At 36.0% G+C, this 72,089-nt stretch overlaps 1 long non-coding RNA gene and 1 pseudogene across 1 annotated transcript; one reads left to right on the top strand and one right to left on the bottom strand.

The window, feature by feature from the left end:
- Positions 1 to 42,214: 42,214 nt before the first annotated feature.
- Positions 42,215 to 59,562, top strand: LOC141494735 (uncharacterized). The gene is made up of 3 exons (XR_012470553.1): positions 42,215 to 42,302; positions 46,670 to 46,806; positions 59,025 to 59,562. It is a non-coding gene; the product is annotated as an uncharacterized LOC141494735 (long non-coding RNA).
- Positions 55,747 to 57,289, bottom strand: LOC141495051 (transcription factor A, mitochondrial pseudogene; annotated as a pseudogene).
- Positions 59,563 to 72,089: the final 12,527 nt, after the last annotated feature.

Raw genomic sequence — 72,089 nt, 5'->3', positions numbered from 1 at the left:
CCTCCACAATTTAAGGAGGATGCAAAAATCCGCCTCATAATTCCCCCTACCCCTAGCTGTACTCTTCTGCTCCATGATCTTTGGAAACTCATCGTCCTATGAGATGATATCAACTGAAACTCATCTCTCTTCAAAACCTTATCCTCCAAACTCCAAACATCATCTTGCTTTTCTCCTGTGTAACCTTTTCCTCTGACCCCATCTTTCCAGTTTCTTTTCATGAGTTATCTTTCCCACTATGTTGTGAGCTTCTTAAGTGTAAGAACTGTCTTTTACTTTTCTCTGTATCCCCAGCATTTAGAATAGTTCCTGGGACAAAATAAGTGCTTAATAATTGTTTATTGATTCTGACTTTGCTAGAGACAGAACCTTAGAACCTGGTGTAGAAAAAAATTTACTGGTGGCCTTGTCATGTAGGCTGAGCTAGTTTTTCTGTATAGGCTAATCTAATTTATCCCAAGGTCCTACCTGATACAAGCTATTTTTTTCCTTTAAAAGTTTTGAAACCAACTCTGAGATGTAATAGTACCAAAATATTAAGGCTTGAACCAATGATATTGTTTCCTGTGGTCTAAGTACAAAACCAGATTGGAGGCAAGAGCTTATTTCTTGGATTTGACATAAGCATATGCCCCATTGAATCAATATTGCATCCTTTCTGAATAACCTCCTCATGCTATGGTTAGGTAAACTACCTATTGTTAAAGTTAGCTAGTTTATGAGTATTTCATTCCATTTTTGAACCTGACTGGTCTGCGTAGTCTGGTTTATTATTAAAGAGACCATTTAATCTAATCATTTTACTGGCCATTTTGCAGATGAAGAAACTGAGACCCCCAAATGGTGAAGTGGTGCCTACAGTTACATAATAATAAAATGTCAGAAACAGTATTCAACCCCAGATCTTCTAGATGCAGGTTCATCACTAACCTCTATTAAGCTGCCCTTGCTTAATCAAGTAAGACACTAAGCAAAAAAGTTTCTTCATAGTCAGACACATGTAGGTGGTGTCTGACAAAGAGTATAGACATTTGCTATATCATTATTGAATGAATGAAAGATGATCCACTTTAGGAGGCTTCATTTACTGAGATATTGTATGGGGAGTGCAAAGCCATCCCCTCCCCCTTTTTAATCTTTTATGATTTATTCAAAACAGAACAAAATACTTTTTTACATGTTTACATTAAAAAGCAAAACAAAACAATAACAAGAGCAACAACAAAAAGGAAGAAAACCCCAGACTCCATAGAGGTATAATTCTCCTTAAGATATTTTACTGGGGAAAAATAAAGGAGGCTGTATGGGAAGAAGAAAAGAATTTTTTTTCTCAAAAAGAGATTTTGTGGCTTTTGGCACTGTTAATAATTTGTGTGGAAAAATAATGTTTTCTTGCGTGTTTAATCCTGTGCCAAGGCAGCTGCTGGTGCAGTAGCGCTCTGCAACAAATTAGAGGGCAGTTAAAGCGAGATTTTCCACAATCCAGAACAAAGCCAGGCCAGTTAGCACGAGGACAGCTTGTCCTTGTTGGTAATGTGCTTAAAAACTTGCTGCATATAATTTGAAACAGCTTTTGTGTGAGGATGCCTGGCTCCAGTTTCTGAGGTTGAAGTAGAAATCCAAATGAAATGGAAGGAGCCGCTTATGCGAATGACAAGTTAGGTGCTGACATCTCCTACTCTGACTACAAAGATAATTTTTCTTCATCCTTGCTATTGATATGAAAGTTAATTCCCCCTTCAATATGAAAAATATTTAATGGATGACAGCTGGCTGGAATCTGAGGCACTCGTTGCCCCACACTTTACTGAAGGAAAGCTCTCAATAACAGCATGGCAGTTCGAACACTCCAACCAATTATTTAAAGATGTATTACCTCTGCTGGTAAAGAAACAGATGTTAAAAAGACCAGTACCTCTTTAAAGGTTGATCTGAATCTCAAGAGTTTTAATCATGTAACATTTCATTTCACCGAGGTTGAACTAAATGGGGAGCCTTTGGTGAAATGCATTGGAAAGACGGATGTATGGTTGAGGCCAAATACCTTTCAGGGCCTAGAATTTAGAGTGTTCATTTGTAACTCTAAAAGGCTGCTGAGAATTAAATTTAGGGAGAAGAAAAAAATAGAAAAAAGGAGACTTCAAGTTTGAGTTTTTGCCTAGTGAGACAGTCTGGGCGTATTTGCAATATGATGAGCTCACCTAGGACTCTGAAGACTAAATATTAATGAAGATGGGAATTCAGATTGAAAATACAAATCCGCCAGAGTTCTGTTGCAATCCCCATGGGACCACTGATGCTCTCATTAATAGGATTTCACATGATATAGTTATAGCTATCCTGGCAAGTACTAATGAAAGACATTAATGGAGAGAGAGGTCTTGTAGAAATTCAACAGACAGAATTATATTCAGTCTGAGCACAGAAGGGACAAAATGAAACGGGTGGCTGAAAAAAAAAGGAAAGGGCCATTTTTGTAAGCAAGAAGGCTTCATTCTTCATTCGTTTGAACACTGAATGTCTCTGTGTAACCTCAATGGAAGTAGGTGTAAAATGAGAACTTAAACCAACTTCAATTGGAGGGGTTTAAATGATGTCATATACCTGAGTTATTTCACTTCTGTTTTTCTCACTGATTCACCAGTTGTTTTTGTAAGTATGGACACAAATAGTTGAGACTGATTTGAGTTGTAGAAAGATGAATTAGGATTTTAAAATGAATTGATTTTAAGGAAAAATTTGCTCAGATTTAGCTACCTAAAATGAGAATGGGATGTCGCTTACTAGAAGGTTTACCTTCATTGGATAAGTTCAAGCAAAGCATTGAAGCCTATCATAGGTACAGGAAGAGAGAAATGGTTCAGTAAGATGGAAAAACTCAGATATGAAATTAGGAGGGGACCTAGGTTTAAATCATGCCATTGGCTCTAAATAGCCATGTGACTATGGGACATTCATAAGATATCTGACCCTTAGTTTCTCCATCTGTAAAATGAATATAAGTATGCCTTATAATACTTACTACATGGGATTATTGTGAGGTTCAAATGCAATTATGCATGTAATATTCTTCTCAAGTCTTAGAGTGCTATATAAATGCCAGATATTCAAATATGAGTTTGATTAGATGGTTATTGAGGTCACTTTATACATACCCTAATATTTGTTTCTGTGATTCTATGAAGTGATTTGAACAGGGACATTAGGGTCAGAAATCTTACTGAAATTCAGTCCTGCATATAGATAAAATAAGTAGCCCCCTACCTGGAATGATTTGAAGGGTACTAAAGGGTCCATTTATCCATAATTACTCCCCTCAGATCTGTTGCAGTACTTGTGGTTCCCAGTATTAGTGACTTTGTAAGGCCTTCTAAAAGAAATATATACATTTTAATAAGATTGAGGCGTTGTAACATCTGGAAAGGATAACATCTTAGTTCTCCTATACTCTAGCAGGAAGCAGTTTAAAGTTAAAACCTATTACTACCTATAGTGGCCTAATTGGGACCATTGTCAAGTAATAGAAAACAGAGTGGGATTTGAAATGACTGAATTTTAGTTAGGAGAAAGGAAGAGAAAACATGGATCAAGTGAGAAGTAGACAAGATGTAGGTAAGACAAGGATAACCTAAGTAGGGTAGAGCTAAGACTAGACTTGGGTAAAGCAGGAAGTCATCATGCAGCATGACTACAGTGAAAGCATTAGATTCTTGTCATGCCTGCATGCCAATTTATTGAGTGATCTTACAACTTACACTCTCCACTTACAAACAGGACAAAATTTTCATATTGCTCAAAATACACAACTGATGTATCTTGACTTTGGTTGTATTTATTTTGAAATTGTGAAAAATGCTTAGCAATCAGGAGGCAAAAAAATAAATACACTTGGGAAAAGGATACATGGAGATAATTAGGTGATACAGTAGTTAAGAGTGCTGGACCTAGAGTTAGGAAGACCTGAGTTCAAATCAAATCTCAGGCATTTACTAGCTGTGTAATCTTGGGCAAGCTATCCTGCTTCAATGTTCTGCTTGAACTTATCCAATGAAGGTAAACCTTCTAGTAAGCGACATCCCATTCTCATTTTGGGTAGCTAAATCTGAGCAAATTTTTCCTTAAAATCAATTCATTTAAAAATCCTACAGTTTCCTCATGTATAAAATAAAGATAATAATACCACCTACCTCCCAGGGTTGTTGTGAGAATAACATGAGATAATATGTGTAAAGTGATTTGCAAACCTTATAGTGCTAAGAGAAAAACCATTTGCCTTCCGTAAGCCTCAGTTTCCTCATCGATCAAACAAGGGGCAGACCAGATGATGCCAAGATCCTTTTTAGGTCCAGCCTTCTATTTTCTATCTCCAATGTATGAGGAAGCACTATAGACAAATTTTGCCGACTTCTCAATTTTGCCTAGGGCTAGTCCTATTTTTAGAGCAAACTTTTTGGAGCAAAATTGCTAATAGGATCATAGATTTAAAGCTATAAGGCACCCAACAGACCATCTAGTCCAGCTGTCTAATTTTACAGATGAAGAACCTAACCCAGGAAGATCAATTGATTTTCTCAAGGTCACACAGGTAAGTAGATTTTAAAGATATGATTCAAACCAAAATCTTAGTCCAATACTATCTCATGATTTCTGATAAGCTGGAAACAGGTGAAAAGGATATATTATTAAAATACCCCCCACCCCACCGCCTTCTTCAATCTGAGATTTACGGAGTTGGAAGTGACCTTAGAAATCTTAAGTGAGCTGCTCAAAATCCCAAAGCTTAAGAGAGAGCTGGAACTCAGAATTGGGTCAGGTCATGTGACCCTTCTAAGGTTTTCAGCCCCCAAACCCCACAAAAGGTCAAATTTGATTGGAGGTAGATTTGAAGTAATCATTTCATTCAAAGCAGTTACTTTATTCTTACAGAGAAGTGAAAGAAGTTATAGAGTAGTAATGAAAAGGGTTTGATCTAAGACTGGCAACTATATTTGCATAAAATATGCTTCATAGGGTATAATTTTTTATAGATGGAGTTAGGCAGCTAGGTGGCACAGTAATAGAGAGCTAGACCTGGAGACAGGAAGACTCAGTTCAAATGCAATCTCAGACACTCTCTAAGTGTATGACCCTGGGCAAGTCATTTAATCCTATTTGCCTTAGTTTCCTTATTTTAAAATGAATTGGAGAAGGAAATGGCAAAAAAAGATACTCCAGTATCTTTGCCAAGAAAACCCCAAATGGGATCACAAATGACTGAACAATTATTTGGCTTCTTTTTTTCTTTTTTTGGATTTTTGATAGGCAGTGGGGTTAAGTGACTTGTCCAGGGTCACACAGGTAATTATTAAGTGGTTGAAGTCAGATTTGAACTCAGTTCCTCCTGACTCCAGGGCCGGTGCTTTATCCACTGTGGCACCTAGCTGCCCCTGAACAATTGTTTAGGGAAACTACATGGTAAAGTAGATAGAGTGCTGGATTTGGAATTAAGAAGACTCATCTTCATGGGTTCAAATCCACCCTCAGACAGCAATTAGCCATGTGACCCTAGACAAGTCACTTTACTGTACTTGCCTCAGTTATCTGTAATGAACAAGAGAAGGAAATGGCAAACCACTTTATTATCTTTACCAACAACAAATGGAATTTATTTTTCCCCCTAAGGAAAGACATCCATTACTCTTTTCATCCACATTCATGCAAAATGGTAACAACTTTATCTTCATCAGTAATGTATCACCAATCATCCTGACATGTCTTGCCACTGGACTATGATGACTTTGGAGAGAATTAGGATGATGACTTTGCAAAACCTTACCTCACTTAAATCCAATTCACTTGTAAGCCAAGACATCATTCTTCAAGAACAGAGCAAGAACAACAATGAATAATAACATACCAAGTAAAACAAAATCCCTATTATTATTGCAAGCCCAATAGATTTCCTCTTTCCTCCTAAGAAACTTAATACTCCCATGTAATTTAAGGATCAAGTTATGATAAGTTCATTCTTAAATGAAATAAGCAGTAGATATTTGGTTGGGAGGCAATGATCAAAATTCAGAGACTCCCAAGTTCTCATCCTTTTATGGACAATTGAGTCACTCCTTCAGACTCTATTCTTCATGAAGGATCAAATCACTTCAGAGGAACCTAGTTTTAGAACTGGGAAAGACTTAGAGATTCAACCTTTTCATTTTACAGATGAAGGATTTCAGACCCTAAGAAGGGAAGTGACCCTGAGAATACGTATATGTCTGTTAAGGCCTCATGTCAGTGTCATCTATCAGTGTTCTTTTCTGTATGTCATTGGGTTAGGTAACTTAGAGACACGTTTAAACAAACCAATCTAAGCATATTTTAAATACCAGTTTAAAGACATTCATCTGTGTAAAACTGGCTAAAGGAGTGAGAATTAACCATTAAGGTATCCTTCCTCTCTATAGAATGCTAATAAAATAATAATGACTCATACATATTTTGCAAAATGTTTTATAATTACAAAACACTTTATATTTATTATCTTATTTAATTGTAACAGCATTCCCCTAGATTATGCTTGTAGATTTGGAGCTAGAAGAGAACTTAATAATCATCTAATTAAAATAGCTCATTTTGGGGTGGCTAGGTGGCGCAGTGGATAAAGCACTGGCCCTGGAGTCAGGAGTACCTGGGTTCAAATCCAGTCTCAGACACTTAATAATTACCTAGCTGTGTGGCCTTGGGCAAGCCATTTAACCCCATTTGCCTTGCAAAAATACCTAAAAAAAATAGCTCATTTTACAGATGAGGAAACTGAGGCCCAAGGAGATGAACTACCTTTCTAATTGTCACAAGGTAGTAACAGACTTAAGAATCAAATTCACGTCTCCTAATCCATATCTAGTGCCTTTTTCCATTATACCATATTCAATTCAGACGATTATTCATTAACCTACTATATGTAAAGCACTAAAACAAGAAGTTCAAAGATAACTTGCTCTTCTCAGCAGTTCAATAATTAAAGACAATTCTAAAAAACTTGTGATGGAAAATATCATCCACAGACACAGATGGAACCATGGAGTCTGAATGCAGATCAAAAATAACTATTTTTAATTTTTAAAATTTGTTTTAAAATTTTTCCTTTTCATGGCTTTTCTTTTTTTTAAAATTCTTCTTAATTGAATATTAATTAAATTGATTAATATGGAAATGTGTAGCATATTCATGTATGATTTATTCATGTATAATGTATATTAGATTGCTCTCTGTCAAGGGGAGGGGGAAGGGAAGGAGAAAAATGTGAAACTCAAAACCTAAAAAAATGATTGCTGAAAATTATCTTTACATGTATTTGGAAAATAAATGAATTAATTAATTAAAAAAAGAAATGTAGAAATATAAACAGCCTCTGTCCTTAAAGAGGTAACATTCTTTTTGGAGATAATGTTGTAGGAAAGGCAATGGGGAGAGAATTAAATCTCTCCTTAGATATTTATCAATGTGTGTGACCCATGACAAATAACTTAGCCTTTCTGATGCTCAATTTTCTCATTAGTAAAATGAGAGGGTTGGACTTGTTAACCCTTAAGACCAAATACACACACACACACACACACACACACACACACACACACACGTATGTTGAAGAGAGTACAAACAACTGGGGGGGCAAGAGAAGGGTAAGTAAAAACTCCATGGAGGAGAAGACCCCTGAGATGAACCTTAAAGAAAGTTAAGGATTCTAAAAGTTGGTAGTGAGGTCTAAACGTAAAGGGGATTGCCTTGTGTAAAGGATTGGAGAGAGACAGTATGCTAACTTCGATGAAGATCTAATTGTCTAATTTGGAACACTGAGTATGAGATACCTAGATGCAGTGGATCACAGAACTTTATGTCTCAGGCTAAGTAGCTTAATTTTACTCTAGAGGCTATGGGGAACCATTAAAGGTTTTTAATCAGAGAAGTGATTTGGTTACACCTGTATTTTATAGGACAGTGCCCCTCTAGAAATTTGCAAAATACAAGTTTGATGTATAGATGCATATATGTCAATTCAAAATCATCTAAGGATTCTTTGGGCATTTTGTTTCTATTTATATATTTTTTGAATGCAAGCACTCTAACAAATTGTCTATGTCCACATTTAATTAAGGAGGTAGGGCTAGAAAAATCTTTTTGGGGGGTCTTCCTCTATTGTAACATTAGACTGAGGTCTAAGCCAGTATCAAGCAAGAAGTCAGGCAAAGCATAGATTCTACTTTGAATACTCTTCTCTACAGGAAGAAATATCTCTCAACATTCCATGCTCAATCAGGTAAAGCTTCCTTTGACCTCTCCCCTCCCCACATTGACCCATCTGAAAGTCTCATAGAATCATTTTTCCATGTTTCATTTCTTTTTTATCTCGCCAACTACTTGAGATCAGGACATGTTCTTGTTTTTTTATCCTCATATTCCCTTCCCCCCTCCGCTCTTCTCTTTTCTCCTCCTTTCTTCCTCCCTTTTCTTGTCACCTCCCTCTTCCTCTTCTCCCTTCCCCCATCCCTCTCTTTTCTCTCTTACCTTTGTATTACTATAATATTCATATTGTAAAAATAAACATAACCCCCCCCCCCCAAAGAAAGAGAAATCTCAAGAAAAATAAAGTGAGACGAAAAGTGTACTTCAGTCTGTATTCAGATGCTATCAGTTCTGTCTTTGGGATGGATAGCATTTTTTATCATAAGTCCATCAGAGAAATTGCTTCAATATTTTTCCCACAGTTGCTATTGCTAGTTTTATTCCCTCCAACCTATTCCTCCTCACAGCCATTTATTCTATTCCCCTCCTTTCTCCCTTTTCCTCCTGAAAAGTGTGTTGTATCTGACTGCCCTCTCACACAGTCTTCCCTCTCTTCTATCACTCATAACCCCCCTCCCCTTCCCTTTTCCCCCATTGCTTTTCTCTTCTTTTTCCTCTAGGGTAAGATAGATTTCTTTACACAATAGAGTGTGTATGTTATTTCCTCTCTGAGCCACTTCCAATGAAAGTGAAGGCTCACTCATTGCTTCTCACCTTTCCTCCTTCTTCTCCATTGCAAAAGCTTTTTCTTGCCTCTTTTATGTGAAATAACATATCCCATTCTGACTCCCCTTTCCCTTTCTCCCAGTACATTCCTTTCTGCCCCAATAAACTCCATCATTTTAATATAATATGCCTTCAAATTCAACTCCCTCCTATGCCTTGTCTATATATGCTCCTTCTAATTGACCTAATAAATGAGGTTCATATGAATTATCAGCACCATCTTCCCACGCAGGAATAATAAGCAGTTCAGCATCAAGTCCCTCATAATTTGTCCTTCTCATTCATCTTCTCTATGCTTGACCTGTGTCCTATACTTGGAGAGCAAACTTTCTGAACGACTGTGGTTATTTTTGAGTTTTACAATTTCCCCCCATTCTTGCTTCCCCCCCCCCAACCCCGACAGAAGGCATTCTGCTAGTCTTTTACATTGTTTCCATGTTATACATTGATCTCAGTTGAATGTGATGACAGAGAAATCATATCCTTAAGGAAGAAAAATGAAGTATGAGATAGTAAAATTACATAATAAGATGATGTTTTTTTCCTAATTTGAAGGTAATAGTCTTTGGTCTTTGTTCAAAGTCCATAATTTTTCTCTGGATACAGATGGTATTCTCCATTGCAGATACCCCAAATTGTTCCTGTTTGTACACTGATGGAATGAGCAAGTCCATCAAGGTTGATCACCACCTCCATGTTGCTGTTAGGGTGTACAATGTTTTCTGGTTCTGTTCATCTCACTAAGCATCAGTTCATGCAAATCCTTCCAGGTTTCCCTGAATTCCCATCCGTCCTGGTTTCAAATAGAACAATAGTGTCCCATGACATACATATATCTCAGTTTGTTAAGCCATTCCCCAATTGAAGGACATTCATTTAATTTCCAATTTTTTGCCACCACAAACAGGGCTGCTATAAATATTTTTTGAACAACTGATGTTTTTACCCTTTTCCATCATCTCTTCAGGGTATAGACCCAGTAGTGGTATTGCTGAATCAAAGGGTATGCACATTTTTGTGGCCCTTTGGGCATAATTCCAAATTGCTCTCCAGAAAGGTTGGATGAGTTCACAACTCCATCAACAATGTATTAATGTCCCAGATTTCCTGCATCCTTTCCAACATTGATCATTGTCCTTTCTGGTCATAATGGCCAGTCTTAGAGGTGTAAGGTGGTATCTTACAATTTTTTCTAACTCATTAAAGTAATTTTTTGGAATTTTGATTGGTAGGGCTAAACAAGTAGTTTAGTTTTGGTAGAACTGTCACTTTTTTTATTATATTATTATATCACCTATTCATGAGCAGTTGATGTTTGCCCAGGTATTTAAATCTGATTTTATTTGTGTGAGAAATGTTTTGTAATTGTTTTCAAAAAAGTTTTTGAGTCTGCCTTGGCAGGTAGATTCCCAGGTATTTTATTTTGTTTGAGGTTACTTTGAATGGGATTTGTCTTTCTAGCTCTTTCTGCTGCATCTTGCTAGTCATATATATAGAAAAGTTGAGGATTTATGAGAGTTTATTTTATATCCTGCTACTTTGCTAAAGTTGCTAAATATTTCTAGTAGTTTTTTTAGATGACTTTTTGGCATTTTCTAGGTAGACCATCATGTTATCTACAAAGAGTGAGAGTTTTGTCTCCTATTTCCCTATTCTAATTCCTTCAATTTCTTTTTCTTCTTTTCTTGCTGAAGCTAACATTTCTAATATGATATTGAATAGTAGTAGTGATAATGGGCATCCTTGTTTCACCCCTGTTCTTATTGGGAATGGTTCTAGCCTCTCTCCATTGAATATAATGCTTGTTGATGGTTTCAGATACATACTACTTATTATTCTTAGGAACAAATCATTTATTCCTACACACTCTAGTGCTGTTATTAGGAATGTGTGCTGTATTTTGTCAAAAGCTTTTCAGCATGATAGGTATGCTATTGATACAATTAATTATACTAACAGTTTTCCTAATATTGAACCAACCCTGCATTCCTGAAATAAATCCTACTTAATCATAATGTATTATCCTAGTAATTACTTGTTGTAATCATTTTGCTAAGATTGTATTTAAGATTTTTGCATCTATATTCATCAGGGAGATAAGTCTATAATGTTCTTTCTCTGTTTTAACTCTTCCTGGTTTCAGTATCAGCACCACATTGGTGCCATAGAAAGAGTTAGGCAGAGTTACATCTTCACCTATTTTTCCAAAGAGTTTATATAGAATTGGAACCAATTGTTCCTTAAATGTTTGATAGAATTCACTTCTGAATCCTTCTGGCCCTGGAGATTTTTTCTTAGGGAGTTCAATAATGGCTTTTTGAATTTCTTTTTTTCTGAGATAGGGTTATTTAGGTTTTTAATTTCCTCTTCATTTAATCTGGGCAACTTATAGTTTTTTAAATATTCATCTATTACATTTAGATTGTCAAATTTATTACCATAGATTTGGGAAAATAATTCCAAATTATTACTTTAATTTCCTGCTCATTGGTGGTGAGTTCACCTTTTTCATTTATGATACTAGCATCTTTGGTTTTCTTCTTTCTTTTTTTTAAATCAAATTGACCAATATTTTATCAATTTTATTTTTTTTTCATAGAACCAGCTTTTAGTTTTATTTATTAGTTCAATCATTTTCTTGCTTTAGATTTTATTAATTTCTCCTTTAATTTCTAGAATTTTTAATTTGCTATTTAATTGGGGGTTTTTAATTTGTTCTTTCTCTAATTTTTTATTTGCATATTTAGTTCATTGATTTCTTCTTTCTCTAATTTATTCATGTAAGAATTTAAAGATATAATAAATCCCCTGATAGCTACCTTGAGTGAATCTCATACATTTTGGTATGTTGTTTCATTACTGTCATTATCTAGGATGAAATAATGCTTTCTATAATTTGTTGCTTGATCCACTCATGCTTTAAAATGAGGTTAGTTTCCAAATAGTTCTGGGTCTATCACTCTCTGACCCAATATTGCATATGACTTTTATTGCATTATGATCTGAGAAAGATGTATTCACCATTTCTGCCTTTCTGCAATTGATCATTAAATTTTTATGTCCTAGTATATGGTCAATTTTTGTGTAAGTGCCATGACCTGCAGAAAAAATAGTATATTCTTTACTATCCCCATTCATTTTCCTTCATAAGTCTTATCATATCTAGGTTTTCTAACAATCTACCTCCTTAACTTCCTTCCCATTTATTTTATGTTTAGATTTATCTAAATCTGAGAGTGAGAGTTTGAGGTCTCCCACTAGTAGAATTTTGCTGTCTATGTTGTCCTGTAGCACTTTCAACTTTTCCTCTAAGAATTTTGATGCTGTACCATTGGGTGCATATATATTTAGTATTGAAATTCCTTTATTGTCTATAGTACCTTTTAGGAGGATACAGTTTCCTTCCTTATCTCTTTCAAAGCTATCTATTTTTGCAGCTGTTTTGTCTGAGGTAAGGATTACTACCCTTGCTTTTTTCACTTCAGGTGAAACAAAATATATTTTGCTCCAACCTTTTACCTTTACTGTATATGTATCTGTCTCTCTGCTTCAAATGAATTTCCTGTAAGCAGCATATTGTAGGATTCTGGTTTTTAATCCACTTTACTATCCCCTTATGTTTCAAGGGAGAGTTCATCCCATTCACATTCAAAGTTATAATTACTAACTGTTTATTGCCCTCCATGCTATCTTCCTTCTGTTTGTATTTTTTCCCTTTTTCCCTTTATCCATATTTCCTAGTGCTTTGTTTCTGAATGCCACCACCTTCAGTGTGTTTGCCCTTTTATATCAACCCCCTCCCCTTTCTTTCTCCTTTCTCTTTTCTCCTTCTTCCCTCCCTTCTGTTAGTTTCCCTTTTTCTCCCCCTCCCTGTCTTCCCTCCCTTTTCCCCCTTTTAATGCTTGAAAGTTTCTTAACAACTGTGTCTAAGTTAACTTTAAGTTAAGTCTGATAAGATGAAAATTCAGGTGGTTCTTACTTCCCTTCAATTACTTTAGGTATTTTGTACCTCCTGAGGCAATGAGATTTACCCCATTCAGTCTCCTTCCATCCTCCCTTCTTACTGTTTTTAAATCATTCTATCTGAGTTACAGAGAATTTATGTGTGCCCATCACTTCTGGCTATGTATATTCTTTCTAATAGAGTTAAAATTCTCAAGACTTATGAGACTCTCTTAAGTGTATATATAGCCAGTTTCATCTATTGAATAGTAGTTTTTTTTTAACTTCTTCATGTGTCTTTTGAGCTTCCTGTTTGAGGTCCACATTTTCTATTTAGTTATTGGCTTTTCATCATGAAATCTTGGAAGTCTCCCAATTCATTAAATGTCCATCTTTTCACCTAGAAAAGAAGGCTCAGCTTTGCTGGGTAGTGGATCCTTGGCTACATTCCAAGTTCCTCTCATTCCAGGCCCTTTGATCCCTTAATATTGATGGGGCCAGGTTCTGCGTAATCCTTACTGTGGCTCCTTGGTTTTTAAAATTTTTTCTCTCTGGATGCTGCAGTATTTTTTCTTTTATCTGATAGTTCTGGAATTTGATCACAACATTCACTAGTGTTTTCATTTTAGGATCTCTTTCCAGAGGGGGATTGATGTAGTCTTTCAATAAATATTTTGCCCTCTGGTTCCATGATATCAAGGCAATTTTCCATCACCAAATCCTGTATTATTAAGTCCAGGCTTTATTTTCAATTCAATCTTTTCAGGAAGGCCAATAATTCTCAGGTTCTCCTGTCTTGATCTGTTCTTGAGGTCAGTGGTTTTGCTGATGAGGTATTTTACATTTTCTTCTATTTTTTGATCTTTTGGTTTTGTTTAATGCAATCTTGTCTCATGAAGTCATTAGTTTCTGCCGATTCCATTCTGGTTTTTTTTAGAGAAGATTTTTCTTCATTTATCTTTTGCAACTCCTTTTCCAGTTGGTCAGTTCTATTTTTGAAGGAGTTTTCCATTTGCCCAAGTGTCGTTTTGAGAGAATCATTTTCTTTTTGCATTTGCCCAATTGAAGATCTGAGAGAATTATTCTCATTTTTATTTGTCCAATTGTATTTTCCAAGGATTTGTTTTCTTGTTATGAGATTTTAATTTTCTTTTGCAATATGTCAATTTTCTCTTGAGTTTCTTTCCCCAATTTTTCCAGTTGATTTTTAAACTCCATTCTGATTTCTTCAAGGAAGTTTTTCTGGGCTGGAGACCAATTCATATTCTCCTCAGCAGTGCTAGATCTCTCTCTGGGTTAGAATCTGTCTCTTCTAAGTATTTCTCCATGGTCCCTCCCCCTTTTCTCTGGTCTTTTTTTTATCTTTCTAGGATCTTGTGTTGGGGAGCTGGTTCTCAGAGATTTGCTTTTGAAGATCCTACAGGCTTTGTTCACTTGGCTTAGTAATTCCAAGGGTCAACCAGTGAGGGTGCTGCTGTCTTTCTCTGGATTGTTTGAGGTCCTCAGCAGCAGGGTCTGTGTTGACCTTGAACATTGGGCTGGGCCCTGGGGAAGGGAGTTGATCTCTGTTGCCTTAAGGGGGTGGGGTTGGGGTTGTTTATTCTTTGTTCTGGGCAAAGGGCTTTGCTGATAGTATGGAACTCAGGTCCCTGGCCCAGCTGGTTGTTCTCTAGGTGTGCTCTGAGACTTTGTGCTGGAATTCACCCTCCCATAGCTCCTCTCCCCTTGGCTAAATACTTTGCAGCTAGAAATGAATCTCATACTGGGTACTCATTGAAGACTCTACGGCTGAGGCTCGCCCTCTGTCTTCCCCCAGCTGCTGTCCCCATGCTGATCCTCTGCTTTTGTCTCCTGGTTCGCCCATGGTCCCTTGAGACATACCTTCTTGGTACATGTTCTTCTTCTAGCTTCTATTTCTGGGTTTTGTTGATTGGATTTCTGTTAAGAGGTTTTTCTTATGTTGTTTTTGAAGGGAAAGAGGAGCACTTATCACAGTGCTGTCTTCTCTCTGTCATCTTGGTTGGAAGACTGGTCATTACAACAGAATAGTTTGAAAGTTCCCTATTTCATTGAATGTCCATCTTTTACCCTGAAAGAGAATGTTTAGTTTTGCTTGGTAGTTGATTCTCAGTTGTAATACAAGCTCCTTTGCCTCCCAGAATATCATATTCTAAGCTCCATGAGTCCTTAATGTAGAAGCTGCTAAATCTTGGGTTATCCTGACTATAGTTCCATGATATTAAAATTGTTTGTTTCTGAGTGCTTGTAATGTTTTCTCCTTGACTTGGGAGTTCTGGAATTTGGTCATAATATTCCTGGTATTTTTTGTTTTGAGATCTCTTTCAGGAGGTGATTGGTAGATTCCCTTAATTTCTATTTTACCCTCTGCTTCTAGGTACCCAAGGTAATTTTCCTGTATCATTTCTTGAAAAATGAAGCCTAGGCTCTTTTCTTGGTCATGACTTTCAGGTAATCCAATAATTTTTAAATGATCTCTCTTGAATCTTTTCCAGGACAGTTGTTTTTACAATGAGATATTTCACATTTTCTTCTAGCTTTTTAAACTTTTGGTTTTGTTTTATTATTTCTTGATTTCTCACAAAGTCATCAGCTTCCCTTAGCTCCATTCTACATTTGAAGGAATTATTTTCTTCAGAGAGTTTTTGCAACTCCTTTTCCATCTGGCCAATTCTACTTTTTAATGTATTCTTCTCCTCATTAGTCTTTTGGACTGCTTTTTTTCGTTTTGATCTAAACTAGTTTATAAGATGTTTATTTTCCTCAGTATTTTTTTGGTAATTCCTTCACCAAGTTGCTGACTTGGTTTTCGTGAGTTTCCTGTAATACTCTCATTTCTCTTCCCAATTATTCCTCTATCTCCCTTACTTGATTTTCAAAATCTTTTTTTCAGCTCTGAGACTATTTCATATTTTTCTGGGAGGTTTTGGATACAGAAGCTTTGACTTTGTTATCTTCTGAGTGTGTCTTTTGATCCTCCATGGGACCAAAGTAATTGTCTATGGTTGAATTTTCTTTCTTCTGTTGTTTGCTCATTTCCCCAGTTTTATAATTTGACTTTGACTCTTTTTAAAGGTGTGGACTCTGCTTCCAGGGTGGAAGAATTGCTTTCCCAAGATTTTTAGGGTTTTTGCCTTGTTTTCAGGGAAACCCTTCGAAGGACCTCAATTCCTTCAGGCCTTATGAGCATTCTGACTGCTTTCCTGGCCTGTAGATGATCATAAACAATCCTCTCTGCCCTGGAGCTGTGATGGATGGTCTCTGCTCTGCTAAGGCAGTATGAGGCCCCAGATTCAGATCTGAGTATGGGCAAAATCACAGCCCTTCTCCAGGGATAGCAGAGAGTCCTCTTCAGTCTTCCTTTGACCCCCTTACCATATGCTGAGCACTCTGGGAGGAGCTGTTGCATTACTCCTTGCAGGGTGACTCCACAGGCCTGGTTTCCTGGTTTCCAAGGCCAGATCTGCACTTAGGCCTAAGCTGAATTGGGCTCTGTTCTCTCTCTCTGGTGTGGCAGTGTTTTTCCATTGACCTTTCAAGTTGTCATTGGCAATCCCTGGGCTGAGAGGTCTGGAAACCAACCCTACTGCTATGAATCAGTCACCCCAAGGACTCAGTTGCCCCACTGGCTGTTTCTCGATGATTGGGGCCAGTTAGCTCTGAAGCCAGCACAACCTGAGCTGTGCTGTGGTCCTTTCTAACCTTGGTGTAACAGACCTTTCCCATGGATCTTCTGAGTTGTCTTGGACTGGAAAACTGTCTGCCGCTCTATAATTTGGTTACAGTCATTATTTAGAGGTATTTGTAGTTGTCCGGAGGGGAAAACTGCTGGGATTTCCTGCCTTCACTCTATATCTTGGTTCCACCCACCCTTCTTCCCATTGTCTTCTCTTGACTCTACTGCACCTGGATTTGTGCTTGTTGGCATTTCTGTTCTAATGAAAGAAGGGCAGTGTTGAGGCCATGATCAAGCTACTAGTGGCCCAGAATCCTAGGTTTGCTTTTATTTCTCAGGCTCTATTCACTTGATACACTAAGGCAAAAATATTGAAAACTTCCTAGTTCCTTCAAATGATCAATTGTTTCCCCATAAAGGGCTAAATCATTGATTCAGTTTGCATATGGATGATTTAGCTTTGCTCCTTTCTATTGACACAAATAATTCCCTTAATTCTGAACACAAATGCACAATTTTCTAATAGGGACTGGGCTAGATGATGCAGATGAATAGATGGCTCAATGCCATCCATCCCTGCTAGTATAAAAAGTTCAAATAATGTAGTTTAAAGGTCTAAGAGTTGAGACCTCTGAAAGAGGAATTGACTGCCTTAGGACAGGATACAGAGGAAATAGTGATGATAATAATGAAAATATTTATAGAGTCTTTTAAGTTTTTCTAATTAAAAATATCTCATTTGATTCTTATATCATTTAACATCAATGGGATGACAATGTTTCATTCATTTTCCAGATGAAGAAATTGAAGCAGTGACTTGCTTAAGAGAGACACACAGCTAGTAAATGCTCAAGACTGGATTTCAACACAGGAAATCCTAACTCTAGGTTGAAGTGAAGGGTTCTTAAGGTAATGCCATACAACCACCATTCGAAAGAACAAGGAATATTTTTGCCTTCAAAAGTCTTACAGGAAACATTATACAGGAACTAACTTTAAGTATTTGGGGGTCATATAGAATAACAGCTTACATTAATGAAGTACTTTAAAGTATACAAAGTGCTACACAGATATTTAATTTCATTTTATCTGGCATGGTAAAGTATATTCTATAGCCATCATTTCCCCCATTTTGTTACTGAGGAAACTCAGGCTCAGAGAGAATTGCTGATTTGTCCATAAAAAGCTCTAGAGGGGTACAACTGGATGGCACAGTGGATAGAGCACCAGCCCTGGAGTCATGAAAGACTTGACTTTAAACACTATCTGTGAGACCCTGGGAAAATCACCTGATTGCATCAAAAACAAATAATTTAAAATAAAAAACTTTTAGAGGAAGGATTCCAAATCAGGTCTCTCCTTCCATGGCCAAAGGTCTTTATAGTACAATATACTGACTTCATCTACAGATTCAGCTTGTTTTTCTTGGCCCTAGAGGACAAAATAAGCAACAAAGGGTAGAAATTGGAAAGCTTTAGGTTATATGTGAAGAAAAATTCCTAATAATGAGAGATACTTCAAAATTGAATGGACCCTCAGATTTTTCCTTATCAAAGGTCTTCAGATCATAAGATGAGTGACTATCTATTGGGGAACATAATTAAGAGGTACCTACTCTAGGTCTGAAGCTAGTCTCTTTTGTCCTTTCTAACTGAAATTCTATAATTCTATAATTCATTGTCTTTGTATGTAGTTAATACATTAGCAATTATTTATAATGATTGATGATGATGATTACAAAAATTTACATAATTCTTTAAGATTTGTCAAGTACTTTATAAATATTATCTCATTTTATCTTAAAAACCACCCTGGGAGATAGATGCTATTATTTTCTCTTTTTACAGATGAAGAGACTGAGGCATACAGAAATGAAATGACTTGTTCAGGGTCGCACAGCTATTAGACACCTGAGGCAGATTTGAATTTCAATTTTCATAACTCCAGGTCCAGGGCTCTATCTATTATTTTGCCTAGATGCTTTTCTTTCTCTCCCCCTCTTTTTTCTTAAACAAAGAAAAAGCTCTAGTTTAGCGCTTTTCTACCACTGATAGTGGCACAATTCTGGTGTCCCAGTGACCCATCTTGAAATATTTCCCTTTTGTTCTACCCCCTTTGTTGGGCTTATGAGTAAGCTCATGAGTCTGTTCCTTCTTGTTAGATATACATGACCCAAGTAAATAACAGGACTCTTAGAAATCCACTTTGTTTTGCTCAGCAAATAGGTAGGGAGGGAAGACTCATCCTTTCCTGTTCTGGCTTCTGGCACTGAAGACATAAACAAGTCAGGGGGACAAATACTGAAGGAGGTCATTGGGGAATAGAAGTGGAGCAATATTGCACATTGCTTTATTCCTGTTCTACTCTAAGGTGGAATTCCAACAGAAAATGGTATTCCCCTAATTTCATCTCATTTATCTCCTATTTATAGCACTTCCTCTTACCCTCTTACCTTTGGGAAAGGGTCTTTAAGTAGGAATCAGGAAAGGTACTGTGACATATACAACAGAAGGTCACACACATATATAACACAACTGTAGATTGTGAATGTATGTATATTTATGTGTGTGTGTGTGTGTGTGTGTGTGTGTGTGTGTGTGTGTGTGTGTGTGTATTCTTCTCTAAGTTCCTTGAAGTTGATACAGTTTTCCTTTTATTTTAAACCAGAAAAGTAACTTAGTATCTAATATGTCCCAAAGTCATATGTAGACTAGGGATAAATTTAGTTGTAAAGAGACATAGAACGACTGTGCAAGAGGGAGTTGTACAGAGGATTTTGGAGCAAGGAAACATGGAGATGATGGTCTTTTAGGGAGGTAGTGTTCCCCACATCTCCATGTCATTAGCTTAGGGGAGAACCATATTGTGTCTGAGCTGGTTAGAGCTCTAAATGTCTTCCATGTGCCCTTTTGAGAAGTAAAAAATCTAAGCAGAAAGGGACTTGAAAAATTTTAGGATCAATAGCTGTAAGGGATCTTAGATGCCATTTAGTCCATCACCCTAATTTGACAGCTAAAGAAACCAAGGTTTGGAGGGCCCTGGGTTTTATAACTAGTTAGTGACAGAGATGTCAAACTTTTCATTAATTTACCTAAGGTATGGCTGAGTATGTAAGTGCTTCAGAGAGGCAAACAAGAAAAAAAAAATACTTTGTCCAGCTCTGCCCAGAAAACCTGCCAGCAGCAGAGTTTTATTGGGCCAAGGATTTCCTCTCAGTCCATTACCCTCTTCTCAGTCTATGTATCATGCTACATTACAGTGTTAAATCAGTTTGGAACTTGGGTTCACTGAATCTTGTGTTTTGCTTTGCTTTATTTTTACATTATCCCTTGTAATAGGAATATACCTCTAGAGTTTGGATGATCTCTGAATCCATCTAGTGACACCTTTCATTTTCACAGATGAGGAAACTAAGGCCCATATTTGAACATAAGGGGGAAAATGGAGCCAGGAAATAAACCCTCAAACAAGGAATGGATGGTTATACATCTTTTATTATTTTTTTTCTCTTTAAATCTTGTTCTTTTGAGCTTACTGGTTCGAAACCTATTACTAATGGGGTTTTTTCCTCTTCTATGATGGGTGGAGAGGGTGAGGGGGGGTTATTTTGTGGTCATGCTGCCTTTGTAATAGGACTTGCATTATGGGGAAAGTCCCACTGAGTTTATTATTAATACTGTATATAACAAGAGGGGTGTGTGTGTGTGTGTGTGTGTGTGTGTGTGTGTGTGAAGGAAATGCACATCGACCTCTAGCCTTTTGTTCTCTGATTTCTCCATTGTTTGTTGTGGTGTACTGCTGCCTGACCTTATGTGAATTCCAAATGCATGGCCCCCTTCTTCGGATTTCACACTGGAACCATAAATCGCTTTTCCGTTTATAAATAAAATAAAATGTGGGATAATATGGAACTCGAGAGAGCACATTGTCTGAAACACTTGGATCTCATTTTCAGCACAGATGCGCCAAGGCATTTTGGCAAACCATGAATTGTTCTGAATGTCAGAGCTGTTCACAGCCCCCTGGGTACAGGTGGGTTAGGTATTTTGCTGAGGTTGGCTTTGGAGCACTGGAAAAAGGGGAATTGCTGAGGGCTCTAAGGTTTCTTCCCCAAAGCCTGCTTTCTAGTCAAGCAGTTCAGTTTAACCACTGGGGCTGAATTGAAATAACACTAGCTGGTCTCCACTCCTGAGCAGCTTCCCAGTTGAAATAAAAAAATGCAGTATAGCATCAGATTTAGAGAGTATAAAATGGAGTTGTAGGGAACATAGAGTGATAAAAGACACACACTTAGATCAGTTCCCCAGGTAGAGGTTGTAATGTAAAAATATTTCTATTTTTTTTTTTCATTTCAAGGGCTTCCCTTCTAATCATGAATGTTTCCCTTGTTCAAAAATGGCTAGACATCTTCTCAAGAGTAAAGTTTGCCCTAGGTAGGCTGTTTTATGTTTGTTTCTCAAATTATTTTGTGATTTCTCTTGAAGAGCATGGTAAAACTAGCTGGATCAGTGTCCCCCTCTTAGACATCTGCTTTGTCCTCTCCCCTTCTTCCTGTTTTGTCAGAGTTTGAACTAACCAGTTTTCTTGCTTGGTATGAACTGCACAGAAGATGTCTGCAAACTCAATATTTAAAAGATAAATTCAGTTCTTAGGGTGGGGTGGGGTGTATCTGAGGGCTATTACCACAGAGAAGGGAGATAGAGAGCCAGGGATGCTGCAAGTCCCACCTGTTGCTGGGTGGGGTCAGCAAAGGTAGGAGCTCATTGGTACCTTTCTCTTTTCACTAATTAGTCTAGCTAAGTAGATAGTTCCATTGTTTCTAGACTACCAAAGCACTAAGACTGAGGCCAGCACCTTTTAAAAACTGATGCCTTGGAGCAAAGCCCCAGTCATGCTGCCCTAGTTATAGGTCTGTTTCCAGTCAGTTTTGTAGACCTGGCATTGGTCTCCATTGTGGGAGTATATTTTCCCTAATCCTGTTTCTGATGCCATATGTGAACTTCATTTCCCCAGATCTATAGTTGTAATTGGATCACTGCTTCCATCTTATCCATTCCTATTTCCACATTCTGAGTAGAACTTGCTTGGTATGTTCTCATGGAGGTGCTATTAATGTTTAACAATGAGAGCAGCAGATAGATACCTACAAAGGAAGATCATTATGGTAGAGTCAATCCATCAACTGGAAGTTCTGTTGCTAAGCAGCTGTGGTACAATGGCAAGAGCCCTAGGTGTAGACCCAGAAATTCTGGGTTTAGATACTGCCCTGTCAATTTTTAATAATGGGACCTTGAGCATACTAGCTTGTTCTTCTCTGAAAAAGGGATGATAATGACTCAGATAGCTTGATTGTGGGAGTTGTTATTAGGAACAAAATATATAAATTATAGGAAACTATGAAAATGACAATCATTTTTCTTGATCAAATGCTATATTCCCAAACAACTGTTCTATGTAGATCCTGAAAATCCATTTATGCCTGGTCTGTACTCTTCAATTGTTCTGCTCTTTGGGCCTATTGCTAGTCTACTTACTGGTATTATGACTTTGAACATAAAAAGGCCATATTTTATTTATCTTTATAATTATTTCACTTCCTGGCATGATGTTTTGTATGTAAGCAAGTACCCAATATAGGCTCATTGAATGTGAGTGCCTTATCTATACTAATAGGGAAGGGGGAGGAGAGAGAGTCATTTTTCACTTTTCCTTAACTCAATATAATGATGAGAAGCATCATAGCAAAGTTGATAGTCACAAAGACCTTGGTTTAAGTCTTCCCTTTAAGGACTATAAATATCTGCATCAAAATTTCCTTTCCTAAGGTGCTGCTTCCGCTACATTTTCCTCTCCTTCAAAACAATGTTTTGATCATGGCAATTTATGGATAGACAGCTGGCTTGGAAGTCAAGAGACCTGGGTTCAAATTTTACTTCTGACATACATTAATTATGTGATCATGGACAAGTCACAATTTCTTAGACTCCTGGGCTACTCTAGGGTAAGTTACTGAACAATTGTTGATCTGTATTTGTGGAAGTTATGTCCACACCAGGATCCTAACCCTGATGATATCACACACCTGAACCTTTCCTCGTTCCAAAAAAATTGTATTTTTTAATACAGTGACATCTAAGGGGAAAAAAACCCTAAAACTTCTCCTACTCACACTTCAGGGAAGGAATACCAGATTTCATAATGATTTTTTTTAGTCCTTGAAGTGAAGAGAACAAAAAATGTAATGATGAAGTACACCTGGCATGTTAACTGGGTGTATGTTTGGTTCGTTGAAGGTGGGGAATTGGGGGGTATTATTGAAAGTCAAGGAAAGAAAGTAATTGCTCATAGAAGAGTGGAAGATATTATCCTGCCAATTTCTTCCCCATACTGTCTGCGTCATGTCCTGAGTTTGTGATAAAGCACTGAGAGTCATCACTAACAATGAATAACATTATTGGAATGACAGCAGTTTAAGTGCTAACAGAATCTGAGGTCTGACAAACTCGGCAGACAGAGGCGACACAAAATATGTATAATGCATCACCATGGCTAGGGTTGTGTCTATAGTGGTTAAAATACCAGTACTGATTGAGATGCTTATCTGTCATTTGATTTTGTCTTATGGGTTTAAATCTCTCTAATGCTGAAAGCTGGCAGGGGAGGGGGGGACCAGAATTAATTTGCTCTGATTGATGATGCATGGAGAAGTTTTGGTCTGCTTCTCATGTAAATGTAAAGAATAAACTTCCCTTAGTTTTTATTGCCATCATTGTCAAAGAATGCCCTGGATAGAGGGTTACAAGAATTCTGAAAAAAAAAGAATAGGAAATGAACATGTAGAAGGTTGAAAGGTACTGTGTTATCACATCCCTAGTTTAAGAAAATTTTCCTATTTTCTCATCTTTTGGCAACTCAATCTTTTTAAGTTTATTCTTTATTGATATCAACTGTGCAATTTATGACACTATCCAAGTGCTGGCACTACTATTAACAAGTTGTGGAATTGTGAAATTACTGTTCTTTGGGTCTGTTTCTCCTTTTGTAAAATAAGGGGATTGTACTACAACAACAAGGGTTCTTAATCTTTTTGCATCATGGACTCTGTTGGCCATCTAGTGAAATCTAAGAATCCTGTCTTAGAATAATACTTTTAAACAGATAAATGATACTTAGGGTTATGAAAGAAACTATATCAAGACATTGTTATCAAGGTATTAAAAAAAAGCTCATGGACCCCAAGTTAGCAATCTCTGGATGAGATGATCTTCTAATTCTAAAATTTGATGTCTCTAAGAATAAGGGAACAACAATTCTACTCTACTTCTCTCTGGGTATTAGTGTCTAGATCTTGTGCCATGTTTTAGGAATGAAACAGCTAGAAAGTTTCCAGAGAAGGGCAATTAGCATGGTGAAGGGTCTTGAGAACCTGGGCTGTTTGATGATAAATTGAAGGAACTAGGGGTGTTTATTCTAAAGAAGATAAGACTCAGGAAGGACATGATAGCTCTTTTCAAGTATTTGGAAAGCTCTGTTAGAGAAGAGTGATGAAACTAAATTCTGACTGATTCTAGAAGGTAGAACTTACAGGTAAGAGCTGAAAAGAAGGAAATTTAGGCTTAATGTGAGAAACAGAGCTATCTAGAAGTGGAAATAGTTGCCTTAAGGTGAAATAGGTTCTCCCTCATTGAAGTTCTTCTAGCAAAACTTACGTGTCCCTTTATTGGGTACTTTATAAAGGGAGTTCTGTTAAAGACATGGTTTGGATTAAGTAAGAACTGACCAACTGACCAGTACAAGTGAATCACTTAGCCTGTGAGCTTCACTGTTTTTATCTGTAAAATGGGGATTGAATTCCTTACACTGTACAGCCCAAAAGGTTTTTTGGTGGGGGAGAGCCCTATGTAAGTCCAAAAGTGCTATGCAAATGTGAGTTATTATTGACACATCTAACTGATACCCTGGATAGAACACTGGACCTGGAATCAAGAAGACCAGAGTTCAAATATAATCTCAGACACACCTCTTAGTTGTGTGACCCTGGGGCAAATTATGTCTACAATTTCCTGTAAATCTATAAATTATTGAGAGGTTAAAATGGTATAATATTTAAGAACCTTGTAAATATAAGAATATTATATGAATTCTATCATCATCATGTTTATTATTATTACTATTATTATTATTACTGTTCTGTAATAGGATTGTGCCCATAGGGTCTATTAAAAGTATCTAAGGCCATCATATTTTCTTTTAGTCCTCTCTTCTTTAGGATAAGCTTAACCAGCTCCTTCTGTGGCACTGACTGTAGGACCTTTGCCATTCTCATTGCCCTCCTCTGGACCTTCATTGTCCTCCCTTGAAATGAAGTGCCCAGAACTAAACATAATACTCCAGATGTTCTGAAGTTGAGAAGTAGATAGTGGAATTGTTTCCTCCTTATTTCTTAAAACTTTGCCTAGGGTCAAAATGCAGTCTAAGCCCCTAAATAAAAGTGGGTCTTGAGAGACAATAGGATGTGGCTACTAGGAGGTTAAAGGGCAACACATGTTCTAATGATGAAGACACAGGGTGAATATGTACTACATTACTGTCTCATCCTCTCTCCACTTAGTCACCCGAAGAGTCAAAGAAGTGCTGGTTCTCCAGCTGCTCACCTAGTAAGCCAATGACAGCTGCCTGAAAGTGAGCCTTATGTAGTGTTGGCAGTTTCTTCTTAAAAAAAAATATCAAGAGAATTAAGTGCAAAAATTACTTGAGTGAAATGATAGGTTACAAATTTAAACCCACAAGAGTCAGGAAATGTGGAATGGAAGGTCCTAGGAGAGACATTAAGTTTGCCACATTTTATGGCCTTCTTGCAAGCTATGCATTTAATAGCCTAACTTGTAATCACAAATATCATGGGAAATGTTCTAAGAGGAGCTCTGGCTTCAGTTTTCCTAACTTTGGGGGGCGGGGGGGGAGTGGGGATGGGGATCCTCTAACCTTAATAAAGGGTGGACATATTTCCCAATTCATTTGGGAATTTAATCAATCAACAGCCACATTCTCATCTGCCATGCACACTTCCCATCTTTAATGAGAATAGCAGTCACTTATGAGGGTAAAGTTCTAAAGAAGGAAAGGAACGATGATTGATTAGTTTCTCATTTGTACTGGTGAAGAGATATTTTCCCTTCAAATATGACAATAAAGAGAAAGATTTTAATCATATATTTTCAATGGTTCCATGACCCCATAAAAGGGGATATTCCCTTCTCTGAAGCAGGCCACAATTCATTTATGCTTTCTCAGCCTTGTAATTCTAATCCCTTATCTTTGTAACATATTCCATGCAGAGTCTTGGTTGCTATCCCTAGTGCTCGAAGAGGTCCCAAATGACATCACTATGTTGAGGTCCAGGTAGAGTGTATCCAACTATGGTTGATTAGATCAATATGAGCTCAGAAGGTTCTATCACAGGTCAGGCACAAGTAATCCACATGAACATTTGGAAAAGTGATGTCTCTAAATTTGTGAATCACACATTTCCTTTGAGATTCTATAATTCCGCTTTGCTCATAGAGCACAATGTCATCTTTGATGTGGGCATGCCATGCTGACAGTTCCATGTCAGTGTCTCTCATGTCTCACAATTTCAAGCTTCTTCAGAAAGACCTTGTGAGAAGAGGAGGGGATGAATCATTTCAGGACTGAAAAGAAGGATGGAGTAATGTATAAGAAGCTAGCCTTCAAGTCAGAACTAGGTTTTAGTCTTGCTTCTGACATATATTAACCCTCTGATCCTGGAGAATTTATTTAATTTGTTAGTGCTCCAAGGCTATAAACTGTGTATCAGTCATGAATCTACATCATCAGAAGACATTTCTACATTGGAACTTCTGCAAATTGATGAAATCAAAGACTTAGAAAAAAATTCAAATGGATGCTCTCTTTTAATATAAATTTTAAAGGTATATTTTATTTTTACATAAGGTAAAAATCCCCTTATAACAAATGATTTTAAGAGAGGAAAACAGGAAAAGTGGGAAAAATAAATAAAACTAATCTGTATATTAAAAAAAATCAGTTGAACGATACTGAGAATTCTTTGATATTTTGATGGATTTAAGATCTCATCAAAATGGAACCTTCTAAAGGTGCTTATTACAATTCATCTACAATTTTTCATTTTACAGAGACTTCTGCTCTTGTTTTTCAGCAAATTATGAACCAAGATAATGCTTGACAGACCTTAAAGCACTTTGTTGTGATGATGTTATTCAGTTGCTTGAATTGTGTTTGATTCTTTGTGAACTCATTTAGGATTTTCTTAGCAAAGACATTGAAGTAATTTGCCATTTCCTTATGTAGTTCATTTTTACAGATGAGAAAACTGAGGCAAGCATGGTTAAATTACTTGACAAGGGTCAAAATCTCCCCTACTAAGCATCTGGGACCATATTTGAATTTAAAAAGATGAGTCTTCCTAATTTCAGTGCTTATGCTCTATCACTATACCCCTAAGTTATTCTAATCACAATGTTCTAGGGGGTTACTCATAATCTAATTCTTTAGAGACCACAAAGTTCCATAACTTTCCGTCATCAAGTCATTTCTGGAAGAACATTGATATGAAAAGGACAGGGAATTATTTCAGGGGAAGGCTTAGAATATTAAAAATCCTACAATTTCTCAAAGGCAATCTAGCCCACTATTGTCCTTTTTTGCCTAAATAATTATTTATTAGCAATATTTGCACTGATGTATTAACCATAGGGGCTGTTTATCCAACTTCAGATGTATAATATAAAGTTTTTTTGGGGGGGGGAGGGAAGAGAAAGAAGCTTTATTAAATGGCTTCCATATGGAAGTACCATGCTGAATGCTTTATAAATATTTATCTCATTTGATTTTCACAGTAATTCAATGAGATAAATGTATCCCATTTACAGTTGCAAAAATTGTTAGATGACATCTAGTTAGTATCTGAGGCTGTATTTGAATCTAGATATAAATGCTGTAACTATTTATTAGATAGGGACTGTCCTTTTTTCCCCCCTTAGTTTTTGTATTCCAAAGTGCCTAATATAATATGTTATATATTATAGACATTTAATAGCCGATGGTGAGATTAAATTTCTTTAGATAATAGGCATTTTTCTTCTACTTGGTTTTTCCTGTTTGGATAGTTAGGCTAAACACTTTTGAACAATTGAATATCTCATTAGGAGACTCTGAAATGCTCAGATACTTGATGCAGTCAGCATAATATTTTATGCAAACAGAAACATCTGGAGGATTTTACCATCCATAGAGAACTCTTATTATATTTAGAATGTATACTGCATATCTTCCTGACAGTGGCAGACATCCTTCAGGAGCACATGTTTCAGATCTTGTTTGTGATCAATAACCAGAGGATGATTATCAAACAAAGTTTATCTCCATCTTTCAAAGACTCATATAATTTTGACAGTTTGGTAGTTCAGTGGATAAAACCCCGGGCCTGAAATCAGGAAAACCTAGGTTAAAATAAAGTCTCAGACACTTACTAGCTAAATGACTTTAGGCAAGTCATTTAACTACTCTGTGCCTCAGTTTTCTCATCTGTAAAATGATGATAACCATAGTACTTCTTTCCCAGGGTTGTTGTGAGGATCCAAAAATGAGATAATATTTGTAAAGTTCTTTGTAAAACTTCAAGTGTTACATTTGTTGTTGTTTAGTCATTTTTAATCATGTCTGACTCCTTGTTACTTTTGGGCTTTTCTTGATAAGGATACTAGAGTGTTTTACCATTTTCTTCCTCCCACTCATTACACATATGAAAAAATTGAGGCAAACAGCGATGAGTAACTTGCCCAGTCACACAGTTAGTAGAATCTGAATCCAAATTTGAACTCAGTAAATCCTGATTTCAGACCCAGTATCTGTTCTAGGTCATTGTACCACCTAGCTGCCCAAAAGTCATATATATACATATATATATATATATATATATATATATATATATATATATATGTATATATATATATATATATAATTTTCATGATTATTATATAATTTGGTATGTGTGTATGTGAGGAATGTTGTGAAAGAAAAAACATATAATATGGCTTTTTGTTCTACCATGCAAATGATTTTTAGAGGAGTTAACAAAGAATAAGTATAGTAGATCTTATAATTTCTCTGCCTTTTTGTCTTTTATGAAGATGTAAAGACATGGTCTGCTGTAGAATGAGATTTGTGAAAGTTTTCTCATCCCTTCCTCCAGGATGGCTTTAATTTACCTATATATTATGGTCATAAAGCTTTTACAGATATGGAAAAGTAGGTGTGTGGGTCAATGGTTATTGACTTTCTCATGTTTAACTTTGGGAATAGCATCTTTGATTTTTCCAATTGTTTCACATCATCCTCTCTTTCTGATTTCTGGAGAAATGAGCCTTTAGTGTTCTCAGTCCAGACCTCCTCTGTATGGTCAGATACTAGTCCAGCTAACTGTCCTTTTCACCTTTGTTTTCTTGAGTACCTTTACTACTTTCTTCTACAGCATCCTCAGGACAGGGATAGCCAAATGAAAGGATCCACTACCCTAAATCCATTATAAAGAGAAAGCTTTCTATTTCTTAATTATTATTTATTTATTTATTTAAAATTGTGGATATTTTCTATTTTTGATCTGTTCATTATTTTCCTTTAGTTTTCATTTTGAAAACCTTCACAGATCCTTTTGAATTTATTTAATATTAATGTAATATTTTATTTTATTTAATAATATTAATAATTTGGTATAGGTTTGTGATTTCATTGGTTTAGATGATTCCCTATGAAAAAAACATTCATACTATCAATGCATCTGAGGTCTGAAACTTAAATTCTTTAAATTCAGCATGAGGATGCTGAAAGGTTAAGTAATTGCCTGGGTCATATAGTTAAAATATTTTATAAATGGAATTTGAACCCAGTTCTTTCTGTTTCTATTTCCCAGTATGAATGATTTCTATCCACTCTGCTAATAATAATAATAATAATAATAATAATAATAACAATAATAATAATAAATATTTGAAAAAGATCCATTATTATCTTAATATGAGCATAGGATGTGAAAGTCTGAAGGTACCATGATGAAGCATTAGACTGGTCATGGAAAACTAAAGAATAAAATGATATTGCATTTTATATTTCACATTATCCTTTCTTTATTGTTGTTGCCTTTCCTTCATTCCTTTTTTGTATTGTTTTGTTTTTTGTTTTTAGATTTTTGCAAGGCAATGGGGTTAAGTGGCTTGCCCAAGGTCACACAGCTAGGTAATTATATTAAGTGTCTGAGGCCGGATTTGAACTCAGGTAACTTCTGACTCCAGGGCCGGTGCTCTATCCACTGTACCACCTAGCCACCCCTTCATTGCGCCACCTAGCTGCCCCTGCTTGTCCTGCATTCTTGAAGAAGATCACGACATAGGGAGAGTATATCATGACAAGAAAGTGAATTGGATTTGAGTGAGGGATATACTGTGCTAAATCACCAGTCTTACTTTCTCCTCCAGAGCCATGGGGACCATCTGCAAGATATGAATCAGGATGACTGGAGATGGTCCTAGATGTAAGACAATCAAGGTTAAGTGACTTGTCCCAGGTTACATAGCTTGTGTCTTTGAACTCAAGTCCTCTGGTTCCAGGGCTGGTGCTTTATCCTTTGTACCACTTAGCTGCTCCCCTTTCTTCATAATAATAATCATAGGAAGGTTATCATACAAGTATTAATATCCCCATTCTACCAATGAGAGAGATTAAAAACAGGCCCTCAAAACCAAGACTTCTCATTTTATTTCCAGGAAGTCAAATTTTCCTTTTAACAAACTGTCAAAATTAAAAAAAAATTCTACAATTAATATCCTCATTCTACAAATGAGTAAACTGAGGGTCAGAGAAAGATTAATGGAATTGTTCTTAGTAGGGAATGTAAACCAAGTCTTCTCATTTCAAATCTAGGGAGTTCTATTTTTCACTCTACTTTACTATCTCTCCAAGTTAACAAATATTCCAGGAATAGCTCCCCATAAACCTTTTTTTCCCTTTCTTACCCTTTCTGCAACATTTCTACAGATAGTTTGGTAAATGTGATACTTTAGTTCATTTAAAAATCATTTTTGTATTGTTTTGAATTAATTTTGTGTAAGTAGATTACTAGGGTGGAGTAGAAATTCAAAGGAAAATCAGGAGGCCTTGGGCTCTAGTATCTCATTTATTATTAACAATTATTCTGACATTTAGCATACCCTTTCTGACACACAGTATCAATGCAGTGAAAGGATTGAAGATTGAATTAGATTCATTTATTCCTTCAGGAAGCATTTTAATACCTACTCTGTGCAAGGCATTGCTTTGGTTTTTTTTCAGATCTAATGACTTCTTCCATGATTTTCTGGCTCTACTATTAGATCAGCCATTCAGTCCTCAAACTTTACTTCATATCATCTTTTCATATTTCTCATGAATTTTCCTGATTTGTAGAGGCTTCCCATTCATTTGTAGTTCACACAAACCTGTATTTCATATTATACTTGGCCCTCCTCAAGTTGTCATTTAATGAATTCCCATCAGCCAATGTCTAGGCAATTCAATCCTTCATAAAATACGTTTTAGTTTTCAAGAATTGATAATATTTGTGAAGCATAACCCAGTGCTTGGCATATACTAGGCGTTTAACTAATGCTTATCCTCTTTCCTTTCCCCTTGGTGTTTCCTTTCTCTCTCACATCCTTCCACCTATCTTTTCCAACTGATTCAAGTGGAAGTGAGCCCCAGATAATCAGGTAAGAGGAGATTTCAACTCCACATCTAGAAATATATTCAATGCAGAGAGAATTGTTTCAAAATTCTTTAATAGTAAAAAGCACCCTTATAAGAAGCTGTCTCCCTCTTATTATTCCATTTTGAAAAGCTTCATCAACAACTTGCAATTACTGCCAAAGAAGCATCCCATCTCTTCACAATGAGGATAAATAGGCTTCTCTCAGCCTAATTCAGAGGTCCCAAAGCACCAGATTCACATGCACACAAAAATCATTTCTGACTAGGAGGGTTTTTAATGATTTTATTATATGCCTCACAATCTGTTCCCAAATCTGTTCTCTTGTAGTTTGCATTTATCAATTAATAGCTAAAGTTAATGCCCATTGTATGCATCATATGAAGATGCTGAGGAGGGAAAGATACTCCACATCCCCAGACTTTGAATAAAAGGGAAGGAAAATGATCTAACTTGTTTTTCCCCATTATTTCTTTTGCCATTTAATCTGTCAAGGGAAAATAATCAGAAACAAAGGAGGAATTGTCACCAGTAACTAATATGTATTTTAAAACAGTTTTTATTGATGTCTTCTTTTCTTACAGTATCAGAGTTATTCACTCCCCCTTCAGATTCAGAAAACCTTCCGTTAAAACAAATAGTAGTATTTAAAGTGGGGGAAAAAATCAGCATAACTGACTAACATATTTAAAAAGTTGTTTAGTTACTATCTATATGTTTTCTAGGGGCTTTGCTCACTTCAATTGTATCAGTTCCTACAGTTCTTTCCATGCTTCCCTATATTCATCATACACACCATTTTTAAAAATTTTTTTGCAAGGTGGTTTAAGTGGCTTGCCCAAGGCCACAGAGCTAGGTATTCATTAAGTGTCTGATGTCAAATTTGAATTCAGGTCCTCCTGAATCCAGGGCCAGTGATCTATCCACTGCACCACCTAGCCACCCTCCACATTTTTATAGCACAGTAATATTCCTTTTTTTATTCATGTATTACAATTTGCCTAGTCATTTCCTAATTGATGGGTATCTACTTTGTTTCTAATTCTGAGTTATTACAAAAAAAGTTGTTATAAATATTTTGATGTAGATAAGGACTATCTTTTTTCTTATTGATGGCTTCCTTGGAATAAAAGCCCATTAATGGAGTCTCTGTTCAAAAGTAGTTCTGTATCTGTAGAGGAGTTACTTTGTTTTTCTTTTTTTGGCAACATGGCTGATAAGGAAGTATTCTATACTTCACATATTTGAATTAGTATCATATTGCTTGTATTTTGAATGGGTAGAGGAAGGGAAGGAGGGAGAGAGATATTTTGGAGATTTTCAAAGAGAAAGATAAGGAGGATTTTTCAAAATATTTAAAAATTAAAAATATAAATAAATAGAAAAACAATCAAATATGTAATCCTATTAAAACCTAAAACATAGAAAACAATACAAACATCTCAAAAGATGCAGAAAAAGTCTTTGACAAAGTACTATGCTCTTTTATGCTAAAAATTCTAAAAGCATAGGCATAAGAGATCTTTTTTAATATCATAAAAAGTATCTAAAACCAAATTTAAGCATTATATACAATGGGGAGACACTAGAATCTCTTCTAATAAGTACAAGGCATGATGCAAGGATGATACTCTCATCCCTATTATTTAATTTAGCTATGGAAATGTGAAGAATAGCAGTAAAAGAAGAGAAAGGAAGTAAAGGAATGAATAAAGAGGAGATAAACTCTCCCTGTTTGCTAATGATATATGATGGCTTATTTTGAAAACCTCAGGGATTTAGCAAAGATACTAATCAAGACAATTAATGGCTTTAGCAATGTTACAAGCTAGAAAATAGATCCTCAAAAATTAATATGATTTCTCTAAAAATAAAACACAAGAAGCAACAGTATAAAGGGAAATTCTATTTCTAATGATTTCAATAAATGTTTAAAATACCTGGGATCAACTTTTCAAAGCACACAAAAGACTTGTATAAATAAATAAATTTGTACAAAGCACCTCTTAATGAAATAAAGAACCACCTAATTAGCTAGAGCAATTCAGCAATCATGATTAACTAGTCCATGCCAATATGATAGAAATGATAATACTCAAAAAAATAATTTACACTTTTAATGCTATGCCAATTAAATTACCAAAGGAGTACTTTACAGAGCTTGATAAAACAACAATATAATTCATTTGGAAAAACAAAAAATATAGAGGATAAGTGAAATGATGAAAAGAAAGATGAAAGCAAATGATGTACCTTAAACTTTGGTCCACAATTTTTTTTAATAGAGATTTGAAAGGTCATTAGGGATCAGAGTAAATATCTAGTCCTCCATTATGTTGCTCAGGAGACTCAGAGTAACTAATATCTTAGGTTTTAGAAAATGATGGTAAGTCTCTATTTTAGCAGAATGGCTTCACTCTATATAGGACTGTGATTACAATTATCAGACAGTGGTGTTTTATTGAAAACCAAGCATATTCTATGGCGGTATGAGTTGAAAAGCAACCCAAGGCAATGGCTGATGGGAATTAAATAAATATCAACCTGAGGAGAGTTAAGTCCAGAATGAAGGAATAATTCATTGATCTTTTCCTGAAGACAAATAGATGAGCTTTTTGATGGCACTATTTCTTAATTTGCTCCTTCAATCAGTCAACTAACAAAGTTATTCAGTGTTAAACTCTACTAGATCCTAAGGATACAAATATTGGAGCAAAACAGGTCCTGCTTTAGGGGAGCATATAATCTGGTTGAGGCAAACACCACCTATGGTATATATATATATATATATATATATATATATATATATATATGTATATACATATACATATATATTTATATTTATATATATTTATATATATATGTGCATATATATATATGAGTGAAAATGAACAAATTTTAAAAAATTATGATTTAAATGCTTTCTGCTTTCTGTATGCCAAGACTATGCTAAGCTATAGGGACATACATAGAAAAAGAGAGAATTCCTCCCCTCAAAGAACTTATACATGAAGGCAATTAGATTCATTGCTTAATTCATCAAGCTTTTTTAAAAGGCAAAATAGATATAAGCTAATTTTTGAGGGATGACATTAACTATTGGGAGTGGAGGGAGAGAACTAAGAGAGGTTTCATTTAGGAAAGTGCTCTAAAAAAGGATTCTGAGAGGTAGAATTGGAGCAATTCAAGTTCCAGGGAAATAGCTGTTACAAAGACACAGAGACTGGTGATAGAGTGATGTGGAGAATGAGATAAAGGCTGCATTTCCATGTTTATAGCATAAGCTAGGGGTGAGCCTTGTATTTTCTACTCAGGAAGCTGTTCATAAATGGAAGTTGAGGATGAAGGACTAGGTAAGAATAGTGGCAGCAAGGTCTGGGTGTGGGAGTCCACTCCTTGGAATGACTCTTGACAAAGCAAACAACTAGTTAATGAAGGCTGGTTTCTTGGGATTTGCATCTTATGGCTGACTGACTTGTTAACTGAATTATTCAAAGATTTTTCTAATATGTTTGAATTTTTTACATTCATTTCACTCCTAAATGTATTCAAGTCATGCTGGTATGCTTTGTTTTGGGGAAGAGATGATAGGCTGACTATCATCAATTTGAAGTTAGTGGGACTTTTTTAAAATATGAAAATAACCCAGATCTTGAGTTGTACTTGCCATGATTAGGAGTAAGTCTCATTTTAGATTTGTTTAAGGTTGGTCTGGGAGATTAAAATTTATTTAGAAGAGGTTTCACAGGCAGCCCAGGAGGATCTTAATATTGCCATTTTTCACTGAAAAATCCCCAGGTTGATGCTCATGAAATCAGTAGATGTTCCATACTCCAGTATTGCAGCCTTCTCAAGGGAAAGTTACTCCTATTATTTTTTAAGCCAGAAAGTAAAAATTGAACCTCTCTTGCTTGTCTAAACTCCAATAATGCCATTATTTTATATTACTATTAAGGTTAAAAAATGTCGGCTATGAAGACATTAGGTCATTTTAGAATGTTTGCAATATGAGTGCCCTGACCTGCTGTGGTGATCTTAGATGGTCTATTCGTCACTGGGATGTTACTCCTCAGACACCTCTAAAGTGTTATGTCCCTGTTTTTAAATACAAACACACATAATATAGTCATAAGGTTATCTCCAGAGAAATGTCTGTGCCATTGAAAAGTGACCCTATTTGAAGCAACACTGGTTTGATATTAAAGAAACAGTGAAGAGAAAATGTTCCTAACATTTTATAGACAACATTATTCATTTTTAATAAGAAGGAATGGTTAGGACTGGATATTTTTCCAAGATGGAACCTTCTCTAAGTATCTTCCTTCTTGCTCTCTGTTTGTCAGAAATCTTTTTGGGATATATTTTTTAAAAGAGTATACATTTTAAACTATTGCTATTTCTAAGATAAGAATAAAATGTAGAAGGTGTCAATGTATGAATAATACAGATACAAATGTGTTTCTTCCATTGCTGCTTCTCAAAATACAAAAAGTTCACTTTGTAACCGACTTCCACAGTAGGAGAGCTAAGCATTAAGAAAGATAGATCAAGGTATGTTTGTATTTCCATAATGACTAGAAACTCAAGATGAGATATCCTTGCATGGTTTAGGTACCTTGTTAAGACTTTTTGAAGGAGGTGGGAGACTTCTTTTCCTTAATATCTTTTTTTGCTCCAGGAGATGTTTGGTTGTTTTTTGGAAACTTCCTTTGACTTTCAGTATTCATTTTATCTACTTCCCAGGGATCTTATCTTGAATTGAGGGGTTTTCTGATACTGATGTTTCTTTTCAAAGAATAGTTTTTGTTTGGAAATGATTTCATCTCAAGGGTGAATCAAAGGATAGAAGGATCTGGAAACTCTGAGCTAAGTATGGGTAGTTCACACATATCAGAAAGTATTTATTGGAGGCTGACTATTGAATGTGTCAAACACTGTTTTCACACACACACACACACACACACACACACACACACACACACACACACACAAAGACAAACACACATGTCCTTGCTCTCAAGGAGGTTATGTTCTAAGAAGGGAATAACATGCACATATAAAATTCATACAAAGTTGATAAAAGGTAGAGTTTATTTTTTTTTCTACAGACAGTCATTTTTAGGAAAACCATCATCGTTTTAAGTGTATCTAGGAAGGCAAAATTACTTTCAAGGCCTCTGGTGATCTGAAGTGTCAGAAAAATGAGAGACATGCAGACAATCTGTCTTTGAAGTGATAAAAAGAATGAAATGGAGTGGTTTCCATGTCAGACTGGTTGGAGAAATAAGGCAAAGGAGTAGTCCTTTTAGCAATTCACAGATAGGTAAGGAAATGGTTTTAGAACCTCCTAAAAAAAAAGAGTAGGATAGGTTCATGCCTCATCAGTTTCAAAATTAAGAACAGGGAAGGAAAATGACTGAGAATCAACTCAGCCCACAAGCATTTATTAAGTATCTGCTATGTTCCTACTTTTTACTTATTAAATACCTACTAAGTGCTGGGAATATAAGAATAAATATGAAATAGTTCTTGTCCTCAAGGAAAGGATGACATAAATAAATAAGATATATAATATATGCACATACATTATATATTCACACAATTAATACAAATCATATTTCTGTGGTATGGACTTCAGATTTCAGATTGAAGATGTTGCTTCAGCAAAGTTTTGAAGACAACATGTGATTTAAGAGGCAGAGATAAAGCAGGAGGTTATTGACTAGTGACAGTGGTGCGGTTCTAGGCTAGATGTGCAAAAGCCAGGAACCAGAAGATTGAGGTTTGTGATTATGACTGCACTATAAAGTGTAGAAAGCAGATTAATATATATAACAATAAAGAACAATTCTTTCCTTCTTAGACTTATTAAGAAATTTCATGATTCTGAGAAATTTTATCAACCAGTAGTAGTGACCCCCCCAAATGAAAGCCTTGTGGATTGTCTCACTATTTTGGTGTTGCATAGCAATTAATCTTTTATACCTATTTCCTTCAGGTATTTCAGGAACTTTTATTACTTTTTGCCCTCATACAAATAGAAACCCCAAGAACTTGATCCCAATGTGAATTTATTTCTAGAGGAATTTTGGTGCTCAGGGCAAGTATCTTGAAAAGTGATCTCTTGAGATGACAGATCTTAGATTATACTGATGCTAGATTAGAACATGGAGTTCATGTGGAAAAAGAGAGAGAATCTAGCAACATTATACAAGGGAAGGGTTTTTGGATTGTCTTTCTGGAGCACCTCATTTTAACTTATTGTTTTGGGAAATTAATTGGTGAGTCCTCTACTTTACCTTGGACTAATGCTCCATTGCCTTGTTCTAATTATAATTCTGCTTATAACTCCAACTGAACTGTACTTCAAACTAAAGCTTGATTTTGGACTTTCAAATCATTTCAAAATAATTCTAGCAGTCATTTAAACATATCTCATTAATGATGCTTTGCTGCCTGAATATTTGTCATGCTTCTGATTGTGAGATATATATATATATATATATATATATATACATATATATATATATTACTTTAATCATTAAAGGCATATTCCTAAATCTTTATAAATCATGGGGCTTTCACAAGTTTGATTTTAGACTAAGTGAGAAGCTTCCATCACTTATCCTACTGAAATGAACCTGGTTATCTCCCGCCCCCCCCATATACCTTATTGATAATTCCATTAGCCCAGAACCCTTGATCAAAAGAATTCTTATTCTGAATTTTGCCAGCTTGAGATACTAGTGAGGCACAGTTGCCATGGCCACACCAAATAGCAATCCTCAGGGAAATTGTTGCTCATTGTCTGCTGTGCAATGGGAAAATGCTAATTTAGAGCTGAAGTCTAATACCCTTTTATCTTTCAAATGTCTGTGCTAGATAGCTTATCACTATCTCAAGAGCTAGTTGGTCCTTAATCAAGATTTGAGTGGTTAGTGAAATTGGTTACTGGTCATCTCACTGCATTCTATACCAAATATTTCTTTCAAAAAACAAAAAGGGAGGAATCTCTTTATTTTCATGAAATAAAATATGCTTTTTGGTATCAAATTTCATGCTTTTCATGGCATACAAAGTATGTTCTTTTTTATGACTTCTGATGAATTAAGTCTTCTTTATCTAGCAATCTCTTTTTTTGCTGTTTGCTTATTCATTTATTTATTCATTCTTTTTTTTTTTTATCTTTTGGGTTAAGACAGTAAGGCCTGCACTTTGATTTCTTGATTTATTTAGCACCATGAATGTCTTGTGGGGGGAAGTCTTTCCAGTGATAAAGATGGATTCCTCCTTGCTTCCCTTGTAACTTGTAGTTTGAGATATTAAGGATTTTGCCCATGGACCCACACCAGTGTCAGAGACAAGACTGACAAAGATCATCTTTCTAGCCACTATTGCATCCCATCTCTCAATTTGTCCATTTACATGATTTGACCAGATTAACTGTGGGCAAGATTTATGATTTGACCCAAGCCAGTATTTCCATGTTTCATGTGTCAAATATTTCATTAAATGCCTTGATCCTAGATTGTGGCCTAAATTGAAGTGGGTTATTCTACTCTGAGGGGCCAGTGGGCATAATGTTACCCATCTGGGAAGGAGCTTAAAAATAGCCTGCCCATGAGTCATTATTCAGTTAAGAATCTGGATCCTAGCTAATAGTGTGTTATCAATCAGGAGATAAAATTAAAATCCCACATTAGGACCAGCTCCAGTCAGGAAGAGTGGATTCTATAACAGCTGTTTTCTATTATACCGTGTTGGATCCTTTAGCAGCAAATTACACAGACCAGAAGAATGTGGTTAACCGTTTCCTCTAGTGAGGACTCATAGGGGACCTCAATGAGCCTGATGTATGTAGTCTGGCCAAAGCTCAGCAGGCAAAGGGACAGAGGCTCCCATCAAAGATAGTTCACCTTTCAGGGCTGTTCACAGGTACCCTTCCAGCAGAAGTGGCCCCCTCAGGAAAGAATCAAAATATTATTGAAACCCAACAGAGGGAAAGGAAAACCTTTTGAACCCTGAAAGGTCTAGTTGCAAAGCCTCTACCTGGTTGGTATTGCTGAGCACTGACAGACCTTTAAATCAGTCTACCTTTGATCAGAGCCTACATTTATTTGTATGAAGGAGATAAAGAAGAGAGGAGAGGGGATGGTGGGGGTGAGCCTAACCAATGGGACACAAAGCAGATGATCTGAATGAAGAGAGTATTTCCTTGTATCTTGCTGCCCTGCAAATGAAACTTAGGCTGTTCAAAGGCTGCTTCTAAGCTGATGTTCTCACCGTATGGAAAAATCACATGCTTTACTTTCCATTTTTTTAAAGTCTCTAACAAATGACAGCAATAATAAGAACTAAAATCACTCAAGTCAGCATATGAAAGGGAGCTGTCTATTTAAAAAAAAATAAAAAGGCATCTCGTCGTGCCATCTGCTGAGGTACAATAATGTTTTGTAACAGGTTTCCGAAGGCACTTAAAAAGGCGTCATCTGTGCATGTCCTTTTCTGTTAGTCAAGAAATAGTTGCATCCCCTCCTGCCTGATGTGGAGTTGTGAATCATATAATTATTTTCAATTTCTCTCCAAAATGAAGTGTCTCAGATACAATTTTAATTGGGATTTCATTAGGCGGTGATTATACTGTGTGTCAAATGGGAGCTGATTATTCTGAGTGTGTACAGAGAAGCCTCCAAAGATAGAGAGGGATGGATACCTCCGAAAGCTGATCATACTCAATAAATATGTCTTAAAAATAATCAGTGGAAATGTAATTAACATAAGTAATTACTGCAATTAAACTCTATTTGTGGTGCTCCCCCCACCCACTGGGTTGTTTTCCATCCTAAGAGGAATTGTTGTTCTTTTACCAAAATAAAATTAATGTAATGAGGGAATACAAAATAATTGTAGATTTGGATGATAGAGAAAGGAGAAAAAGAAACTTTGTCCCTTTTCAGAGGCAGATGGAAAGAGAAAACTGACTTTGAGAAGGAAGCATTTCCTAATGATTGTGTACTTTTACAAAAGACTTCCATGTTCAGATTTGGCTTTCAGATACTTATTAGCTATGTGACCCTAGACAAGTCACTTACCCTTGTATACCTCAGTTTCCTCATCTGTAAATGAGCTGGAGAAAGAAATAGCAAACCACTATAGTATCTTTGACTAGGAAACTCTATGAAGAATCAGACAGGACTGAAATTACTGAACAATAGTATTTACCAGATCCTGTATGATACAGGTTGAGAACCTAGGAATGAGGCAGGATAGAAAAAAGAAAGAGGAGGAAAGAGAACAGAAATTGTAGTCTGAGGTCAGAAAATAATTGAGCTGAAAGGTCTTAAGGGTTCTCTTGTAGAATCTTGTCCTTTTATAGATGAGGAAACTGAGGCCCAAGAGATTAAACTGACTTAAGTCTTTTAGAGTTGTTTGGTTCGTACAGGAAATAACAGGCAGAGCTAGTTCTTGAGTTCTGCTCTGACTCAAAGTCCATTGTTTCCCCACTGTAACTCACCCAGTTCAAATCCTAGCTCAACCACCTAGCTGTGTGATCTTGATTAGTGACTTAAGTTCCCAAGCCTCAGCTTCCTCGTTTGTCTAATGATGGAGGTGGACTTGTTGGCCTTTTAGACTTTTTCCAATTCTTCATTCAGTGATCATAATTCACCACTCTGAAGTAGGGACAGAGTTGAGTGTGGGTTCCTCTTGGTGACTGGGCTATTTAGAGGCAAAGAGGGAGAAGGCAAAGTTAAAGGGGATAAACAGTGAGTGCTGACTTGGTATTCTTGGGGCTGGAGAGCCAGCTTGGAGATTCTGAGGGTGTTGCCTTAGTGCTAATCCTTTCTAAATGTCTCCTGTGATATTTAGGGTGAGCCCTGGCCATGCACAGTTTAAAAATGAGTTGGATAGAAAAGCAAATGGAAAGAGAAATCAAGTATTTTTTTTTCTGTATTCATGGAACAAGTCTAAGAAAGGGGAAAAATCCCAAAATTATGAATTTGTAGGCTTAACTTTTATCCTTGGAAAGGTCAGGTGAAAATCATATAAAAATCTTTTTGAAACAGCACACAGAAGCATCTCTTTTGGAATTCTTCATATAGAACAAATTTCTCAGACTAATCTAATTTCTTTTCATTATACAATGATAAATGTGGCAGATCCAGGAAAAGTGATCAATCAAATTCATATTTATTTCAGAAAAGTTTTGTATTCCCTCTGGCATAGCATACTCATCAGAAAATTGGGAAAATATGATTTAGGGTCATGAAATCATTAGACTCTTCAAACTGGAAGGAATTCCTGAAAATATTTTGTTCAAACCCCTCTCATTTTTTAGTTTTTCAGTGAGGTTGGGAGACTTGTTCACCTACTCATAGGCTGGGAGAACACAGAGAACAGACTGCTCACCTGCCTGAGGGCAGGGGAGTAGAGTTTTGGCTTTGTGTTCTCTTGGTTTATAAGGAATCAAATCTCTTTTGGCATATTGCAGCATGCAGTTTCATAGGACTATCCTTCAGAAATCCTCAGAAGTGGACTTAGATTGTCATCCCCAAAAGTGAACTATCCCTACCTGGCCTTTCCCATGCAGTCCCTGAAAGAAAAAAAAAAAAAAAGGACATCTACTGGATTGCTATAATCCTCTCTTCTGATGTCATAGGAGCAAATGATGATCTAAGAGTCTCATGTCAGCATGTCAGTATAGAAACTAGAGTTGGGCTTTTCCTTGTGAATGAGAAGCCTTCCAAAACATAAACTGGCTCATTTTGACACACTGATCATTCTACTGTACTGAAATGGAGCAATCTTTCTGCTGCACAGGTATATGAGAGATTATTGCCTATCTTGTCCAAGTACCAAAAAAGGGTTTCATCTTAATGTTAATCCGTCTCTCTAATCCTTCCTTTTGCTTCCCCCTACCACCCCATATCCTGGTCTGTCCTATTTTGTCACTATTTATAGTCATCTAGTCTGTTCTTTGTTAACAGAGAAGCTAATAAGAGCTATTTGTGTAAAAGAAGAACTGAGGGTTTTACCATCCTGAGACCCTAGGCTGAAAATCAACAAACACATTCCTTCTTTACACATATTAATCTGACAATATACATTTTTATAAACTCAATAGGTACTAAGTGATCATTAGGTTAGCATTCCAAATACTTATGAACTCTCCTTTCAATTTATGTTCTGTAATTTTGCTAGAAATTGATTTCAACACCACTGTACTATGATATGTAGATTCTACTAACCTGAATTTTTAACCAGATGAGAATATATGCTGATTCCCAATCCTATAACTGTATTATCACACTGTCATAACTCCCAACTTCTTTCAAAGATCACAAAAGCAGCTCAACAACCTTTTTTGATGGATTTTCCAAAGCAATGAAAGATATTTCATTTGGATGTAATAACTTGAACTCATTGAGCCCAGTTAGCTTAGCATTTCCTTTCAATTCCCTAATTAGAGTTCTTCCTGAAAGATCAGTTTTACTTTCTAAGTTTCTTTCAAATCCATTAAAGATCAGTTTTTCCTCTGTAGAATTATAGTTAGTTTTTCAGGGTAAGTTATTTTTGGTTTTAAGTCTTTATTTTTTGTCTTTTGAAACATTGTATTTGAAAATTGTACCTCCTTTATAGTGGTATAGTTTTGTGTGATTCTGACTGTGGCTCACTGACTACTTGAACTATTTCTAGTTCCTTAAAACATTCTTTTCTTGATTCAAAAGCTTTGGATGTTGGCTGTGACATTACTGGGATTCCTCAAGGAGACAACTCATAGATTCTTTCTTTTTTCACTTTCCCTTTGGTTCTATTAAATTATACTTATGAGGGTTTCTAGGTTTCTTCACATTTTCCTCCTCCTCTTTTCTCTTCCCTTTCTCTTTCTCCTTTCCCTTCCCCTTTTTCTTCTTCTATCCTTTTCCTCCTCCTTCTCTTTCTCTGTCCTCCTTCCTACTGTTTTTAAGCTCAATTATTTTTGATAGTAGGCATATTAATTTTCTTTAATTTCCTAATATTTCTTGTTTCTCACGGAATCATTGATTTTTATTTAGTCCTTTCTAATTTTCAGGAAGCACATTACTTAGGTAAGGTTCACTATGTTCTGTTCTATGTTATTTATTCTCCTTCAATTCCCCTCATTTAAAGCTCCTTTTCTGTTTTTTTTTTTAGTATATTTTTCTTTTTACTCAAAATCTCTATCTTTAGTTCCTTTTCCTGTTCTTCAGGGGAGTAGTTGAGCCTTATTAGGTCTTGATCCTGCTGCTAGTTTCCTTTTTTTCTGGTGTGTCTGCCTTCAGAGTACTGGAAAATTTTAAGCACCTTTCGATCAGAGGTTGGGGGTGGTTCAGATCAGACTGCTAGGGACTTCTAAAACCCAAAGGCTGCTCTGAATGCTACTGTTCCAGTCTTTGGACCATTGGCTCCTGGCACATTTGTAATTACTGTGCAGGGAGATTTCAATCACCCTAAAGCATCTATGTCTGAGCTCTCTGGTATTCCTGGCCCCAACAGTATTTAGACTTTTTATGTCACTGGAATATTTTGTTTATCTATACTCTTCCCAATTCTTTTTTCTTTTTCCCAATATTTGGTTATATTATGCTTCATAAAGGCACTATTATTTCCCTTTGTATCTTTGATCATTATTCTATTTGGTGCTATTTTTTAGAGGAAGATATTTCCAATGTATGAATTTTAGGTGATAGAGGTATATATCTCAAAATGGTTTATGACAATGGGCCTCTACTCCCAGGTCCTTTATAAAAAATTTTATTTCAAACCAAGATCTTGCTAAATGTCAATGGCTTGCTTTTTTGTTTGAAAAGATGTGAATGCTAAATTCAGACTGACAAAGTCAATTTGAGGTAGTAAGATAGTATAATAACAACTCTCTTCTTGCCAGACCTGATTCCATGGCCACATTCTACATTCATTTTTGTTAATAGGAAATAGAATCAGATTATTTGATACTTACTACCCATATGTCCTTAAGCAAATCTCTTAACTTCTCTAGGCTTCAGTTTCCTCATATATAAAATGAACATGTTGAACTAACTGACTTCTGAGGTTCTTTTCAGCTCTAAATGTAAAATTTCAAGTTTTTTAAAAAAAGACATTCTTTTAAGTAATGATTCTTAAAAGTAATATATTACTTATTGCTCAATTATTTTATCCTGAAGCATGAGGACAAAATTGTTACAGTTCTCATAAAAAAATTCCGTTCCAAAAAAAAGTTCAAAAAGGAAAATATCACATTGTCTTAAATGTTCTTCACTTGAAATTTCATTTAAATTTTGGAAAGATCAAGTTGTAATTCCTTCAAGGGCTAAACATTATAATAGTTCTCTAATAAATGGTAATTTTTGAAATAATTTATTAGTATTTAATTTATTTATATTAGCTATAAGGTTTCAGATTTTGAAGATAAATTTAACTAAATTGGTTTATGTAATCCTTTGAAATTAAATTTTAAGAATTACTTATATTTGAAAATTGGGTAAGAGTGAAATGTATCTATCTCTTAATGGTAGCATAGTTTTTGAAGTCTAGGTCACTAGCTCCAGTCAAGGTCAATACCAAGGGTCTGAGATTCATTTGGTGGTTCAAATGACATGAGCGTATGGTCTTAATCTAGTTTCTATCTGTTGTTTTTCTTTTTTCTTTTGGGTAAAACTTCTTTCTGAAGATATTCAAGTGTTTCAGATTTTTTCCCCCAAAATTTAAAAATTACTCTAGGATCATAGATATAGAATTGTAAGGGAAGGCAAAGATCATCTAGGCTAGCTCCTTCATTTTAAAGATGAATAAACTGAGGTTCAGAAAAATGCAATGGTTTGTCCAAGGTCACACAGATAGAAGCTGACAAAAATGAAATTTGAACCATAACTCCTTTGACTCCAGATCCTTGCAACTTTCTATTATATCACATTTCTGAGAGGGCCTCATAACTGAATCTTTCTTTCCTTTCTTCCTTCCTTCCTTCCTTTAGAGAGGAATAAAGGAAATAATAATGAGAGAAGACTAAAAATACCACATAGATTTAGTTGATTTATATTTTCTTAAATGGATCATCTTCGACTGATTTGTTCCAGTCATTCAGTTACTTCAAATTTTATAGCAATGACTTACAAATGAAAATCAGTCGAAGATGATCAAGATAAAAAAGTATGAGTTTCCATCTTAATTCTGAGTTTTCTGACTTCTGAGATTTCTGGTAAACCAAAAAAGCAAAGTTCCTTCTTTTAAAAAGCAATAGTATTGTCAAATATATTTCTGTCACCTGAATACTTTGGGTTTGGAGTGTATATGATTCCTTAGCATTAGTAAAAAGAGTTATTTTCCTAATCACACCAGATATGGACTCTTAAGTTTGCTATTCCCTTTTCATTGTTATCCTTGGTTTTTTACTCTCACCCTAGATATCCAATCAGTTGTCAAATTTTGTCTTCTTGCATTACATCTCTAATATATGTCCTACTCAATAAACACCAGAAGCTCCCTTCTAGGATCAATTATAAACTTATTTACCCTTTAAAGCCCTTCATAATATGGATCCTTCTGTTATTTCTGGTCTTTTAAGAAATTACTTGATTCCTTATGTCTAAAATCTAGCCATACTTCTTGCTTGCTATTCCTAACATATGACACTCTATCTTTATATCTTTATGATTTTTTTCATTGACTGTCATCCTACCTGAAAAACTTTTGCTTCTAATTCCAACACTTAAAATTCCTGGGTCCCTTTAGGACTCAACTCAGATTTTACCCTCTACAGGAGACCTTTCCTAGTGCCTTCATTGGCTTCCCCTCGTGGCCTACCTATCACTTATTCTGTATATATCATATATGTATCTGGCTATCTGTGATATGCTCAATCAAAATGTAGACAGAGACTATATTTACCTTTTCTTTATATCCTGAGCACTTAGAAGAATTCCTAGTGCTTTGTAAGTCCTTAATGAATGCTCATTCATTGATTGAATCATTAAAAAATAACATCATTTTAAAGCACTGGACTTATTTTCTCTGTTCCTTTTTATTGTTGGGTCTAATAAATATATAGTAATTGAATTAAGAAATATTGACTCAAAACACAATTATGGAGAATATAATTTAAGAAATATTAATCTAAATCTAACCTTTTCTTTCTTTCTCTCCCTTGGTTGCATCCCTGGTATTTGAAGCCTCAACTCCCTCCAAGCAACATTTGAAGACTCTTCTGAAATGTATTTTCTGAAAGTCCTTCCATGGAATTAAAATATTTTTCATCACTGAATATATGGCTACTTCCAAAGGCTGAAATTCTAAATCTCCATACTGGGTGATTATTTGTTTTGTATATTTATATAGAAGAGAGATAGGTCTACAGAAAATCACATAAAATTTTTTATTGTCAATCTCAGTTTTTTCTCAATATTTGATACCCCCTGGGAGCTTCAATCTATTTTCTCTACCCCAATGTCAATTTTCATTATGGTTTCCCCTATAGATGAGTAATTTTGGTTGTTTCCATAATGACTATTTAAATTTCTTATACCATAATTTCTGTCTTTCCTTTTCCGCTTTGTCTAGAGGTATAAAGTAGTAGTTTGGTCTTCAATTTTTCTTAGCTGAAAAAGTTTCAGGTTTACCAATTGAGACTTCAAAGGGACCACTTTTATATTCTTCTTCAATATCCTTAAATACATTCACAACCCTTCTAGTTTGACTCAAGGTAAATGAAATTCAGGATTCTCTTCCTGGTAATTCCAAAGATGCTTGTCTAGTTCAAGAACAAAAACACTACTCTTTCCATTTTGGTGAGTGCCCCAGTGGCCTCAATTTATGGGACCCTAGCTTGTATCAAGCCATATAAGAAATGTTGGGGGCGGCTAGGTAGCGTAGTGGGTAAAGCACCGGCCTTGGAGTCAGGAGTACCTGGGTTCAAATCCGGTCTCAGACACTTAATAATTACTTAGCTGTGTGGCCTTGGGCAAGCCACTTAACCCCATTTGCCTTGCAAAAACCTAAAAAAAAAAAAGAAATGTTGGTCATTTGTGAGAGATGCTGTGAAATCTATTGTGACCTCAGTGCTAGATTATCTTTTTATTTTGGGGTATTTTTTCAAAAGTATAGTTTCAAGCAACCTATTTTTCTCTGAGAATGGAGGTAAATTCTGGAATCATAGATTTAAAAATGAAAAGGACCTCAGAGGACATCTAGTTTGCTCCCCCTAATATTATAAATCATGAAACTGAGGGCTAGAGTGGTCAAATGAGTTGCCCAAATGAGTTCGCCAAATAAATGGCTAAACCTGAATTGGAATTCAAGACTCTGACTCTAGAGGTAATATTCTTTTCTTGGTGCCACAAAAACACAGCTAAAACTTAGGATGCATTTCAAGTTTTGGGAGCATGGTATGACAGCATGAATAAAATTTATCCAATTATCATTACTTCTAGTAAAGTTTACATTTATTTACTGTATCATGACTGCAAAAGTCACTGTGGCTACTTGACACCACCAAAGCATTTGAAAAGAATGCTTTCTAGAGGCTTACAAAGAGAAAAAAAATATAGCTTCTATAATAACAACAATCAATGACCTTTAGTTAATTAGCAATAATTAACAATAAATAATAATGTCATGTAGTTCTCAAAGTGTTTTATGAATATTATCACATTTGATCATCGCAACAGCCCAATGAGATGGGAGCTAGTATCATCTGCATTTTACAAATGAAAAAATTGAACCTTCTCTCACAAGACTCCTTCAATTTAAAAATAGGAAGATTTGTTTTGACCCTTATATTATAGGTAATGAAATGGCCTTGACGTACCCCATGTGTCTGTGAACTGCCCATGGTGAGGGAAATGACTTATTCAAGATCATATATTTGGAAAGTTCAGAGTCAAGTTCAGATCTTCTCATTCTATCCATAATTCTCAGGATTGATAATGAGGCTGAAGTGGGAGGTAGTCAAAGGGAAAAAGTTAATAATATAATAGTATAGATTTGATGTTTCTTTTTACTCATTATAGGCCAATTGACAAATACACCTATATCATCTTCAATTATTCCTCTTTTTTGTTTAAATCTTCTTCTCTACTCTTAACTTGTTCCCAATAGGTGAAGGGTGGGAATAAGATTGCCAATTGAACTGAAAATGATGGACTAGCTTAATCTGAACCAATTCAGTGCATCACCTCTTCCATTTTGCCCTCTGGAACCCCAATATAGCATAGTGGGAAGAACATTAGCTCTGAAGTCTGAGAATGTTGGCAAAAATCTTGCCTCTGATTTTAACTACTTGTGTGACCTTGCCCCCAAAAGTCTGTAAAATTATCAGGGAGAGACTAGGTAGTTCCACCAAGCTCTTCATCTTATTGGTAGGCAATTACTGTTAGACTGCTTGCTCATAAACTTCTGTCTTATACTCACAGAAACTTGACTCCCTTATCCCCCAAAAAGACCCTATCCCTAGACACACACTCTCTCTCTCTCTCTCTCTCTCTCTCTCTCTCTCTCTGTATGGTTTCCTTTCATCTCCTTTCTCTCACTTCCAGTTTATCCTTTTAATAATCTTATATTTTACTTAATCTTCAACAACTCTTGTCCATTGATTCTTTGCCCGTTATTCTTGAAAAACAATTTTTTTTTCATTCTACCATCAACTTGAGCTATCATCTATATTTTACCACACTACATATTTGTGGCCCAGATCCTAGAAATGCCATCTACAATCTTTGATTCCCCTTCCTTACCTCCCACTCACTGAAACTGCTCTCTTTAAGGTTAACAATAATCTCTCAATTATTTTTAACCCAAAGGTTTTATTTCTCCTCTCAAAACTCATGCTTCTTGACATATCTGCAGTCTGACATTGTTAATCACCCTCCTTTCCTGGATATTTTCCCTTTCCTGGATTTTTGTGACATGGATTTATTTTAATTCTCTTTCTCCCTGACTGAGAAGGACCACTTCTCAATTTTCCTTCTGGACCATCATATATATTCTACTACTTATGTGTGGGATTTATTCTACCACATCTTTTCTTCTACTCACTTCATTGGTTAGCTCATTATCTCCCTTGGGTTCAGTTCCCATCATTGTGCAGCTGATTCCTAAAACTGCATATATAACCCTCTCTCCTCCATGTCTCCATTTCAATCGAATGATAGATAATACATATTAAGCATTTGTTATAAGCTAAGCACAGTGCTAAGTATAATGGATATAAGCATGCATGAACAAGACAATCCCTCTCCTCAGAGTGCTTACAGTTTATTGGGAAAGACAACTCATAAAGGAATGAAGGAGAGTATGTCCACAATGGCATATTTTGAAAATGTGATAATTAAGTTACATGAAGGCCTGGCGCTTATCAAGATGTGGTGAAAACTCACTTATGAGAGTAAACCTTCTGAGGAACAGAGTTCCAATTTCCTTTTGAAAGGATTATGGTCGAGGTGAGGAGATGAGATTAATGGCAAGAGAATAGGAAGCATGATTTGGACATGGGGACTGTTAAAAGTCTTTTGTTACTAAATGGATACTAGATATTTCCACTAGGATATCAAATAAGCATCTAAAAATTGACATATGAAAAATAGAACTCTATCTTTCTTCACAAACCCACTTCTATGCCTTACTTCACCCTTTCTGTTAGGGGTCCCATTAATCTCACAGTAATCTTGGTTCACAACCTTGGAGTTATTGTTAACTCTTCCCTCTCCCTTATTTCCCACATTCACTTCAAAAAACATATATTAAACCTATGGATCTAATGATGGAGACCATAGCTATTGTTGGTGAACCTGCCTAATTTAGTTTGGAAAAGCTCATCACAGGGGAAGCAGTCAGGTGTTGAATCATGCAACAACAAAAAATACCTCTCAAGGTCAGAGATGAATTATCTGAATTGGAAGAGTCAGTATACACAATGATGGATTCACACAACTATGGAGTGATTATCTATGTCTGTCTCATACCCTTTAACCTTTTTTATTCTTTTCCTTTTTAGACTTTGAGTTCACTGTAGGAACTATCTTATCCACTAAGCTATTAAGTCTTCATATGGTACCTAATATAGCCGATGATCTAGGAAATGAAAGTGAGAAATATTGGGGGGGGGGGAAGCAGCAAAAGAAAAGAAGCTAAGGGAGGAAAGAGTTTTCTGGAGGATGGGATGGGTAACAATGTCAGAAGCTGAAGAGAAATTTAGAAGGATGAAAATGAGAAAAAGCCATCAGATTTATCAATTGAGAGATGGTTGATAACCCTAAGGAGTACAAAGGGAAGAGAACAAGTGACATTGTGCAAATCACTTTACATATTATCTCATTACATATTATCTCACTCCATAGTTGTGTGAATCCATCATTGTGAGAAGTAGGTGCCATTATTATCCCTATTTTACATTTGAGAAAACTGAGGCAGAAATGGGTTAAGTGGCAAAGGTTATTGAATACAGATTAATCAACTGGCAGGGTCAGAAGTAAAATATTGAGAGAAAATTTTCAATAACATGAGTCAAAAATGTATCAGATGGGTGGTTAGGTGGCACAGTGGATAGACCACCAGCCCTGGAGTCAGGGGTACCTGAGTTTGAATCCGGCCTCAGACACTTAACAGACTTAGCTGTGTGACCTTGGGCAAGCCACTTAACCCCATTTGCCTTGCAAAAACCTTAAAAAAATGTATCATATGCTCTACATTTAGCATATAAGGCTTCCAGCACTGGTCTTATTAAGTTGAGTTTTCCTTAACTTCCTCCCCCTCTCACCCACCTCAAACTACTGTATCTTGCCTCTATGACAGTTTTATAATCTGTACAGTGATACCTCCATTAACAAACCTCCTGGGAATGCTACCTTTTGCAAGTTATAGGGAATTAAATAAGAGAACTTCATATGTCATGAGAAGTCGAGTTGTTGGTGCTGGCAGCTGTGAGACAAAAATACTTCTTGGCATGGCCTTTGTTTGTCCCTGCCTAGTGGAAGAGAAATAAGGCTGACCTGAGGCAAAATTGCGCTTTCTGAGCAGTTTCTTTCTTCTCCTGTACTCTGTTGCCTTCTAGATACTGGTGACCAACTCAGAGATTTTCTCTTGCTAAAGAAATGTCAGATATCAGTGAAGAACTCAGAACTATAAAGGAAAAGTAGGGATAAGGGTGCTGAGGGGAACTTCTGAAATCACACAGTTGCTGGGATGTCCCCTGTGGAACCAAATTTGATCTCTGTAGAGTGAGATTAGAGAGATGGAGTAAAAAGAATGCCATATATTCTCATCATGTGAAACCATGGAAGAGGTAACTTGGAGCAATGGATGGAAACTGAAGAGATTGTTTTAGGTTTTATATTAAGGAAAAAAATAAACAAACATCCAACTGTCTCCTGTTCCCAATAAAAACAAAACAAAACAAAACAAAATAACTTTTCCCCTTCATTGGAGGCAATTGAGTGAAGGTTATCTACAATTTTGGGGGGTAGAATGTTTGGAAGGGATTCTTTTTTAGGTTTTAGAAAGCCTTTTAGGTTTCTCCCAGCTCTAAGATTCTTTTCCTCTTCTGTAGGAGTGAAAAGCAACATGAGTGCAGGTTTGTGGCTACTGAAGGGACAGAAATGTGTCATTTGTCTTCAACTCTTAGTCTAGGGCCCCTCCATTTAGAATTTGTTTTCTTCTTAGACTATATCAGGAAAATTAGGTGGCATATCATTGAGGGCTGGAGCTAAACTAGGAAACAACTGAGTTTAAATGTGATCTCAAGTACTTACTAGCTATGTGAACCTTGGGTAAGTCATTATACTCTAAATTCTACCTCACAGAGTTCTTTTGAGAATAAAATCTTTAAGTGATATGAAAATGTTAGCTATTATTTACTATTATTATCAGGTTTCCTCCCCAACTTCTCTTAATCATAAACCATGTTTTTAGACTCCCCTCTTCTGTAGTCTGATTACCTTAAATTTCCAGAATTATTTTATATTATTCCCTCTTACTCATTCCAGACAGTCTATCCTATTTACTATTCTCCATTTATAAAATTTCATTTTTTTGCCTTCATGCCTTTTACATAAGTTTTCTCCTATGATTGGAATGCTCTCCTACTTTATCACTACTTCTTAAAATTTACAAATCCTTCCAAGGCCTGCTCAGACACAGTCTTATATTATAGATTTTTTTCAAATCCTCTGCCCCACCCTTGCCATGAAATTACTTACGTATTTGCTCCTTTTATGTATTAGTTATATTTCCCCAGTGGAATGTAATTTCCCTGAAGGTAGGAGCTGTATCTATTTTTGTCTTGCATGTACATTGCTTAGTATAGTGCCTTGCCTATAGAAAGAATTTAAGAAATGCTTATTGAATTATATTAAAATATATATCTGATGTTTTGAGAGCATATTTATTCAATATTATGAGTTTTCCTGAGTTTTCTTACATTCCTGAGTTTCCTACATTTTCTTCCTGGATTTCTTGTAATGCATCTTATACTACTTCTTCTGATTATTACATTCGACAAAGAAATATGGTATTTGAAATACATTTCATTAATAGTAAAATCAATATATTAGAAAAGTATTGCTTAATATTTATAGAAATACTACTTCTCACGGAAGACTAGAAATGATAGATGTTTATCAATTTGGATAACTGAACAAATATGTATATGTAGCTATAATGGAATTTTATTATAATATAAAAAAGAAGAAATATGATAGATTCAGAAAAATACAGAGAATCTTGTATGAATTGACACAGGATGAAGTTAAAAGGTCCATTACAACTATCTTTGTGATGACTACAACAATAATGTGACAATAAATAACTTCCAGTGATCTCAGAACTCTGACTCTGGCCAAAGCAGGGACTAATCATAACTTCAAAAGACTGAGGAAGAGATATACCTTCTATCTCTTGGCTGAGATGTGATAGACTAGAAGTCTAGAACCAAATCTACATTCTTAGACATAAACAACTCTTTGGTTGGTTTTGACTGACTATGCATATTGGTTAGAACAGAGCATTTTTTTAGTCTAGGAGTGGAGAATTATGTGATAAGGTGGGTTGGTTAATAATAAATATTTTTAAAAGAAAAAATTAATGTTAGATTACTCATTGAAATTAATCTGCTATTACTCTGTAAAAACTCTGTTTTTATTTTTGTTCATTATTAATTTATTTGTTAAAAAATAAAAAGTATCATTTATTTCTTCTATCTGGTCTCTGTTAAACACTTTTTGTGAGAATACACACCAACCTTTCTGTGAAAAATGTGTTAAACCAACTGATATTATATCATCTTTGTAAATATCCTTTCTAAAAGCTAATTCTTTATGACTGATTTTCAATGAAAAGTTCACAAGCATGGCAGTAGCTTCATTTTATATATATATATATATATATATATATGTGTGTGTGTGTGTGTGTGTGTGTGTGTGTGTGTGTGTGTGTTTAAGAACATGAGGAAGAGTAGTAACTTTCTTTCTGGGGACTCCAAACCAAGGTGTTCATTTTTGGGACAGTAGGTCAAAGGTAGTGGGTTGCTACCTTATAGAAATTTAATTGAGGATAATTTGGGGGCCCTTTGTATTTTCAAGGACTCACTAGTTCTAGGATAGTCTAGTCCTAGAACTAGTGAATCCTTGAAAATACAAAGGAATCCAGAAGAGAAAAATTAACATTCTTCTCTATTTTTGTTTAAGAGACAGGGTTAGCATGAATGATTCTGTCAAATTATTTGCTGAAATCTAGATGTACTCTGTCCTTTTAAAAATATGGCATTATTAGGTCACCTGTCTAAAAAAAGACTGTAAAAAGGAAACAAAGTTAAGTCTGGCATGACCTGTTCTTTATGAAGACATGTTGGCTATTACAGGGAGATTCACTTGAGATTCTTTGTGAACAAACTATTTTGGCTGGACAAGAGAATTGGTGTAGGGAATTGGTTTGAGCTAAAATATAAAGGCCAGATTTTTGGAAGGTCATGAATGTTAGGTTGAGTTTGAAGACTATCCTAGTAGCAATTAAAAACCATTTAATTTTTTCTATATTATCAGAACATTAGCTAGGGTGATAGTAATCTGGATGAAAAGGAAATGACGAATGAATGAGATACTTAAAAGAAAGAATTGACAAGATAATTGTAGCTGATAGGCTATGGAGGGTCAGAGACAAGCAAAAAAACATGACTGAGGTTTCAAGGAAGGTAGAAGGGACATAGGACTTAGAGTCAGGGGATGAAAATACATGACTGTGGCGTTTGTAGGATTTTTGGAGTCTTCTTTTGGCTGGAGGATTGATACCTAAAGAGTAAGAGAAGGACTTACTACTGAGAGATGAGGAAACCTAAGAAAAAACTCTGAGATCTGGAGGATGGCTTAAAGGATCAGCCCTTTCCATAATTTGGCAGCCTATTTCTGACAATACTTCCTTGGTACTCAAGCTCCTTTCTGGAAGCATTAAATATTTTTTCTTTACATTATTCCATTTTTGTTTATGATTTCTTGAAATATAGTGTCCAGGTTTGTTTGTTTTTTGTAAATCATAGTTTTTAGGGAGTTCAATGATTCTTTTTTTTTTTAGAATGGATTAGAAGATTTTATTCTCTGTGATATAAACACAAATGTGCACAGAGTTGGCATAATCTTTTTACTTTACAAAAAAAAGGATGGACAGAAACATTTACAAATATCCTTCAGTAGTTTTTTTTTTAAAAAAGTCATAAATGAAATCAGCAATTCTATGTGTGTCTACTCGTCATCTCTAAATACTACATAAGCTAGTATTACCTAGGAATTAGAACCTGCCTAGGTATTGAAATTTACCCAGGCCAGTTAAAAATACACTACAGTGATAGTTTAGACCACTGTGCCTTTTATAATTTAAGACAATTTGAGAAAAGCAAATACTTATTTCCTCATTAGGAAACAAGACTACTTTCTTGTCATCATCCAGTATCAAAAATATTTCACAGTTTGATTTACCTTTAGCCAAGGGTAAAATTAAACTCTCCTATACCTAGATGAATTTTTTTGGCATTCAGTAGTTCCAAAAGCAAATTCTGTCTGAACGTCAACTGAGTATATACCAGCACAGTATCCATAACTAGGTGCTAATAAAAAAATATGTCAGCATACTGGCTGAAGTCCGTGCGTTAACAAAAAGAGATCAATATAAAATGTTCACCAACATCATTCTTTGAAATTTTGCCGTCCAATATAGTGAAACCTGATTGGTTCCTTCAGTATTTATCATATTCATTATGAAGATGCAAGCATCAATAGATTTCTTCAAGGTGTTTTCCAATTTTGGCTTTCAGCCTTCTAAAACGTAAAAGATCTTCTCTTCCAATTTCAAGCATTTTTTCTTCCCACGATTTAATTTCATTTGCATAACGAATTTTATCATCTTGAGCAAGCTGCATACATACCTGCTTCCAAGATAATGACAGAGCTTTCCACTCTTCATTTAAAACCTTCGTCTCCTGTGATGAAAGTCCTTTTGCTTCCTTAAAGTGTTCAGAAATAAAAATATTATAACCTGAACGAGTTTTTTTGGGCTTTCCAAAGACAGTTAACTCCCTTTTTTTCTTTACTATTTCTTTTCTAGCCCTTTTTCGACGCTTTTCTTCTTTCAAACTTTTTTTCTCCTCAGGATTAAGCTCTGCTTTATATTTAGAAACCTCTTCTTTGTATACTTTAAAATCTGCCTTGGTGGCCTCTTCATATACTTTCTTCTGTGATTCTGGAAGCTCCCTCCAAGCTTCAGCAAGCTTCTTTATTATCTCTTTGCTTTTCAAATCTGGATTTTGTTCTTTGAATATGGGTCGTTGTTCCACTGTAAAACGAATGTATGCAGTCAAAGGCTTCTTTGGAGCATTAGATAAAGTACAGTCTTTCATAAACCATTCCAATCCAAAGAGAGCACTCGGCCGCGGCTCCAGCAGCCCCCGGGCCCTCAGTGCCCCCCGGCTCCCGAGCAGCAGCAGCAGCGCCGCGGCCCTGGCCCCATGGCCCCGGCCCCGCTCCCGTCCTCCCGCGGCCGCAGGGAGAGTTCAATGATTCTTAAGTTCTTTCTCCTTGACCTGTGCTTTCAGCCTAATTATTTTTGATATCACATGTATTAAATTATCTTCTACTTTTATATTCTTATGATTTTGCTCTAATATTTCTTGTTGTCTCATAGAGTCATTGATTTCTGTTTGTTTATTCTAGTTTTAGGTAAGTTTTACCACTTTCCCTTCTAAGCTACTTATTCTATAATTCTTTTCTTAAGAGCTTTTATTTCATTTTAATCTTGCTTAATTTCTTTTAATTATTGAAGTAGGCCTTTTTTCCCTTTGAGTTTCTGGTTGCAATTATGCAGTTTGAGTTGCAATAATTTTTGGCACTGGATAATTTTTTTCTTTTTAAATTTAGTCATATTTCTACCTTTAATCATTTAATTTGTGCTTTATTTTAGGATCAGTAACTGCCCACCCCTATTGTGATCTATGATAAGGTGATAGACCTTATTTAGTGTTTTCTTGGGTTCCCTATGTTCTTATGTTGAAACCTACCTTTCAGGGTTCTGTTTGACTGGATTTTTGATGTTCAGTATGCTAGATGTTCACAGTCCTTTTTGTCATCTCAGAGAAGAGTGCTTAGAAACTTCAGAGCCTTTGGACCTGGGTTGTCCTGATTTGAACACTGTGGTACCAAGCTAGTTGCTACCTACTGTTTTCCCTGGGGCTTTCTGACCATCCTGCTGAGCTCACCACTCTTGTAGTCTTTAGACATGGAGTACTGTAGGCTACATGTAGCCCAGTCATCTCTGATCATGTTGGGAGGCTACCTTATATATCACCCTGGCTTTGTTGGTGGGGTCCTCTATTGACTTCTTTTTATGGGGTGAAATAAGTCATTATAGGTTTTCACTGGATTTCTTGGGTATTATTCAGTCCAAGTGCAAACTTCAGGATTTTTCAGTAGTATGTGAGAACCGGGCAGCTGCTTCCCATTCAGCCAGCCATTTGGGTTTGAAGTCGCACTTGTCTGTTCTGCTGTCTCAGGGATATGTATGTGTTAAACATCAGTGATCATCTTATATATAGCCTTATTTCATTACTGATTAACAAAAAATCCTACTGGACAGAATGCTAAACACAATGGCATTTCTTATAATGTCCTAGTGAAGAGAATATGAAAAGAATTAATATGGGATTTCAGAACACCTCATTTACAACCAGGAAAAAGTTTGTTTCTGACTTTCTGATTCAAGTTGTCCTCTTTCTGACTGTCCATTTATGTATACTTGTTTGATGAGAGAGAGAGAGAGAGAGAGAGAGAGAGAGAGAGAGCGCAGAGAGAGCAGAGAACAGTGACAGAAACTCGGAGATAAAGGGAGAAAAATGGAGAGGCACAAAGACAGACAAAGACAGAGTACAGAGAGAGAGAGAGAGAGAGAGAGAGAGAGAGAGAGAGAGAGAGAGGGGAAAATGTTGAGAGAGACAGAGAAACAGAGAGATAGAAAAAAGGGAGACAGATTGAGACAGAGAGACAGAGGCAGACAAGAGAGAAACTGAGTAAAGGCAATCAAATGATTTGAGTTTGCTTGATGCTAATGACCAGCTTTCTTTTCACTTTCCAATTTAGAAATATTAGATAGACAGTTATTTTGTAGTAGAATCTATCATGATATACCAAAAATATTGAAACTGGAAAACTCTTTGGAAATCTCCTAATCCAAATTCATTATTTAATTGATGAGAAAACTGAGATACAGAGATTCAGTGATATGCTCAAGGTCTCACCTTTTTCAGGTTATTCAACTCCCTGTTCTGCACTCTTTCAGGTACCTGATGTTGTCTCAATCTAGTAGGCACTTGGTGAATATTTGGTGATTGACTAACAGCCTGGAGAACCATCTGGCTCTTGTGTGAGAAGGAAGTACAAGTTTTTGAAAATAGGAGTTATCCTCCATAGGATGCATTCTTATCTAGTTAGCACTAAGGAATCTTGCCCTTGGAGTGAAAAATGGAAACATACTGAAATAAATACCCCAAGTTTTCTCTTGCAGTCTCAGACAATGAGGGTTTGGCTCATTATTAATATTCTCTGCTTGATTGCTCTCTGCTGTTGTGCTGGAGATGAAAGTGGCCTGTGGTCTTATTCAAGCAGCTGTTCATTAATCCCCAGACTAGCTCAGAGGGCTGACTGATGTGGTAGACCATTTAGTAAAATGAGGATGCCATGGTATATACAGAGGTGGGTAGCCCAAGAGCAGGGCCAGCAATATTGTAAAGTGGGCAGAAGCTGATTTTTTCCTCCATGTCCTCTCTGTTCCCTTTTCAGCATCCTTTTATTTCTCCACTTTTCTCCTGTCTTTCTGTGCCCTATTGTGGCACCCCACTATAGTCCAGATCTTTGTTTTCCAGCCCTCTTACCAAAATGCAATAGTGTCTCATGCCATTCCCTCAGTGCCTTTCTAGGTGATTGGTCAGTTAATTGGATCAACAAATCTATATTAAGGTGTTTGATGAGTTCTAATGTTCTTTTTTCTGTATTACCCTCCCAGGTAATATAAGGCTTCTGGAGACTTAACTTAAAGAAATGACTAATGTGGGAATTTCAGAGACTGTGACAGACATGTGAGAAGACATTTGGGAATCAGTGAGGAGGAGCGATCTTTTCTTGCCCATCAAATCACCCCATGGCATGCTGCACTACCCACTCCATTTATACCTTAGACCTATTCAGCCCTGCCCAAGTCTTTCAAGCCAAGTTGAAACCTGCCAGATGGAAACTATCCCTGAAAAACAGTAACAACTGACTCAACTGTTTTGATCATCTTTTCTTATTTGAGTTGCTTAACATTTTCCTTTACTAGATTAATACCATGTGGAATTTTATATTTCTCCCCTTCTCCCCCAACTCCCGAATTCCAGATCAAAGTTAATATAACAGGCTTTTATTAACTTTGTAAACACATTATTTTGTTCTTAAAATGACCTCTGTGGGTTTTGTGGGTAGAAGGTGGGCTTTGGCAAGAGAAAGACCTTTGTTCAAATCCTACCACTCTGATGGATATTAGGTGTGTGAAGACAGACAAATTTTGGATCCTCTCCAAGCTCCAAGCAAGTTTCTAAGACTCTTAAAGCACAATGAGTTGAAATTTCCATTCAATTTTCTAGGCAACTATGGTGTGGTTACCATGTCCTGGACTCTGTACTGGACAATAGGAATAAAGATTAAAACAGAAGAATTCCAAGCCTTCTGAAGCTTATATTCTCTTGTCATCAAGAAACTTACATTTTGGAGTATTGTGGTACTGAGGAGAAAACAGACCTAGGTGTCTAACCCTATATGGAATTTTGATGGCAGATATTGACATAGTTTGTCATTTCCATATTTAGTGGATTAAAGCAAACAAAATTAGGTGTCTTGCGCAAAGTCACATGGTTGGTGAAGGTCTGAGTGCGGATTTGAACTCAGGTCTTCTTGACTCCAGGCCCAATGTTCTATCCATAGAACTATCTAGCTGCCTAAAGGAGAAAAGAGGTACCCAAAAATATATACAAAATATGTATAGAAAAAGTACAAAGTAACTGGGGGGGGGAAGGGTGAGTGAATGAATAAATGAATGAGTGAAAAAGCCTATATTAATAACAGCTAACATTTATTTAGCATTTATTCTGTGACAGACATGGTGTTAAGTGCTGGAATGCCAAAAAAGACAAAAGACAATCACTACCCTCAAGTAGTTTGCACTCTAATGCTTATTTTATAATTTTCCTAATTTATCCTCTCAACAATATTGGAACAGAGGTGCTAATGTGATATCCATTTTATAAATGAGAAAACTGAGGCAAGCAGTTAAGGTGACTTGTTCAGGATAACCAGCTAGTAAGTATCTGAGGCTGGATTTGAACTCTGGTCATCCTGTTTCCAAACCCAGAACTCTACTCACTTTACCACTTAGCTTCCTTATTTTGTCACATACTATGCTAAATACAAGGAGTGCTGATATACAAATACAAACACAAATATACAAATACAAAAAAAGCAAGATGGCCACTGCCTTAAAGGAAGAAAAGAAAAACCAACAAGAATGATTTCTGTGCCAAGAATAGTGTACAAGATGAATCTATAAGTCTATAATCATCTCTACTCCATCAAAAAATTTGCCTTGTTGCCTCTTGCACAATTGAGAGAGTTCTTGAATAATTCCACTGATAAACTCTCCAAGAAGCAAGGAGAAATCATAGAGGAAACTTACCTTTGGTAGGTGGGGCAGAACAACTGAAGCTGAATTAATCACTATTTACCTGCTACTTAAAATTAAAGTGGGAGGGAATGAGGGATGGACAAAGTCAAAGGGCATCAGCCCTTTTCAAGGGGAGCAAAGTTTTCTTGTGTCTTTTAGCTCCTTTAGAAGTTAGGTCTCTGGGTGACTAGGTGGTACAGTGGTTAGAGCACCAGCCCTGGAGTCAGGAGTACCTGAGTTCAAATTTGGCCTCAGACACTTAATAATTAGGCCATGGGCAAGCCACTTAACCCTATTGCCTTGCAAAAACTAAAAAAAAAAAAAGTTAGGTCTCTCAATCCAGTCACTCAATTTGAAGAAATGTAGGTAGTAAACCAGGTTTCCCATTTTATGACAGACTTTATCTTGAAAGATGCTTTTAAATGTACACACAGTGGGTAAAATGCCACTTACTGAGAATTTAATAAACACACTAATTTAGACCTCAGCAAGAGAGCCCAAATATCAAACATAATAACATACCACAAATCAAATATTCAGGATATCTATTTTAATCTAAGAGGAAACAGAACTCTTTATTCTAATCTTGGTGTAATGCCTTTGGCTTCCTGAAGTATGTGATCTTGTTAAATTAGAGGATTAAAGTGAATGCATCCTTACTTTGGTATGTACTTACAACTAAATAAATAACATGCTTGTTATGTCTGCAAACAAAATGAATTAAGTGAAACAAGACAGACGGTATGGACTTGCTGATGTCTTTGTTTTCAATAGTGCCTAATGCTGGCAGCAGTAAGATAAATAATGAAACTTCTGGGTCTTTGTTCAGCCTGCACCTCCAAGAGACAAGATATGTGCTCCAAAGCACTCTGGGAGATAACAACACCAGGTGTCTAGGTATGTGTCAAGGGAAAGCTGGCTGTCCATCCTATTTCCCTACCCACCTTCTATCAGCAGTCCCCCAAGTCACCCTTTGCAGCCATTGCATGAATGAGGAAGTGAGAGAAAAATTCAAAGATAAGTCACCTTTAGAAGACATTTCCCCTTGGGGATCTGGTCCCAGTTTAGGCCTCATTCTGCTTGTTCAGGCTGAGCCTTTTAAGGCCCGGTGGTTCCAATGAAACCCCCATTACTGTCAGCATTTAACCCAGGGGCCACAGCTGTGTCCCCTTTCTTCGTGGAATGTGGTCCAGGGCCAGGCATGCCAGCAGCGGAGCTGCCCACAGACACACCGCAAATATTTGTTTATTGGGAAGTGAAACTCGGAGAGAGCTCAGAAACTGAGGGATGCATTATTAATGCCAGATTGAAGAGGGCTGTGGTCGAGCTCCGGTAAATATCACTAGTAGTACAATATTGAAGAGTTTGGGAAGTCATCAACCAGCTCTTCAGATCTGAAGCATACAATCCAACCACAAGCTGCACTTTATGAAACCCAAAACTGTAACATGAAGAGTGACCTAATTTAATCCATGTGGGCTCCACGTTTGATGTTAACAGACCCTTTCTTACTGTGGGGGAATGCAACAGGGCCTTTAATAAAAGTCGGCCTGTTCCCTGCCAAGTCATTTATCCTGAGGGATTAATTCTCTTCGCATTTTGATTGATATTCCATGGGTTCCACAGGGCTTTCCTGTGCCTTTTTTTTTACACGTCCTTTTGGAAGGGGTAATTAACTGTGAGTCTAAAATGTTTAGTCTCTCTGCAGGTGTAATATGGGGCGTGGAGGCAGCTCTCAGGGTACAAATATGCTTGGCTTTTCATTTTCTCGGTTAGGGCTGGAAAAAGAAAGTCACTGAATGAAAGTAATGCTGGTTGTACATCCTAGGGGGCGGTGCTTCATATGGGGACACTTATGGACTTCAAATGACAGACATGTGCTTTATTAAAATCACTAGCTAAGCAGCTTTCTGGCTAAAAACAGTTTATGAGGCAGCATTTGATTGTTTAGTCCTGCTACCCAGATTTGATCCATGTGGTATGAATTTTTTTTCCCTTTTAGAACAAAATTCCCAAAGCATGATCTTAAATTCTTCTTCCTACCAGATGGACAACTAGTTATTCCTTTACTTTTTTTTTGCTCATGGCCATTGAGTCTATAAATACCAGATGGGAATATTTTGCTAACATGTCCCTTCTAAAGGTCCTCCACCTCCAGTACCTTTTATGATGGCCTTTCTCTTATTTTCTTTTAATTAGCTCATCAAGAATAGTTGTCTGACTAGAGGCAAGACCAATATGGCATTTGGTGCCATCTCACCTAGTGTTCTCTTTCCATATGGGGAGGGGTTGAGAGTTAAGCAATGATTGGGGCAGCATTGTCAGGGATAACAAAAGAAGGACTATCCCTGGTTGACTAAAGGTCAAAGAGGACTTGGAAGGATGCTTTCTCATACTGTGCAGGACTCTGGCTCACTTAGCTTTTTAGAGAGTTGTACTTGACATTTCTTAGGAAACATACCCTCCTCCATATTTCAGGATGCCTTAAGGAGTCAAGCTGCTGATTGTTCTTTCCAGAATACCCTAAACAGGAGAACTTTCTTTAAAAAAAGAAAGAAAAAGAAAGAAAAAAACTCTACTTGAACATGAAAAATATTAGATGCCCTTGACATTCAAGAAAATCACAACATATCAACAACTTGGAGAGGTAGGTTTTCCTCTATATCGGATTCAGATTCAGATCTGCATGCAATAAAATTTGTGTTATCAGAGGTAGGATGTGAATCCAGGCCTTCCTAATTCTAAAAGCAATGAATAGCTAATTTTAATTCCATTCTAAGAGAAATTCCCAAATAAATAAATGGTCAGAGAAGATATTAAAGAATTTACATTTATTAACAACCATATGAAGGGTTAATCATGAAAATATCCCTAATAATAAAGAAATAATTCTAAAGTTTAATCTCATAACTAGACAATTTGCAAAGGTACACAAATTAGAAATAGTTTTTAAGGAACTATGGCAATATGGGCACATATTTTGGAGCTGGGAATTAGTTCATTAAAAACCATTTGGAATTATGCTAAAAAGTGACTAAAAAGTTCATTTCTATTACTCCAAAATTCTACTACACACATACACACATACATATATGTGTATGTGTGTGTATATACAATACAATGACTTCATGATCTATAAACAAAAGGGAAGAGGAAGCAGGTGTTAATAGTAACACTAGAGGCAGATGCAGTTAGGTAGTATAGTGGATAACCAATTGGACTTGTGTCAAGAAGACAAATATCTTGCTTCAGATCCTTACTAGCTATGTGACTCTGAGTTATTCAATTGCTTAATCTCTCAAAGCCTCAGTTTCTTCATCTGTAAACTAAGGCGGTTGGGTCAATGGCTTCCTACAGTTCATGATAGATTCAAATTTTGTCTCTGATATTTACTCTCCATGTGATCTGGAACAAGACACTTAGACTGCCTAGGTCTCAGATTTTTTTTTAACTGTAAAAAAAAGGAAGTTGGACTATTTGGTCCCAGAAGTCTCTTCTAGGTCTAGCTTTATTCTATCAATAGAAAGCAGTAGCACTTTGTAAAAGGAAGTCAAATTATTGGTTGGTGAATATTTAGAATTGCTGCTGAAGGTGATAATCAATGAATTCTTTAGTTTATTGATACTGTATGCTAACCTCGAAAAGAAAAAGCCATAGATAGAAAAGAAGGGGAGAAAGTAACTAATAAAAGTGGTAGAAAAAAGATGCAAATAGGAAAAAAAGTTATTGGAGAAGGAAGAAAAAAGAAGAAAGAATGGGTCATGATAAAATGCCATCTGCTAAGGGTATTATATGACCTATTAACCAAGATTCTTAATTTAGGGTTTATGAACTTATTTTTAAAGAAAGCTTGATAACCATAATTAAATATTTTAAAATTAATTCTATGAAGTTTATTTTCTGTATTTAAAATATTCTATGAAGGCAAGCATAGGCTTCATTATACTGCAAATGGCTTTCATGACATATTTAAAAAGTTAAGAACTCCTTTCAAAATCTCTAGCATCCTTCAAAATATTCACAAAGTGTGGTCTCACAAACTCCCCTGGAGACTGGTGCCTAATTCTTAAAATTATATATATGTTTATTTTCTCTATCTGTATCAAAAGCTCTATTTACCTACCTGCTTACCTACCTACCTTTTAAATCTATCATCTGTCTATCTATCTATCTATCTATCTATCTATCTATCTATCTATCTATCTATCTATCCTATCTGGAGTCTATTTATATGTGTACATATGATTCAAAGTACTTTGCTTCTGTCTCTTTCATTTTCCTCAATTACAAAATGGAGAGGAAAAAAGCACCTAGTTTATAGGATTGTTTTGAAGATAAATGAAAATTTGTAGATCACTTGCAATGCCTGTCACATTGTGCTTAATAATGGGCGTATGCTCTCCATTTCTTCCATTAATTTGTGACCCCTTTGAAGACAAGCACAATTTCATATTTGTCTTTGTAGCTCTAGCAATTAGCACAGTGTTTGGTTCAAAGAGGCACTTAATAAATGCTTATAAATTTATTGCTTGATTGAATAATCATCAGAAAATTAAAACTGTTGTCACACAAACTGTTCTTTCTTATTTCTTCCTTATACCTTCATGCACACTTACAAAAGCATGTTCAGTAAGACTATCTGTAGCTTGCTAATTGGGATCCCAACTCCTTAAGATCACCTGAATTTACAAAGCTGAGCCAGATTTTCCTTTCTCAACAGTGCTCACACCTAATAACTCTGGCTGTTGTTGAAGTTCAGGTGTTTGCCAAACTGGGAAACTTCTGTATGCTTGCCTTTTTTTTTTCATCTTTTGAACTCCTCTGAAGGCAGACACTGGTAATAAGACTCCCACCATGCTGAAAGCTGAGTCCTTTATGATAGTGAAGAGGCCTCCTCTAGTGGTGCTGAAAGTGCAATATAGGACCCACTTCACTGCCTCACACCTCTGGGATATAAAGCCTGTTGAACGGCAAAAATCTCTTAACAGAATAGAGTTTCTCACCTCCCAACCAAAGCTATAGCATGATACAATGGAAACTTATTTAAAGAGCACAGTTCTTTAAAAAAAGGAAACCAAAGCACTTTCAGTGCCTTAGACAAAATAAAATACCTTGACAAGTATTACAAGTAAATGGAAGGATGGTGTAATAAGTTCTGAAATATCAATGCAAGGTAACATAGAGCACACTAATTTTACAGATGGGAACTGGGTGCCAATATAAATATGATCATATTTTCTAGAAAAGTGACTCCTCTATGAGGAAAAGCCAGGAATGGGGTTTTAAAGAGCACTGACATCATCATCACCACCTTTAGTTAGGTCCATTTTGCCACCTGGTAGCTTAAACACTCTACTGTCACTGACCCAGATGGCAGCCTCACTGAACCATGGGCCAATACCACTGAGGCCCACAGGTCAAACTCCCCAATAGGAATGGTCCAGACATTTTACCTTTTGGAAACTCAGAGACTGAGCCTTGCAACACAAGTGGTAGTTTAGGTTTGGCTCAACTAATAGGAATCCATCCATCATCCATCAATTCATGTTTGGCATAAAGGAGTACATTAAATTAAATAAGTATTTATTAAGGACTTGTTATTTTTTTCTCCTAAGAAATAAAATAGTATGACAGAATTGAGTAACAGGCCAGTTTTGGAGTTCAGAAGACCTGAGTTCAAGTACTGCTTCTAAATATACTAGTTATATGATAAGAAGCAGAGCCCCAGACAACTCTTTAATACTTTAAAATATTCCTAATCTATTTTGTGTCATAGATTTCTATGTCAGTAGGATAAAACTTATGGATATCATTCATTCATTCATTCATTCATTTTTGATACTGTCCAGGCAAGACAATGTAGTAGATAGAACCTATGTCCCAATTTCACTTCTGTTTAGCATAGAAGCTTTGACTGTTCCATTTCTGACCTGGCTTGATTTACCCAGTTGACTGCAGTCAGATGGAATTTTAATTCCAAATACTCAGAATTTTGGTACCTGGCAATGCAGGCAATTGCCCCTCCTAAAACTCAGAACTTGTGAGCTCAAGCAATCCCATTCAGCCCTATGGAGGCCTCAGCTTCCTCCAGTTGCAATGATCACAGACTTGGGTCAAGATACCCGATGATACTTCTTCAAATCATAATTTAATTTTAACATAAAATTACAAAGGAAATCAACAATATTGAAATATAAAAATCAAAATATATTTTTTAAAAAAGTTGATGGATGTTCAGCTTATGAACCCTTGCTATTCATTAAAGAAAAATTGCAAATCTGCATCAGCGTAGGCAGTAATTTCCACCCAGGGAACCTGAATCAATAAAATCATAGATGCAACTGCCCTTCCCTCTTCAAAAAAAGTGAAAAGTAAAATTCCATATGAACTGGGGATGAAAAGACAGAAAAGAAAAATAAGACAGTCTCTGCCTTCAATGGACATATTCATCTGGGAGCATAAAGGGCAATATGGATAAGTAAAAATAATTTGAGGATGATGGGAACACTTAAAAACTTGGGGTACTAGGAAAGGTCAATTAAAGACTAAGCATTTGATTTAAGTTTTTTACAAGGGTATTTGTTTTGCACTCAGAAGGTAAAATTTTTGAAGGATAGAGTGAGCAGTCTTCTGAGTGTGGGAGAGAAGAGTGGGTGTTAGGAGAAATGATAAAAAAAGAAAAAAAGGTTAGTTTTTCTATAGACACAGATCAGCCAATAGTTATCATGCATGAATATGGGTGCCTTCAATTCTGCATGCCATAAGATCAACCCCAGGATCATACATTAAGGACTGGAAGGACTCATAAAGTTCATTTAGACAAATATTCTTTTTCATTTTAGAGATAAAGAGACTGCGATCCAGATAGCTTATGTGACTCATCCAACATCAAACAGTTGTCTGTCTAGTTTAGGAAAGACCAACACTCAGGATTCATAGCAAGAGCCCACTGACTCACTTTCATTATGGCCCATGGCAAGTCCTTGACAACAAATGTGAACCCTTGAATAGACTGCTTAGTCTTCCTGAGAACTGGAGGTTCCCCTAGAGATAAGATGAGCAATTTGCTGTGAGGAGGCAGCTAGTTGATTTAACTAACAGAGAGTTGGACTTGGAGTCAGGAAGATGGTTCAAATTCTGCCTCAGATTCTAGCCATGTGACCTTGGGCTAGTGTTTTGACCTGTCTCAGCCTGTGTTGCTATCTGTAAAATGGGAATAATGGCACCTACCTCACAGGGCTGTTTAGAAGAATACATGAGAAAATATTCATAAAACACTTTACAGCATTTAAAGAGCTATATAAACATTAGATTTTGTGTTTATTGTTGCTATTTATTATTATTATTATCATTATTATTATTATTATTATCATTAGGTCTTTTGGTTTTAATTGAATAAAGTTTCTGGCTATAGAGCACCTCTAGAGAGTTTCATTTCAGTTGTCAAGGCATGCCTGAGATATTGTTTATAAACCAATTTCAGATGAAAGACCTATTTAAAGAAATTTTAAGTACTATTAAATGACTAGAGATCTGGTTTCTCTGTTTCCTTGGAGTTTGTCAGTATTCCAAGCTTGTTTTAGCTCCCTGCTTTCTAATTGATTTCATAAAGTCAGCATCAGTTCCACCATTCCTCAGCTGTAAAATGAACTCCCACCCTACCCACATTTTTTTTACAGATCTTGCAGTAGGAAATGATGTAAAACATTCATTTGACATAGCCTTCCTTTATTCTTCTCACTGCTCTATTGACTAATTTTACTGTAAGTAACTTGGGGACTCTCTTATTCACTTGGGTAATTTTAAGCTTTATGATTCCTGTACCAAATCTGACAGACACTTTTGACAAAAAGGACCAATCTGGTAATGGATGGCTTATTTAATTGGTTGCCATCCCACCCTGGTCCAGATATAGAGAACTAGGGCAGCACCAAGTATGGTTGCAATGCTAGGTAGATGGCTGCCTTGTAATGTTAATCCTTTGCTTTGAATGGTAACTCAAGACTTAACCCTGGTTGTTTTCTCTGGAGATCAGTTTATTGCCTTGTGAAGTGGTATTTTTGGATCTGATTTCAAAAGAGCAACTTCAAAGCATTAAATGCCATTAAATGTTAGTGAATAATGGAGAAGAAAAGAGTGCCCCCATTGCCCTCTGTGGAATGTTACCTTTATGAATGCCAAAAAAAGATGGGAAGTCCTGCCTTAAGCAAAGAAGGACCCAGGTAAAGCCCTACAGCCCCCTCCCCCTGCCTCCCCACCCCAACATTGATACATGACCTTCCCAGTAACAAGAGGCTATTGCCAAAAATAAGAAAAAGGATTATCAACCATTGAATGCTGTAGTAGAGTCTTGTGGTTCCACCCTAGTCATTCTTATTAACTCCTTGTGAGTGTGCCTTGATTTTCCTGGTTGAGAAGGGGACACAGAATACCCCAATTCATTCTTGATAAACCCTTGCAGCATTTTGATATTCATAAATAAATAAATAAATTTAGTGTAATTATATATATATATATATATATATATATATATATATATATATATATATATATCCCAACAGGGTTTATCGATTAATTTATAAATCGATAAACCCTGTTGGGTTAAGCAAATTCTAAATCCTCCTCTGTACTTTCACTTAACATTTATAAACCCCTCGAAGGCAGGAACCATTTCATTTAGTTTTGGTGTGTAATAAGATGAGAAAGAGACTGGTAATAGGGAGTACAATTAAAAAGTTATACAGTCCTTCAGGTGAGTGAGGTAATGAGAGGTTACCTTGAATGGAGAGAAGGGACAGAAGATGTTTGTGGAGGTAGAAAAACAATGTTTTCCGTTTAGTAGACATTTAATAAATGTTTCCTAAATCAAAAATGCTATGGATTCCAAAATTTTAATCTCCTGATCTTGTAACAGTGAACAAATTAGCAAGCATTTATTGTTCACTATGTGCTAGAAACTCTACCTAAGTATTGAGAATATAAAGACATAACAGAAAAAATGTCCTTGCCTTCAGGAAGCTTATGTTCTAATGAAGGAGACAACAGGTACATATATGCATGCATATTCAAAAATTTGAGTATAATATTTATATAATATATACATATATGTGCTAAAATCCAAAGTAGATACAAAATTAGTCTTGGGGAAGAAGGGAAGACACTACTAGGAGAATTGGGAAATGTGGAATTTAAGTCCTCTTAAAAAAAAGCAATGCATTCTAAGAGATGAGGTAAAGAGGAGATCATTCCAGGAAGAGAAGCTAGCCAGTACAAAGGCATAGATGAGAGGGGTCCTGTTTGAAGAATAGTAAGTCATAATGGTTGGATCACCTTGAATCCTATCAATAGATGGTTAAGGAATCCCCACTGTCCTTGTGGAATTCAGAAAGACCCTGTGCTTAAGTATTCAAGACAGTTGTCATTGTCTTCTGGGTCTTGACAATCCTTTCTGGAGATGAGAAACATTAAATAGTGATATTTGTTAAATTTGCATAACTGTATAAAATAGTGTTTGTGTTGTCTAAACCTTTTCCCTGTATGACATAAATCTCAGAATTAAATATTCAACTGTATTCTCTCTTCTAAGATTCAATTGCTTATTACCAATTGTTTATTGAATATTTTATAGTTCCTTTTATTGTTGTTATTGAGTTGTACTCAACACTTTTTGATCATATGAACCATAGCATGCCAATACTGCCCATTTTTTAATTTTATTTTTTTGAAAGACAATGATCATTTCCTTCTCAAATGGATTAAAGCAAATAGAGGTTAAGTGACTTGTCTACTGTTACAGAGCTCGTTAGTGTCTGAGGTTGGAACTGAACTCAGGTCTTGCTGACTCCAGGCCCAGCTGAGCCATCTAGCTACCTCTATGGCAATTAGAAAAAAATGTGGAGGAGCAAGTTTAGGGAAGGGTGCTGGAGACGGTGATTAGAGAGAATTAGGTTTCCATCAGTACAGCAATGATAATGCTGATAATAGTTTATAGAGCAATTTAAGGTTTACAAAGCACTTTGCAAATTCTTCATTTGATTCTCACAAAAATCTGGGAGGGTGGGGCTAGGTACTATTATTATCCCCATTTTACACATGAGGAAACAGAGGCAGACAAAAATGCAATAATTTGCTCATGATCATCCACCTCATATCTAAGGCTGTATTTGAAATCAGGTTTTCCTAACTTCAGGTCCAGAATTTTTATCTACTGGGGATCTAGCTTCCTTTATACAAGAAGAAAGAATGAGGAGAGATCTAGAATTGTAAGGACATTTGGTAATGAGAAAACGGGGTTCAAGATGGTTCCTTAGAAGAGGAGAACAGGAAAAAAGAAAATGTGGAGAGGCAGGGCTCACCAAGAATACAGGAAAGATAACAGGTGAAGGAAGTTTTACTTTGGGCAGTTGGAGGAATCAGACTATTAAGGCAATACAAGGAGGAATCCAAACAAGAATGGGATATTTTAGGAGACAATGTGTTCCTGTTTTAGAAGTCCTCAAGGAAAGTCTAGATTCTAGACTTCTTGGGTCTCTTCTTTGATTTTCTGTATTTGCTAGCCATAAATTAATAAAATAGCAGTTATTTGGAATCCCACTTCCCATATTTTTAAAAAAATCAATCCTTTTTCAACTAGATAGACTCAGTTTGCAACTGAAATAACAAGTCAGCATTACGAGCTTAAAGCAGCTATGGGTTTCTGGTAGTATGGATATTATGCTTTGCTCAAAAGATCTTTTCTTGTCTTCTAATTACAGAAACAAATGGAAGAGGAAACACAGAAGCAGCCAAAAGAAACTGGAGAAGGGAAGATGAAAATGAGTAAATGAACAGTGTGAATTAAGGAAGATATTAGAAGATCTTCAGATAATAATACCAGTAACCCTTGATTGCTCTGCAGAGGATATTGGCAATGAAACACATATAATAGGAATTAAATAAGTGAAGGAATAAAAAAAGATTCTATGTTCACTCTTAGAATTTGATTCTCCCAAATTCAATTAAGGACTCTAGAAAGCATGGAAAGGAACTCTGAGAAATTAAAAGTTCTTGAATACTTTTGATACAGCAGCTATATATATATATATACATATATATATGTATATATATACATATATATATATTCCTAAAACATGTATTACTCTCCTTCTTAAAACTATTGATTAATGGCTCTTGATTATTATTTGTGTTGATAAAAAAAGATCTTCAGTTTGATATGTAACTCCATCCATAATATGGATCCATTATGTTTTTTCCTAACTTTATTTTATCAAATCACTCTCTCAGCCAAACAAATACATCTGCTTTCTGTTTCTCATACTACAGCTCTGGTCTCTGTGACTTTGTTGAAGGAGATTCATGTCCAGAATGGACTCTTCC

This window comes from Macrotis lagotis, chromosome 8 (genome assembly GCF_037893015.1).
Source record: "Macrotis lagotis isolate mMagLag1 chromosome 8, bilby.v1.9.chrom.fasta, whole genome shotgun sequence".
Lineage (NCBI taxonomy): Eukaryota > Metazoa > Chordata > Mammalia > Peramelemorphia > Peramelidae > Macrotis > Macrotis lagotis.
Note: the sequence above shows the minus strand (reverse complement) of the source record. Positions and strands in the feature narration are given on the sequence as shown.